Source organism: Natator depressus, chromosome 1, assembly GCF_965152275.1.
Source record: "Natator depressus isolate rNatDep1 chromosome 1, rNatDep2.hap1, whole genome shotgun sequence".
NCBI lineage: Eukaryota > Metazoa > Chordata > Testudines > Cheloniidae > Natator > Natator depressus.
Genome location: NC_134234.1, coordinates 15,441,175 through 15,513,263, shown reverse-complemented (window position 1 = coordinate 15,513,263; position 72,089 = coordinate 15,441,175). Strand labels below are relative to the sequence as shown.

General features: G+C 40.8%; 1 protein-coding gene across 5 annotated transcripts; it reads right to left on the bottom strand.

Moving 5' to 3' along the window:
• Positions 1-12,368: 12,368 nt before the first annotated feature.
• EMSY (EMSY transcriptional repressor, BRCA2 interacting) lies at positions 12,369-65,381 on the bottom strand. Of its 5 annotated transcripts, XM_074955245.1 has the most exons (21): positions 65,243-65,381; positions 63,027-63,135; positions 60,024-60,123; positions 59,384-59,458; positions 56,660-56,835; positions 55,102-55,254; positions 50,764-51,023; positions 46,601-46,877; positions 42,502-42,753; positions 40,213-40,362; positions 37,885-38,058; positions 35,904-36,040; positions 34,043-34,216; positions 31,987-32,185; positions 24,971-25,135; positions 24,541-24,696; positions 22,500-22,559; positions 21,081-21,235; positions 17,900-18,463; positions 16,537-17,049; positions 12,369-14,381 (listed from the first exon to the last, which is right to left on the bottom strand). In XM_074955245.1, the coding sequence occupies exons 2-21, from the start codon at positions 63,094-63,096 to the stop codon at positions 14,187-14,189; spliced, it is 4,005 nt and encodes a 1,334-aa protein (XP_074811346.1). In that variant the 5' UTR covers positions 63,097-63,135; positions 65,243-65,381; the 3' UTR covers positions 12,369-14,186. The 5 variants fall into 5 exon arrangements, with proteins under 5 accessions (XP_074811346.1, XP_074811353.1, XP_074811360.1 ...); XM_074955252.1 differs by lacking the exon at positions 22,500-22,559; XM_074955259.1 differs by lacking the exon at positions 55,102-55,254.
• Positions 65,382-72,089: the final 6,708 nt, after the last annotated feature.

Here is a 72,089-nt window from a genome sequence, read left to right as displayed (position 1 = left end):
CTTTTCATCTTGGAAAAGAGACGACTAAGGAAGGATATTATAGAGGTCTATAAAATCATGACCAGCGTGGAGAAAATAAATAAGGAAGTGTTATTTACTCCTTCTCATAACACAAGGACTAGGGTGTCACCAAATGAAATTAATAGGCAGCTGGTTTAAAACAAAGAAGAGGAAGTATTTTTTCACACAACACACAGTCAACCTGTGGAACTCCTTGCCAGAGGATGTTGTGAAGGCCAAGACTGTAACAGGGTTCAGAAAAGAACTAGATAAGTTCATGGAGGATAGGTCCATCAATGGCTATTAGCCAGGATGGGCAGGAATGGTGTCCCTAGCCTCTTTTTGCCAGAAGCTGGGAATGGGCGACAGGGGATGGATCACTTGATGATTACCTGTTCTGTTCATTCCCTTGAGGGCACCTGGCATTGGCCACTGTTGGAAGATAGTATACTGGGCTAGATGGACCTTTGGTCTGACCCAGTATCGCTGTTCTTGTGTTCACCTATCTGTCCAGTGGGAACCAGACTGAAACCACCTACTTATTTCATATGCAGAGAATGCCACTGAGTTGTGTCTTCCATAACAATGAAATTATTAGAAGGGTTTTAACTCCCAACTCAGAGGGTTAGGCCAGAGTTCTGGTAGGAAGGGAACTGGCAACAGGATAGAGAGAATTTCAGACCCTGCAGTACCTGGCAGGTTGCCCCAGGTCAGCAAAAAGTCTTTGCCTCTGACAACTGGTGGCCTAAGGGAAATTATTTATCATTTTTATTACAGTAGCAACTCATGGTTCGAGTTGGTGATCTTAGTCTAGTTCTAAATAAAGACGGGTGTCCAGATCACAAACACCACCACAACTAGCAAAATTAAGGAAATAAATAGGGCACGTTTTATTAAAAATCAGAAAGGTGCAAAAGTTTATACAAACCTATCTACAAATTAAATTTCAGCCACCAGCCTTCTGGCAAGTTGACAGTCCATCCCCTTCTGTTGTACACTGATGTTCTTGCTTTACATTCTGTGATGAGGCAGCATTATAATAGGGGGGCAGGGCTGACTCCCCCATGTGCGGGTATTCCATGGTGGTTGTTCCCTGGTCTGGAGAAGATTTAATACAAGAGACACTGTTAGGGGAAAGAATCCTCTTATGAATGAGGGTTTATAGGAGAACAAATGAACAATGTTAATCTAAACACACATGCTGAGCACCAGGATTGGCGTGTCTGCAGCTACACTGAGCTTTTTGCCCTTCTGCTCCATGGAAGGTTTCTGTCCTCCCTGAGCTTGCCTTCGGACACCTTCACTAGCTTTTGGCAGTTTTACCACCCCAGTCAAACTCCCCACCTGACACTGGAGTGTGTCACGCCCGCCATGTGCCAGGCACTTGGAGCCAGAAGCGAGAGCCCCTCAGGGCTCACCCTGCAACTGCACTGAAGGAATGAGGCAGTGGTCTGGGAACTGAGCTCAAGTAGAATGCATTAGAATGCTTTGGGGAGCACGCAGCCATTTGTCAAAACACTTCTAGGCCTGATTCTACAGCAATTCAACTAGAATATGTCTATGGTAAATCCTTGGTTCGACTTTAGATTATTACAGCAAAACCTTCCTGACAAATAAACTAGACAAGTTCTGGCAATGCTGGCAATAATTGGTGCTGTTGTTAATGCATGTTACTCATTTACAATGCATGAAATAAAGTTTACCAACAGAAGCAGGAGGAGAGCCTTTTCAGGAGACAGACTGTCCAATTCCTTCTGGCTTTCTGTGCCAATCTGATGGAAACAAAGGGCATGTTCAGATACTACAATAATGAGTGTAGTATAAATGTGTAGCAGTACAGGTGCGATGGACAGAGTTTCAGGATAAATTACAAACCCTTGAGTGGTAACAAAGAGGAAATATAGGTCAGAACTAAAGCAAAAAGACCCCCAAAATCTCTAGGAGAAATACCCTCTACCTTTTCACAGTGATCTAAACACAACATATCCCAAGTGCCCCCCTGTATCCTCACTGTCAGCTACTCCAATATCTTGGAGGGGCTCAACAGTGACTCCCCTCAGGCCGATTAAACAGCTGCCATTCTTTCAGAGTTACCATGAGAAGCAATAGTAGAAGTGGCTTCTCAGTGTGGAGGACTGTCTGTGTGGTGCAGGCCAGTTCATCTGCTCAAAGATGGCAAAGATATCTCTACCAGTTGAGGGTTCTTCGTCAAATAGCAAATAGGCAAGAGCTGAAACAAAGAGCACAAAATGGAGGTCAGGAGACTCAAAGAAATGGGTCATTGTCCCCAGATATTCTAGGGCAGGAGTTCTCAAACTGGGGGGTCGGGACCCCTCAGGGAGTTGCGAGGTTATTACATGGGGGGGTCGTGAGCTGCCAGCCTCCACCCCAAACCCCGCTTTGCCTCCAGCATTTATAATGGTGTTAAATATACAACAAAGGGTTTTTTAATTTATAAGGGGGGGGGGTCGCACTCAGATGCTTGCTATGTGAAAGGGGTCACCTGCACAAAAGTTTGAGAACCACTGTTCTAGGGGATCATGCATCTTCACCATCAAATATCTTGGGCCATCCAGAAGCCTCCATGCGTCCCTATGATCAATACTACAACCTAGAGGGATCCCGTAAGGGATTTACACAGAGGGGTGTCTTCTCATCTTGCCCTGCCCTGGCTTTATGCTCTTTCTAAAAGTCACATTATTACTACTGCACAGGGGACAGTGAAAGGGAATGAATATTTGTCTGGGGTGGATTGATCTGAAATATTTCCACTCCCTGCCCCTCATTGCAGACCCCCAGGCATGCAACAATAAAAAGCAGATGCAGATGGGCACACAGACATGCCTCCACTCATGTAAACACCAACACTCAAAGAAGTTCACACAGTATTATCATTAATTAATTAATTATTAGAGTGCTGTATAAACATAAGAACGGCCATACTGAGTCAGATCAAAGGTCTATGTAGCCCAATATCCTGTCTTTGACAGTGGCCAATAAATAACACTTCCTTATTTACTTTCTCCACACCAGTCATGATTTTATAGACTTCTATCATATCCTCCCTTAGTCGTCTCTTTTCCAAGCTGAAAAGTCCCAGTCTTATTAATCTCTCTTCATACGGAAACTGTTCCATGCCCCTGATCATTTCTGTTGTTCTTTTCTGAATTCCAATATATTTTTTTGAGATGGGGCGATGCAACAGGCACACAGTATTCAAGATGTGGGCATACCATGGATTTATATTGAGGCAATGTGATAATTGCTGTCTTATCTATCCCTTAATGATTCCCAATATTGTTCGCTTTTTTGACTGCTGCTGCAAATTGAATGGGTGTTTTCAGAGAACTGTCCACAATGACTCCAAGATCTCTTTCTTGAGTGGTAACAGCTACTTTAGACCCCATCATTCTATATATATAGTTGGGGTTATGTTTTCCAATGTGCATTACTTTGCATTTATCAACACTGAATTTCATCTGCCATTTTGTTGCCCAGTCACCCAGTTTTGAGAGATCCTTTTGAGAGATAAAAGAGCAAACAGCTAATTCTGCACCAAAGATCTTACAATCTCAATGTACTTCTCACTCGGGGGCACTTCTGCAGACTCCCTCAAAGAAGTGCACTTGAAGAAAGACACAAACCTGGAAACACACCTAGATTTACACCTACCTATCTTAGCAGTATCTGAGCACCTCACAACGTTCAATGTACGTATCCTCACCTCACCTTTGTATAAAAAGGTTATCCCCATTTACAGATAGGGAACAGAGGCACAGAGGCTCAGTCACTTGTCCAAGGTCACACAGGAAGTCTGTGATAGAGCTGGGAATTGAACCCAAATCTTCCTTGCTAACATCATTACTTACCCTGCTGAAACAAGTCTATTTCCTTTTTCATGTATCTTCTCTTATGGTGGAACACCAACTCCACAAATATTATTACAAAAGAAACTGGGGAGGGGGGAAATAACAGAAGTTCCATCTCTTGCAAACAGAAGAATCTCTATGAGTCATCATCAAGATTTATATATTGGACTTACAAATTAGACCTACGAGAGGCCTCTATCACTAAGCAAAAGGAGTATCTGACCCTATATGGCCCATGGTCGCTAAAAGGGACCTGACATACATTGCCTGTGGGTTACACAAATATTTGCTAGAAACAGAATAATGGGACTCAGGATTCCTGGGTTCAGTTCCTGGCATTGGGAGGGGAATGTCGCCTACAGCAGGAGTTACTGACATTCATGGCAGGACTAAATATTATCTAGACCGGCCTTATAAGCTCTAACAATGATTTAGAGTCAAGCTGACACCGTTTCCAATAACACTTTCAAAAACTCTCAGCTATCACCCAATCCCCCAATCCCATCCAATGATGCCCAGATAGTCATCTCTCTAGAAACCATTTGTTAATTAAGACCCAACAAATCCTTGGGGTATCCAAACTGACCTCAATGTGATATATTTGTCATTTAATTATTACCCCTTATTTACAGACTTTCAGTAACTTTTGAGCCCCATTTGAATTCTACAAGTAAAATTATGAGACTGCTGAATGTTTTTACTAAGATATTACATCTGCTGTTTCCTTACATCTGCTGCTCACTATGTCACCTCTAGCTGTTTATAAATTTCTCCTTATATTGGTTCTAATATTTTTTCATAGATTTAAGGCCAGAAGGTGCCATTATGATCACCTCTCTTACCTTCTGTATGACACGAGTCACTGAATTTCACTCAGTAATTCCTATACTTGTGGTTGAACTACAGCATAGCTTTTAGACAGACATCCAATCTTCATTTAAAGACACCAAGCAATAGAGAACGTATCACTTTCCTTGGTAACCTATTCTAAAAGTTACTCTCTACCTTATTTTCAATTTGAATTTTTCTAATTTCAATTTCCAGTCTTTGAATCTTATGTCCATCTGCTAGATTAAAGGGTCCTGAATACCAGTTATCTTCTCCTTGTAGACCATGATATCCCATCACCTCTTTCCAAACATTCTCTTTTCATACACTAAACATATCTAGCTCTTGTGAGGCACATTTTCCTTTTTAAGGAACAAAGTTGGACTTACCTATAACAACTGACAGATCAGCTGAAAGATCAGTAGTACCACACTGGCTTTTTTGAATTTGGTATTTTCTCCTTTCTCTGATTTAAAATAAATCATTGAGAACATTAATTCCTTCTTCAAAGCACGTCAGCACAGTAGGAAAAAAACTGGTAACCTACCTAATTAAAAAACATAATTAAAATGGAACTAGAGATGTTTGAATACTATACAGTGAATACGCTATTCAACCAAGTTTGTATTTTGTAGTGGCCAAATAGCACTAACTACTGAATGTTATTTTACCAATGCAGTCAATATTTATTCAGTAACATGACTTTTCTGGTAGTTGGGCTGATCTACACTACTGCAGTAAATCGATTTAAGTTACGCAACTTCAGTTACGTGAACAACGTAATCTATGTTCCCTCTAATTTTTGACAGTCCATGTGCGCAAAAAATGTCTTCTATGCAAATTTTTGACAGGCCATGTGCGCAAAAAATTTCTTCTGTGCAGATTGTTGCGCTTCTGTGCAAATTTTTGAGCGTGCAGTGTTTCGCAGTGTGCGGGTACACACGCACAGCTTAGAGGGAACAGTGAATGTAACTGAAGTAGACATAGTTAGATCCACTTACCACGGTGTCTACACTGTGCTGTGTCAACAGGAGAGTGTCTTCCGTCAACTTCCCTTACGCTTCTTGGGGAGGTGGAGTACACAAATTGATGGGAGAGTGCTCTCCCATCGATTTAGTGTGTCTTCACCAGATCCACTTAATCGACACTCACTGCATCGATTACAGCAGTGCCAATCTACCGGTAACTGTAGACATGGCCTAGCTGCAGCTTTAGCTGTACTCTGCATCATCCAGTACACCATGCCCAACTGGTACTGTTGGTATTCAATGTATGCTCATCGGAACAGAAAGCCTTCATCTGCACACTGTCGTAAGCACACATTCAGTATCCCACCCATTTAATCATTGTTTCTTTTATTTCCCCACCTTTATTCGCTAATCAGCCAACTTTTGCTTTCCCAATAGATTTGTGGAAGTCTTTACCCCACTTCAGGTAACTTTTTCAGACCTTTTCTTTTTCCTAGAAACCTTTGTTTCATTCCTTTCACCTTCCTCCCCTGCCCCTTAGCAATCCATTAAAAAAATGTTTTGAGCCTGATTCAGCCATGTTTGCTACTTCTTTTTTTTTTTTTTTTTTTTTTTTTTAAGTTCAGAGGAAATGCAGGCTCTTGTGGCTTGAACATGGTGTCTTAAAATTCTCCAGATTTCTACCACATTTATGCATTTTAATACTTTTGCCCGCTGCATGTTCCACCAGATTTCCCTAAACTGTATTCTTGAAAATTAAATACCTTGGTAACTATTGCCGTCTGTGATCCAATTTCCATAAGATGCTGAATCCAAGTGGCCCATGATTACGAACGCTAAGCTTCACTAAAATGCCAGCTTACTACTAGCTCCTGTTGAACAAGTTTCTGCAGCCCAGCATCTCCCACAAATATGCTAGATGTGGACCGTTCTGCACTGCAGTTCCTGGAGGTTGTTCAAAACTGGCCATGCCCCCTCTCCCACTTGCCACCCAATTTTCTGCCTCCACAGCAGCAAAGTGGCAGCTCACTTTGCTCCCATCCTTTTCTTTTATATTTGTTATTTTTAGCTGTTTTCAGCCAGGAGTGAGTGTTATTTTTAATTCAAGCCTCCTTGCCTGGGTTTTGAGTAATGCAGTGGTCAGAACTGTGACAGATACAGCAATTTCCTGCAATATCCTCAGAAGACCTTATTGTATGAAGTTTCCATATTATTGTGGGCCGGGATTGTACATAATCCCTCTAGGGAGAGATGTGACAGAGGTGAAACCTGGGAATTCAAAAGACTATATTCAAAATGCTCCAAACAAATATGAACTTTTGGGACAATAGGTGTTAAGTGGATTTCCTGGAAAATCCCTAGGGAGAGGTTAATGCAAATGATCTCCAATTATGCAAAAACCTTGCCTTTGGAAGCTATGCTGTGAGGAAAGGGTCATTGTCCACAGAAAGGCCTTAGATCTGGCCAGCTTTGTGTTCTGGATCTAAGACGGATGAACTTGTAACCAGAGAAAAAAACGAATTGTGGGTTTTGAAGGACTAAAACCTACCAGAGCCCGAGGTTGGAGTTGGGGGGTACCCTCTGGTAGACATTTTTGTTGGTGTGTAGTTTTTTAAAAATTGTTTTAATGTTTTTTTCTGTAATACTTTGACCTTGAGAATAAATATGCCTGCTTAGAAGGAGCTGTACGGTAACTTATAACTACAGGCAATACACTGGTCAGAGCCCTTGGAGAGAAGGCAAAATGCAGGTGCTGCCCTTGTAGGTTGATGACACAGTAGCACCCTACCAAAGGACATGCTTATCCCATCAGAAGTAGGAATTCTTCCTAAGGACCAGACAGGAAGGTGGCAGCTACCCTAACAAAGGGACTTCGAAGCTTCACCAGCACATCTCTCACAGCCACATGCGTTGTGAGAGCTACAGTATCCTGGCTGGAGGACCCTAGGAACCTGGAGGACAGAGATCACCCTGGCATCAGCTCCATTCTTAAGAAAACTTCCCAGGCAACAGTATTCATGGCTGATGCCTCAGTGGATGCAATTTTCAGCCCTGGCTATAGCATCCTGCTCAGCAGCCATGCGACACCTATGGCTCCACCCCTAGAAAGTAGATGCTCACTCCAAACAAGTCCTACATTCCTCTAATTTCACAGGATCTCTCCTCTTTAGAGAAAAACTAGATTACAAAGTGGCAGAAAATGCTGCTAAATCGAAGCTAGGTCCTCCCCTCTCTGCAGAGTGCTCTGAGAGTACAAACCTGCTTTTAGGCAGAGACACTCCTTTCGCCTATTTTCCTCAGAGTACCACCAGAGGAAGAATGGCAGATTTATCAAGGGCAAGTCTCAGAACCCAGGATTGAGCAGAAAACCCACAGTTGGTCTCACAATGCCCAAGAGCCCAGCATGACGAGGAAATGTGCCTCTGGCTAAACTTGAATCTAGGAGGCAGAATTTCCCACTTTTCAGAGGACAGGAGTGCATTGACTATAGACCAATGGATAAGAGAGAGAGTGAATCAGGAATACTTCCATAAACTACAGGCTCCATCCCACCCCTTTTTATCCAGTTTCCCAGCTCCAGTGACTCCACCAAGCACAAACTGGTCCAGAATGAGATGTCCTAGACATAGCAGCACTAGAAGGCGTTCCCTTAGAAGAAAGGTTTTCCAGGATCTACCACATCATCTTTATTGTTCAGAAGTGCACTGGGGGTAGAGACACCATTATCAGCTTCAAGAGATTCAACAAGTGGAAGAAAACAAAATTTTGCAAGGAGACCCTAGATTCCACAGTCTCATCCCAAATTTAAGGGGACCTCCTAACCTTAGTGGACCTGGCAGATACATATCTGTGTTCCCATATGCCAATGCTCCACAATCTACTGAGATCTGCTTATGGAACAGATCACTACCAGTACCGAATGCTGCCATTTAGTCTCTCATTATCCCTGAGCGTCTTCACAAAGATGCTAGTGGTGATCATAGCAGGATTCAGATTGCAGAGTACTCACCATTACCCGTTTCTGGACAACATTCTAATCAGAGCTGCGACCCAGGCTGGAGAGCACAATGCTATGATTTGGATTCTGGATCTCCTGTAAGTGCATGGCTTTATAATAAACATCAAGAAAATTCCTTGATTCCCTCCACAAGGATAACTCACCTGGGAGTGAACATAGACACCTTGAAGGCAAAAGTCTACCCATCATTTGACAGATTCCAGAAGATCCAGTATCTCATATCTATACTGCAAAAGTGCATGAGGCCAACAAATGCTCAACTGTCTTCAGTTAGTGGGCCCCCTGGTTGCATAAACATGCATAGGGATCATCCCAAGAGTGTGACTGCACATAAGGTGTCTGACATATTACTGAAAGTATGGGACCACTCCCTGGAATGCATGAAGGATCACATGCTGGTCCCAAAGCAAGTACTCAACTCCCTAAAATGATGGGCAGTCCAAAGGAATGCTCACAAGCGCATTCCCATATGCCTTCCAGACCCTCTGGTTCACACAACTGATGCCAGCCTGTAGAGCTGGGGAGCACATCTGGGACCTGGAACCACTCAAACATCTGGAACCACCAGAGAAAGGGACCATGGGATCAATCTCCTAGAGCTCTGTGCCTTCAGACTGCCCCTATGAAGGTGCCAGAACCATCTAGTAAAAAATCATGTCCCGGTCCAGTCAGACAAAATAATTCCAGTTGCATACATAAGTAGGTTATAAGAACAGGGAACCCAGCACTACATGCAGAAATAATGAGATAAGGCAGAAAAGTCTGTCCCTTCCCTAAAAGCGATTCACACAAAAGTGGAGCTGAACCAAAAGGCAGACAGGCTCAGCAAATGCAAAGTCAACAACTCAGAATGGTGTTTGAACCAGAAAGTCTTCAAACTGATCTTGCAGTTGTTTGGTCTTCCAGCACCCGAATGCAAAATGTCTGAAGTACTTTGCCAAGGAAGCATACCCTAAGTTCTTAGGAACAGATGCTTGCTGTATTCATTCCCCTTTCCCATTCACAGAGCAAATGATCCAAAACATAAAGTGGGAACAAGCAAAGATGACAGTGTTAGCTTTATACTGGCCAAGGAGACCCTGGTTTGCTGATCTGATAGAACTGGAACCACTGTCATGGCTACCAGCAATACCAGACTTCTTTTTGTGAGGTCTGTTTCCCCACCTGGACCCAGACCATCTTCATCTAACAGCCTAGCTTTTGAAAGGAAAACATCAGTAGCACTTGGCCTGTCTTCCAGGGTGATTGGGGCTTCGCTCTCATCCAGGAATCTCCACCTTAAATGCCCATTTCTCCATCTGGACCAAATTCAGTATCTGGTGCCAGGGGCACACAGACCCAGGGACTCCAGCTATCCTGGGCTTTTTTCAAGGTGTGTATTAATGTCTTTAACCCAACACCATAGCACTCCAGGTATCAGTGGTTACTAGCATTCTATTCACAGGATCCTCAGGATCCCCGGTAGCGAACCCCCAGGTTTCTAGATTTCTCAGCAGTCAGACTGGCCAGACCAGCCATCAGACCAATCTTTCTTAATTGGGATCTACCATTAGCACAGAACATCCTGACCACTCAACCCTTTTGAGCCTCTGGCTTCAATGTCAGCATTCTTCTCTCCATCAAAACCAGTTTTCTGGTTGCCATTGCATCTGCTAGGCAAGTTTCTGAGCTGGCAGACTTACCTGTGCAGGGACATTACTGTATATTCCACAATGACAAAGTGGTGCTGAGAACTCCAGGATCTTTTCTCCCCAAAATGAAATCTCCTTTTCATACCTGACAGGAGGTTATCCTTCATTCTGCTCAAAAACCACAGCAGCTGACCAAGAAGCTGTGGCACACTTGAGACAGAATTGTGGGAGACACTGTGCGGCACAATGGAAAATGTCTTGCCTGATAATTTCCTTTCTATTAGCAGCATCTCCCACAATTCTACCCACCGTGGATAGCTTTACAGCCAAGGGTCAGCATTTTATATGGATTATTACTATGTAGGCAGTCATCTACTGTACATAATGAATTGGCATGATGTTATTGTTATTAATAGTCTTTCATGAGTTTTACAGTTTTGGAATGACTAATTTGGCAGCAAGCAGAAGTGGGGATGGCCAGCACACACTGTGCTGCAGCTTTGAACCACCTCTGCGAACTCCAGCAGGAGGGAAACAGCCCATGTGTAGCAGAATTGTGGGAGATACTCCTAGCAGAAAGGAAATTTGGTAAGGAATTTTCCATTCCTTTGATTACAACACACCAATTATTAATATAAACAAAAATAAGCAATTCTACACAGCTCATTTTTGAGCTATTCCATTGCAAAAGACAGGCAGGAAATCAAATCTCTTCCATTTAAGGAAGATGCAACTTATCTGGCAAGAGTGAACTGAAAATAATTTCAAGCATATACCTTTGGCAGGTAGCGATAGCGATTGTTTGTTGGATGTGGCAACTTAAAGAGTGCATGTTTTATTTCAGTATAGCTATGAAAAGGATGTGAAGAGTAACCACGAAAGCAAAGGAAATTCAATGGATGACATACTCTACTTTCAGCTACTGTAGCTGAAACACAAAACATAGTCTGGACTTTAGGTGCTGAATCAAAGCCTGTTAACTTGTAAATTTCTTTGTAATGAAACTATTACCAATTCCAGCATATTCACCAAAGATCATAAACCAAACAATTTTGGGCCTCAATTCACAACTGGTTTGGGAAAGGATTAGGAAAGAAGGCAATCTGAATTGAAGGTTAATGCATAAAGGTGGGAGTTAGGATATCAGCATTCTTTTCCTGTCTACCCAACAGACGTTGTGTATATCTGTGGGCAAGGCAGTTAACACGCGTCTCAATTTACCAATCTGTAAAGTATCTACCTCTCCTAACAGAGGTGTTGAGAGTCTTCATGTTTGTAAAGGCTCAATGAAAGGAAATGACACTGTAAGTGCAAAATATAATTTCACTATAGATATAACCCTGTTTCATGGGCCTCTCTAAAAACTTCTTTGCAGCTATCTTAAAACAAGACCACCACAATATAAACTTTTCTGTCAAGAAACCACAATTGGGCCAGAACTTCAATTGTGTAATATGCTATGAGTGTTGATAAATTTAACACTTCATTTGATTTTTTAAAATCTGTTTGTAGAAAGGAGAGCAGCCATCTAAAGTTACATAGAGACAATGAATTTAAGCGTGGAGCCATACTGTATGGCAAAGTTGTAAACTTTTTATAGTGGGGCAATAGAAATACTGACAGGGGCTTTCTTCTCTCCTCCCTTTAGCTCGGCCTATGACAGGGACATCCAATATACTGTAAGACCACAAGTGACAACAGCTTGGCACAAGCCACAGCGATTCATCTCATCTGCACAGAATTTTACATCCATTTTATGAACAGTAAATATATAGAACAGGCTCATACTAACCCCTTCAATGCCAGATGACTTGAAAAGACAGCTTGCTTGAATCTACTAGCAATAAAATCTGCAGTTGATAAGCTTTGTTGTCATCTTTCTTGTCAAGCTCTGTTGTCACAGCCTTTGGTGGCTGTGGCCATACTTTAAGTACCCCTGTTCTAGAAACACACACAGCTATTAAAACCGAAATATCATCTAGAATGACTGACAATATTTCTGTATTAATTTTTAACTAGAAAAAAAGGCGTGAGGTATTTTCCATTTCATATATTCTCTCTTCTCTCCAACCTGAGTGCTTCTAATGTTATGTAAAATACAGTGGAGGAACAAGTGCTTGTCACAGTATTCAATGTTGTAACATGTAGGCGATGCAGAGAAGACAATCCAATTCTTACCCCACTATGTACAGCTTTTCCATAATATTCAGACTGAACACTTCTCTTTGCCATCATAAAAGATAAAAGTTTGCCATTTAGGCTTATAATTAACAGACAAAACAGAACAAAAATGAAAGTCACAAGGACTTTATAAATGAAGCAACTGCTAACAGTGGCTAAAAACAGAACCAACAGCACCATCTACAGGAGACTGCAGTGTTGTTATGTACATAGATGTTCAGGACAAATATGTTAATCTTTTTAGGCTTCGTATTTTAGTCTGATGAGCATTTCTTCTATTGGAATTTAAAAAACTACAATATCAACAGTAAAATCACATCTTAAAAAAGACTGACGCAAAACCTGTATTATACTTTGGATGAATTATACTTACAGTAGTACTTCAGCACCAAAAATGGGCAGTTACGCTGATAGATGTATGTACAATTGAATGAGATGTCAAAGTCTTAAAATGCTTATTTATAATGAAATCTATACAAAATGGTTAAAAAAACTTTTCTATATACATTTTTTTAAAAAAAGAAAAGTATTGTCTTCATTACCAGAACGTATTAAAACAGCCTCTCCTGTCATTCCACCTGCACCCAAATCTCTCTCCGTGGCTTGTAACTATCATAAAAACCCAACATATTGCTTGAACAAGTCAAGTCATAAGGCTGAGGATTACCTCTGAAACATACAACTAATCAATTTAAGCTTTTAAACCCCCCAAATGGTCATTTAAAAAACAGCATGTAAGAGTAAAATATAGATCTTTAAAAGCCTCAGCTTGCATCTGAATACAACAGGCTGAAGTTATGAGATAATGAACCAAATATTCCCAAACTCTAAACATTTGTTTTAAACCATAATACATTTCTGCTACCCCACAGCATTAGAATGAAAACATCTGCCTGTTTAACAGGAACTAGTTAAGCAACTTGGCCTGGTTTTAAATCATTGCATTTAAATAAATTATCAGAGGTTAATTAATTAGACTAAATGGGCATTTCATGTGCTTGTGACACAAAAAGAAATGTTTTGTACATTAAACTAGCATATTTCTTGCAATATATGAAAACAAAATCCACTACACCATGTTACCTGTTAGTGATTTTGCTTATGTCCAAACATTCACCAACAAGTAATTAAAAAAATAAACTATATTTTATGCTTATTAAACATATGAACATTAATTGAGCTCAAGTGCAAGAACACTAACCAATTCAGAAATTCTTGGGGCTTTTCCAGTACGGTCAGAGAAACCTTTTATCTCACATGCTATTTAAAAATACAAATATCCACTAAACATTCTTTGTGATGGTGTTTCGCTCAATAGCTACAAAAAGAAAGACACGGCAAAGTAAAAGGTCCCTTTTTACTGAAAAGTTTCAGTATCTGGTCAAGAGCTTCATAGCAAGAACTTCTACTCAATCTTTTCAATTCACTGTAGATTTGCCTTTTTTTTTTCTTTTTTTTAAAGACATACATTCCACTGTCACAGGTTTACCATATCTTGGTAACTACATCTTTTTGGAAACAATTTTAAGATGGGGTTTCTGCAATACTGTCTTGTTAAAACACACTGATGCTTCAAGGGTCCAATGAACAACTCTAATAGGCAAAGTGCTCTAATACATCACAATACAAGGACATCTTGGACACTCAATTGCCAAGATGAATTTAAAGTGCACTCCAGTGTCCCAATTCATTAGGATTGTTCAGCAGAACTTTGAGAAGGGCTGGGCTCAGTGCCTTCCTCAGTACTGCTGTCCACATCTTGTTCCATTGCTGTCTCCTCATCATCAAGACGTTGACTAGTAAAGTTATTGAGCTCCAGGAGCCCACTGGGTTCCACTACCACATTGGAGCTGGAGTGACAAGGGATGGAGTATTGAGGGATAGTCTAAAGGAAAGAAAAAATGAAGTTTTAATATGCAGTTTTGGATTAAGTGAGTTAAGGATTTGTATGTTTAAATGAAAAAAGATACTCATGCCTACTAAACAGTTGTAAGAATCCCAGAAACACTTTCCCAAAGTCAATAAGTTTGTTTTCACCCTATTGTTACAATATTGCTAAATTAAATGTAGTGTTAAAGGGATCATTTTGCAGGATTTTTTCACTGAAGGATAAGTTGAAATTATTACAGTTAAAGAAAGGATAGTCATGTGGTTAAGGCAGCTGGCTGGGACTCAAAAGATCTGGGATCAGTTGCCAGCTCTGCCAGACTTCCTGTGTAACCTTTGACAAATTACTTAATCCCTTTGCTATCGGGGCCATCTGTAAAATAGGGGTAACACACACTCACTCTCTGTATGTTCTGTCTATTTAGACTAAGTATTTTGGGGTCGAGACTTCTCTGACTGTTGTATGTACAACATATTGCACAATTGGTTCCTGAAACTGGTTGGATTAATACAAAGAAAGAATAATAGATTTAGACTGATAAAAGTACTATGGTAACAAACGAATATAATAAATGACTAAATTGTTTTTTGTTTTTAATTTCTAGATCATATGGAAAATATATCTACATTTTAATTATTAAATTGATCATCAGATAGGTATTTTGATTTTGAAATTACCCAGACATCACAACCACACCTAAATACTATGGTGATTAGCATCATGTAAATATCTATGATATTCAGATGTAGTAGAGTAAAATAATCAATCTCTTAGCCCTCACTCCTCAAGAGATACAAAAACCTGAGTATTTCCTAGAAAAACTACTTAGTTTCAAGGAAAATATTACAAAATAATTCAAAACATTTGTAAACTTTATAAATAAATCAAAGCTGGCGTATTTGTTTTCATTACAATTTTTCACCATAACAAGTGTATGCAATATACAATAAAATCTCTAATTCAAACACTGCATAAAAACACAATGGCATTCTGTCCACTTCTCTGCAATGAGTCAGTATCATAGCATCATAGAAGTGTAGGACTGGAAGAGACCTCGAGAGGGTCATCTAGTCTAGTCCAGTCCCCTGCACTCAAGGCAGGACTAAGTATTATCTAGACCATCTCTGACAGGTGTGTTTCTAACCTGCCCTTAAAAATCTCCAGTGATGGAGATTCCACAACCTCCCTAGGCAATTTATTCCAGTGCTTAACTACCTTGACAGTTAGGAATTTTTTCCTAATGTCCAACCTAAATTACCCTTGCCACTAAGTAGATTGCTTCTTGTCCTACCCTCAGATGTTAAGGAGAACAATTTTTCTCCCTCTCCTTGTAACAACCTTTTATGTACTTATGTATAATTAGGGTGCTGTAAGTGAGATTTTAGATTTTTAAAATTTCAATACTTTGACAATCTAGACTACGGAATACAATAGTACGTTAAAAAGTATTAAAATAAAACTAAATTTGAATAAATGAACATTTTCACATTTGTTCACTTAGGTCCTGATTCATCAAAGCACATAAGCATCTGCTTAATTTAAGAATGTACGTAGTCCTGTTGACTTCATATCAATGAGACTTACTCATATGCATAAAGTTAATAATGTACTTAAGTGCTTTGATGAATGTGGCCCTTATTTACTAATTTGCAAAAGGTCTCCCAGTCAGTTTGAATTAATGAGATTCTACTATATCGCCTTTATGCTGAAGAAAGTTTTACACTAAAAAACAGGTAAGACTATTAGACGCTGTAAAAAAAACAGGGCACAAACCATATCTCCATGGTAACAGCAAAAGTTGCATGTTCAAGCATTTCAGTTACAAGGTGATTTGGAATATCTAGCAAGTTTGGTTTGTTTCCTTAATGGGAAAGCAAAGCAGAACACTTACAATGCTCAGGAGACAGACAATAGGAATGCAATGACCAGCATGTTTGAGAAATTGTATTTAACAACTCATTGCCAATTTAATAAACAAGTGCCAAACATTTTTATATTCTTAAATCATGTACTGTTTTGGAGTGGAGGAGAACCAAAATAAGGAAAAAAATACTTGAACATTATTCAGATGCTATTCAGGCTTTAGACACATAAACCTAGAAATAGCTGCTTTGTTTTTTTTTTACCTTTATTTTCTCTGCTCTTCTCTTACCTGGATAATAATTTCAGATGAAATCTGTTCAGCTTTCTTTTGGGATATATTCTGAATGTGTATAAACTGGTTTGTTGAAGGCACTCCTTGTGCGTCCATTTTCTTCTCTGTTAAAGCAGGATCAGCAGCAGGAGGACTTGAACAGGACTCTTTACATTTCAGTTGCTGAGAGATGGAAGTTGCCGTCATGCCTACTGCAGTCACCCTTGGCACCTGGATACAAGGTGATGATTCTGCTTCACTAGCGAGTTTACTAGTGGACATGGCCTTGTTTGGGGGATCCACTACCATATGTTCTATGTTTGTGTCAATCTGAGCTTCCATCATAGACATTTTCAAAATGTCTGCTACTGCTGTCTTCACAGATGCCTGCATGGGAAATAGGCTTGTAACTGGCGATGCCAGTTTGGGCACAGAATTGCCGCCTGCTACCTTTGAAACAGTAGGAGGCTGTCGCCCCTCAAAAGTTATCTTTGTAACAGTGGATCCTTGAGTTATAATTGGCTGCTGCACCTGAAAATCAAATTTTTGTTGTGCATGTTACAGCTATTTTTTTATTTAAACCTAATCAATATTTATCTGGACAATACGGCACAAACAACATACTTGCTATTAGGAAGACAGTTGAAGCTCAGTGTTTTAAGAAAGGAATCAGCAGTGATACAATAACATTTAATTGAAGCCTGGGGAAGGTAGTGTTTGGACTGCTAGACAAAGTTTCTAGCAGAATATCACAGCAGCCTCATTTTCTTTTGGGATTTATATCCCCATGTGATGTATATTAATCCCTTCTTATTATTTTATATATGCTTCAAGGGGCTGGGGAGTAGTAGGTTTTTGGAGTTAATTAAAATACATATACAGTATTTCATTTTCCTCAGTCTTTACATCTTCCCCTCCCAAGGAAAGTAAAATTCCTCCTCTAGGTAAAATTATTTAACTGAAGGGTGATGGTGATGTAAACTACCAAGGAAGACGTACAATGGAGATCCTTGGGAGACTGCACCGTATTCGTCTTTATTTCCACCGCATTTTTTTTAAATGTTACGGGAACGGAAATCAATAATATGTTATACCCAAAAAAATAAAAGAAATTAGGGGCAAATTCCATGCACTGTTGGTTGCAGAAATTCGCAAAAAACTGTCCAACAAAATTGACTTGTGAGCTCTATGAATTTTTTTCCCTATATAACAACATGTGCTTCTCTTTCCTAGTGTCAACCTTCTGATGGGGAAATTAATACCAGCGTAATGAGGAGTTCTCTCTTGCCAGGAGAAAACACGGCTACAGCAACTGGGTTGGTGTTTGGATTTTTCCTTGAACAGCGACGTTTTATTTTGCATGCTATCAATATTCTGTTACCTGGCTGGCGGGCTGTTTCTCTGAAGAGGCAGGTAGCTGCAATTGACTCGGGGGGGGTTGGGGTTGCACGTAGATTTTTTGTGCCGTTGGTGCCTGTTGCAGTTTGGGCAGCTGCTGCGTGGTTTTTACTGCAAGCACCTGTACTACAGTTTGCTGTGGCTGTGCCACTAAGGTAGGGAGTTGCCTTTCTTTGGCCATCATGTGGTGTGGGGTGTGCTGTGCATCTGGTTTGGTCTGTGCTTGCTCTTGCTGAAGTGGGGTTAGCTTTTGATGCCGGATAGAAAGCTGGGGCATTTGTGGGAGTTTGTGCTGGATCTGATCAGCCTGCAGGTGGATGGTCTGCTTTTGTTTAGTCTGGAAGCACTGCAGAGTTTTCACTTGCAGTTGAGTCTGTTCCAGCTGTGGTTGACTCAGTTTCTGCTGTTTTTGTGCCTGTGACTGCGTCAGGGCAGATCTGTAAAACAGACCAGTCTGAGGATCTAGGGTATCCATCTCTTCCACTTCTCCTTCCTCAGTTCCAAGTTGTTCACTGTGTTTGGTAAATGCAGTGTGGCTGCTTAAAGCCTTAATAAAAAAGTTACAAATGAAAAAGTTATGAGACATCATCTAATTTACTGCAGAATACACAAATCTAGTGACATTACAGAATATTTAAACTGGACTGTTTTAAAAGCAGAATAGGTCACAGGACTTCAGGCATCCAACTCATGTATAAAAGCAGAAATACCCTAAGATGCTGAGTTCCCAAAGCCATAGCACTTCAATGGCTATTTCCATACCATAACAAGCTAAGCCCTGGTGTTCCACCCACTACCTGCCTTTTAACTGTAGATGTCTTGCCCTCAGTGAAGCTTAGGTTGTTCTTACGTTTGAAAGATTAATTCAGATCACGTCAAATTCCATGATGTCTGAATGGGAAATGGAAGGGATTGGCTGATTCAACAGAGATCTTAGGCTGGTGAATAGATGGTTCCTAGCTTTAACAAGAACCTATTATCTTAAGAGATTTTGATTCTGTTTCCTAACACTGTCTCCTCTCATGCTTCTTGGTGACTTCTTCTACACTACTTTTTACACACGGAATCTGCCCCATTTCCCATGCACCAAAGCATAATCTCTCTCCTTTTCAGACCCAGTTCTTCCTGCGCTGATTTCCTCACCACTGCCATGTCTGTACCTTCACACACACCAAAACTACAGTCCCGTATATCACATTAGAGTTGGACTAAGTTCCTTGGGGGGGGACACAAACACTGTCTTATTACATGTTGTGTACACAATCCTACATAATAACTAAATAGCCTCATTCAGCAAAATTCTACCTCTATAGATGCTCTCTGCAGAGGCTTTGCGACAGATCTTATCTAAATATGAACTATATAAAAAGTGAGTGGTGTACATTTACCCAGGGGACCTCACAAAACTAGAGTAGCTTTATTTTTGTTACTGCTGACAGATAACAGAAATGCTAATTCTTGAATTAGATAAGAAAATTAAACTATTTAAACAAGAACACCCCACAGGCTTCTTCCTCTGCTTTTTACTGGGTTGTCCCTTTCACTTGGGCTGTTCACCACACATTTTAAAGCAGTCTCACAGTTGTGACTTCGCAAGCTGAGAATTTGCCAGAGGCCTCTGCAGTTTGGCACCTTACAAAGCCAAGCTCCAAATCAAAGGCATCCTGCTTCTTTATGGTCTCCAATTCTGCTCCTTTTCCTTCCCCTGCTTCAAGATTAAGGTCTTGTCTAAGCTACAGAGTTTTGTCAACAAAAGTTATGCCACTTTAATTAAACCACTGTTGCATGTCCATGCTCCTTGTGTTCACAGAGTGCATCCACACTAGCAGCTCTCACATCGAAACAGAGAGAAGAGCACTGTGGGTAGCTATCCCACTTTGCAGCTGGCTGCAGAATGCTTTGGGAAGGGTTTGCAATGCCTCATGGGGCAGGTACAGCACCACATGATGCAGGTTTCTCAATCCCATCATTCCATGGGAATCCTACTAGATTGCCAGCAGCTTTTCAACTGAAGTGTGTGTGGGAGGAGCGACTGTGCATGACAGGGTATGTGTGGTGTGGGAGAGAGACAGAGTGGGTTGTGGGAGAGTGAGTGTGTCAGCATGCTGTCTCGAAGTTCAGACAGTGGCCAGAAACATTCAGTCCTGAGACACGGGGAGGGGGACACCCCCATCAGCCCCTGCCCCCCTTCCTGGCTCTGCACAGCACTGTAGTCACTCACACACACACACACACACCACCTCCCCTGCCTGCTGCTGTGTTCCTAGTGCTGGGGAAGAGCAGAATTCCACTTAATGATTTGCTCTTTGCTGCCAGCATGCTCAGCTTTCAGAACTTCCCGGAGCTTTGAAAGGGGAGAGCCGCATGCCTGTGTAGCTGGAATGCAGGGCAGCCAAGTTCAAAACAGCGAGCAGAGGCATCATGGTGGGCATTGTTGGATACTGGGAGAGGCCAGTTATGGTGACAACGAATGGCAGCGTCTACAATGACGCTTTGTCGCTTTAACTTCATCACAAAAAGCTCTATATGCCTCCCGTCGAGGTGGTTTTATTTTGCCGACAAAAGTAGCGTTGTAGTGTGTGCACCTCCACTGCTTTGTCGGCAAAAGCTGCCTTTTGCTGACAAAACTCTGTACTGTAGACAAGGCCTAACATAGAACCTTTAGGGCCCTTCCCCCTTCCATTACTGTGTACAGAGACAGGCAAGTCCTACACTGCTGTCAAGTGGACTCCACACAAACAGGGAGGGCTCATGTAGGCAGCAACATCCTTTCAAAATGGCCAACAGCAAACATGTAGCATATACAAAACAACTCCTCCGCTTACTATACAAGATACATGAGGTAATACCTTACTGGACCAACTTCTGTTGGTTATTGGTACAAGCTTTCAAGATAAAAGATATTAGCCCACCTACCTTGTCCCAGATCCTGGGACCAACATGGCTACATCAGCATTGCAATCAACCATGGAAGATATTGTTAGATAGTCTTTTTTTTAGTCCCACACTCAAGTAACAGCAACTCACAATGGGCCAAATTCTGTCCTTATGCTTGGGTTTCCACTGACAAACCAACATGACGTGCATTCAAATCAAAACCTGGCCCTAGATAATTCACATAGCCTACTTATGTCACAGACTGTTTGGAAAAGAAAAGGTACAACCTGCTGCATGATATGGGTAATTGCGCCTGTGGAAGATGCAGGGATAGATTTCACCACAACAGAAGTCTGTGTTGCTGTCTGCGACTGAGCCACATGCTGCAGCAGAGTCCTCTGGGGCTGGGATGACTGCTGGTGGGGCTGAGACCGATGACTGACTGAAAGTAAAGAGGTCAATGGCACTTCCCCAGAACTAACTGTAATAGCTAAAGCTACTTGCTTTGTTGTTTTACCTTCAAGTGAAAGCAAATATGGATGAAATAAAAATCTGAGTATGAAATAAGTCCTTTACTGTATGCTAGCTTCAATCTTAAAGTGTAGATCTACTATGAGAAGGATCTTAAAAATAGCATCATGGGGTCTGGTGTTTGTTTCAGTGATTTCTGAGCAAGTCTGAGCTCAGTTTTAAAATGTCCCCCGCCTCCCAAATGCTAGTCCTGCAAACTAAATTTGTGCTCCGGGTTCTTTCATACATCATCAGTATGGACCATTCTGGAGTGCAAATTATGCTGTTACATTTTTGTAACTCCACTGAAGGCAATGCAGTTCCACAGACATAACTGAAAATGCCAAAATGTGATTACAGAAAATTACTGATCACGTGTGAGAATGAGAGAACTTTAGGACTCTCAAACCTTACATTAAATGTACAGGGCTGGCAATCAGAAAGTGTTTACTTGTGAAGAATTTGAGCAAATTTTCTCAGAAGTCAATGAGACAAAAAACAGACCCATCATACCTGTTTTTAGAGTCACTTATCAGACTAGAACCACATCAACTTTGGGGCTACAGTTTTGGCTCCATAATTAACCAGATGGGTGGGCAAAGCGAAATAGTCCTAAAGTCAGTTTATTCTATTATCTAACAAAGCAGTCAACAGCATAAGACAACAGCATCAATGGAGAACCCAAATTAGCTTATACCAACTATATCATTATGTAGATATTTGCTTTAATTAAAAAGAAAAGGAGTACTTGTGGCACCTTAGAGACTAACCAATTTATTCGAGTATAAGCTTTCGTGAGCTACAGCTCACTTCATACTCAAATAAATTGGTTAGTCTCTAAGGTGCCACAAGTACTCCTTTTCTTTTTGCGAATACAGACTAACACGGCTGTTACTCTTAAACCTGCTTTAATTAACTTATTCCTAAATGCATCAGGTACTGGAAAATATGGTATGGTACTGGATGGCTCAGAGGAATATGATTATATCCAGATTAACTGACAGTGACTAGAAGTCAATATTTTCTTGTAGTTAGAAGGGAGGCAAAAGTTTGGATGAATATGGAAAGTTAACTTGCCACTCCGAGATGGGGTTGGATAAACTCAGCACTGCCTTTCATGCTGTACCAGCTATTACTGGATATCCCCAACAGTTTCTACAGAATTTAAAACTTCATTTAAAAATAAAGTTTCTAACCTATATGGTTGTGTAGAAATTCTTCCGAATGTGAACCAATACAGAGTTGTCTTCCTGAGTCTGCAGACAGACAAAAAATGATAATACTAAGAGGTGTGAACTGCCCCATTCAATTCAATGGGTGTTAATACTGAAGCCCAACAGCTATTTAGATTTATTTAAAATGTACCTAAAACCTTTGCTCTAGGTGCATGTATAAAAATTCACAACATATAAGTGTCAGTATAGTACATTATTTCACTGCTTATCATTTTAGCAGAAAATCCACCTATTGTGGGATTAGTGGCATACTTATTTGTTTCATATACACATTCAATGACCCCCATTCCTTAAATTCAAATGGGAAGGAACTGGTGAAGTAACTGTAGTTGTATGCTGTTACGAAGGCTGCTGCTGTCCAACCCATGGTTGGTTGCATTTAATTGGTAGGAAAAGCAAATGACCCCTACCATGCACATTCCCTGTAATTCTGTAAATCACTTTGAGCTCTGTAAAAAAAACCCCAGTTTTAAGTTACTGATTATTTTAAGTTCAGGGAAGCGTTAATTGCTGTCATCTGTTAACCTGGATCTGTGGATAAAGAGGACTTCAAACTACACAAATATTGAATGGGGATCTTTTATAAGCACTGACTTAAAATATATACATAGTTCAACTTGACTTTTCCCGTAGATCTTGGAGGAAACTGAACACTCGAATACAACGTACAACACACAGTGTATGGTGATGTCAGGGAATATGACTGACCTTCAAACAACTGGTGATCAGTTTAATAATGTTATAATGTACGCTTACTTGTTATTAAATACTTATTATACTTCTTGTTATTCAAGCAACATTTTAATATTAAGTCAATGCTTTCCCACCAGGGATCCATTGGAGTTATGACTCTCTCACTCACAATTGAAGCCAGATACAGTAAGCAGTATAAAAAAAAAAAGTCCCATCCAACTTAAATCTGGATACCAGGGGGCAAAAGTGGAGGGGGAAGGAGGGAGGGGAAAATGAAAAATGGAAATACCAGATTAGACTTTAATACTAAAAACACTGAAATCATATTTTAAATATATTTGAATATAAACAAGCTTTATTGTGTTTTTAAACAGACATTTTCACCACAGTTAAAACTTAACTGGGAAATGCAAAATGCAAGCATGTAGAGTATTCATTCAAGTGCTGAATTTAAGAAGCTAAACATGCTAACCCTTTCACATTGAATTTATTAAATGGTGCAAATGTCTAGGGGCAGACGAGAGTGTTCCAGTTTATGGGAGATACAGTTTAAATTAGACATGTCCAGAGAAAAACACTGAAGGATTGATGCAACATGAGGACTAGAAAGATGCTTCAAACTGGCACATCACACTTATTCTCAGGATTCAGCTTTCACTAACCTTAACTGACCTACTCTCTGCCTAAAACTTCCAGTTTGGCACTGCAAAACGGATACAGAAAACTTTAGCAGCCCAAACACAAAATGTACTTACCCACTATATCATGAGGATGGCAATTATAATGGAAAATGCCCACCTGGCCAAAAAAAGGCTACCTGCTCAGTACCATTAAGTGAGTTGAATTCCACAAAGTTGGGTGAACTAATTCTGCAAGAAGTCTTTTACCCTTTCACAACAGATACGCCATATAATGAATCCTGAGCTTCATTTTCTACTTTTCCTTCCCAAGAGTTTTCCCCAAAGACATCAACAAGGGCACTTTGCCCTTTCACCACCAGATCAGAGTATGTTTAAATGATATGCCTTGAAACAATGATCTTTTGTTTCATTTTACACCAGAAATAGATAGATGCACATTCTCTGATCTACCAGGGAAGAGTAGAAAGCATCCCATGCCCCTTGATGTGTCCTCAAAGTAGTGGAAGAAGACTAGCATGAATTTCCTCTACAGAAATACTATAATGAAAGGAAGACAGAAAATACTGATCCCCTGCCCCACAAGCAACAATAAAAACAACAAAAAGGCTTTCCACTGAAAACCAGCCATCCTAATTCTAGCATTCATAGTATGTTTTGTAGCCACTTACCAGTTGTGATATATTCAGCAACTAATTCTGATTCTACCACAGCAATGGAAGGGCTTTCTGGAGAATGCCTCTTCTCCTGAGTCATCTGAATAGGAACTGCCATTTGGCTCAGGTCAATGGTAGGTTGTCTTGGTTTTGATTCTAACTTCTCCTTCACTGTTTAAAGATGGGCGGGGGGGGGGAGGGAGGGGAGAGAAGAGGAAATGCACCTTTTAGTAAAATAGATTCCAACTAAAGTTAAATACACAGAAAGATAAGAGAATCAAACCGTCCCAAGAAAGTGGGACATAATCAAGATATACCGTACTTCCAAGCTGAACATTTGCAGGAGCAAAAATACAGAATTTTCATCTACAAAAATGTAAAATATAGTTATTTTAACAATGCAATTGACTAACATGATTCAAAGTGATCCCAAACATCCACATACCTGTTGTCTGCTGAAGTTCCAGCAGTGCTTTTATTGTAGAAGTAGCTGATTGCGATTCATTGGATACATCTTGATAAATTATTGTGGGGCTGGTGTCCACAGCAATTTCATGTTCTGACCAATCCTGACTTCTAGATGCAATCACATGAACGACAGGCTGGGAATCTGTTACCCAGAAAAATGAGGACAAATCAAATCAACCAACTACAACATTTTTATTCAGTATTCATTACAGGTGGTGGTGGTAGCAACACGTATTGTTAAGGTTGCCTAATACTTTCCATTATAAAATATTATTTTCAGTTGCTTATAAAACCTTGCCAAACTTTAACCATTCAAACTGAAGTTTTTCTTAGTGTCTGCCTCAAGCTGACTTTTTTTGGAAAATTTCAGCTGTTCAGATATTCAAGTTATTCAATATTCAAATATTGAACAAAACAAGCCTTAATTTCTTTAAATTTGATCACATTAAGTTCCTTGAAAACCAGGAGTTCCCAAAAAACACTATCAATGTGCAAGCAGAAGTTACTCACCTTGTGCAGTAACTGGAGTTCTTGGAGATGTGTCCCCCTGTGGGTGCTTCACTTCGGGTGCCAATGCGTCCTGCGCTTTTGATTGGAGATTTTTGGAGCAGTGCCTGTTTGGCCTGTGTATGTGCCCCACACATCCTAGTGCCCTGTGCTGAGGCTATATGGCGAATCACACTCAATTCCTTTTCCACCAAAGTCCCCCAAAGGAGATTCTGAAGCAGAGGTGGAGGAGGGCAGGTAGTGGAGCACCCACAGGGGGACACATCTCAAAGAACTCCAGTTACTGCAAAAACGTGAGTAACCTCTCCTTTTTTGAGTAGTGTCCCTGTGGATTCCTGATCTCAGGTGACTCCTGGGGAGCATCCGCTAAGGAGGCAAGAGGTTCAGAGTAGAGTCCAATACAGGAGAGAGAACTTCATTGCCTACAGCATCTGATCTTGCAGCAGGCACCAAGGCATAGTGATCAGAAGTATGAAAAGAGGACTAAGTTGCTGCTCTACAGATGTATACAGTTGGTACATCCTTAAATTAGGCTATAGATGCAGACAGTATATTCCACAGGAGCACTATCAGTCTCACAGGGGGCTGAACATGAGTTGGGTCATAACTGATCTTAATACATTCAGAGATCCACTTTGATATCCTGTTTTGAAATTACCAAACCCTTGTTTCTGTCTGCGATGGATACAAATAGTCTAGGAAATCTTCTAGAAGGTTTGATCCTATCTAGGTAAAAAGCTAATGCCCTCCTCTCATCTAGGGTATGGAATATGGCTTCTTCATTAGTCCAATGTGGCTTTGGGACAAAAACATGACCTTAGTTAAGAATCTTCGATAGGCCCATAGTGAGAATTTCTCTCTGGTGAATACCATAAATAGAAAGGATCTGCCATTAAAACTCCCAATTCTCCAACCCTTCAGGCAGAAGTGATAGCTACCAGAAAGGCTGTCTTCACTGATAAGTTTAACAAAGAACACATAGCCAGTGGCTCAAAAGGATGCTTTTAAAAAGCAATTAAGGACTAGGCTTAGGTCCCAGCTAGACACAGGATCTCTTATTTGTGGGGAGAGATTCGACAAACCTCTGGCTGGGTGAGCAAAGAGCAAAAATCCCTTTATGGGTGTGTGAAAAGCTGTTATTGCCATTAAGGGTATCCTAATGGAGTTCAGAGAAAGACCCAACATTTTCAATTCCAACAGGTAATCCAATACCCCTGGGAAAAGAGTGAAATCTGACAACTGTTACACCAAAGACAATATCTCATCAATTTCTGGAGGTAAGTATTCCTGCAGGTTCTTTTCCAAAAAGGTGTACCTTTGATGACCAGGATCCCTCTATTCCTGAGAGCCATTGAGGAAGCACGCTTGGAGACCCAGAATCTGCAGGTTGGGGTGAGAGTGCCAGACCAGCATCCTGAGTCAGTAGGTGAGGAGTGATCCGTAGATGCCCCGGAGGGCAAGAGATGAGTGATTAGATAGGGATACCAAACTTGTCTTGACCACATTGGTGCAATGAATATGACTTTGGCCTGATGTTGTTGAGAACTTTCAATAGTAATGGTGTTGGTGGATATGCATATGAGATGAGAAAAGCATCTTCCAGGGATTGGGGATCAAGACCACCTCTGGACCAATACTTGATGGATTTTGCATTGGCTGCCGTGGCAAACAGATTGACCTCCAGGAACCGTCAAGTTAATACCACCTTGAGGAGGACTCAAGAGTTACGTTCCCACTCATAATTTAGAAAGAAATTGCTGCTGAGGTCATCTGGTGTTCTAATACCTAGCAGGTATGAAGCTGAGATGACAATCGATTTGGCTATGCACCAATTTCAGAGTTTTATTGCTCTGAGAGCACAGAGAGATGGTGAAGGTGCTCTGCTCCTCCCTGGGGATTGATATAATAAATTCATGCCATGTTGTCTGTCACTATCTTTACTGACTTTTATCTGTTTAGAGATAAAATAGTGTAGGCAAACATTTTTGACTGGTCCCAATTCCAAACCATTGATATAAAGAAGCTACTCTGGTAGTAACCATTTGCCCTGAACCTTGTAAGGTTTCAGATGTGCCCCCAACCCAAAACTGAAGTGTCTTATGTTATCCCTACAGGAGGGCGATTCTGAAAGAATGTCACACCTACACAGATTTTGGTCAGTCCTTCCACCAGTTGCGTGACTATAGAACCCATTGGGAAACAGACTGTAATCTCCCTAGGCTGTGCTTTCTTGATTTGTAAACCATTCAAAGCCATCCCTATAGGCCTCTGAGATGTAACCTGGCATGTTGCTCTACAAAGACGCAAGCTGACATGCGTCCCAGTAGTTAAAGACAATCTCCTATTGTTACTTGAAAACTGCACCAAATCCTTGAGATTCATTAATGTGAGAAATCTTCTGAGAAGGTATGTTCTGCCTGTCAGTGCATCCAGCGAAGCCCCTATGATGTCTAGATAGAGTCAAAATGGATTCTGAGATTGATTTGAAGGCCCAGGCTGTGAAACAGAGAACACATCATCTTCACTGCCATTAACACTTCATGATACAATCTGCCCCGATCAACCAATCATCCAGACACTGGAAAACTATTACACCCAAATGACATAGGTGGGCGGCAACTAATTCCAGAATCTTTGATAATACTCTTGGGGCAGAAGATAGGCTGAAAGGGAGCACCCTGTATTTGTACTGCTCACTGTTGATTAGAAAACAAAGAAACTTTTTTTTGTTAAGGGTAAATAGCAACATGAAAATATGAGTCTTGCAGGCTGATTGTCATGAACCAATCTCCTAATTCTAACAAGCCAATTATTGCTGGAAGAGTCACCATCCTAAATCCCTACTGTTTTACATATCTGTTTATAAACTTGAAGTCTAAAACTGGTCTCCACTCTCCATTCTTTTTGGGGATCAGGAAGTACTTTGAATAGAATCTCCTTCCCCCATGCTGTACAGGAACTGGTTCTATTGCTCCTAAACACAGAAGTGAGGCAACCTCTTGCACCAGTAACTGATCATGAGAAACGTCCCTGAAAAGAGACTGGGAGGAGGAATGGGTAGGAAGGATAGATTTGAAATGGATAGTGTAACCAGATGTTATGCCTTCCAAAACTCATTTGTCCAATGTTGTATTCTCCCATGCAGCTTGAAAATGGGAGAGGTGGCATCTAAAAGGAGGGAGAATGTTGCAGCTGTAAAACCTTGTTGATTGGATGGTTGAGACTCAGCAGATCCATCAAAACTGTTGCTTGGAGGTTGCAGACGGCTGAGAAGATGCAGATGTAGCTGAAGGAGGTTTCTTTTTAAAGTATCTTGGCCTCTTGGATAGTGGCTCAGATAGAGGCTATGGCAGGATGGTCTATGGTAAGCTCAATATAAGGCTAGGAGTGCTCTCTGTACCATCTGAAACCTAATGATCTCCCATTTACAGGAGTATAAAGCCTTACAGATTGCAGTGTGGCTCTCATGTCCTTTAAAGTTCAAAGAGATGTATCCATCGAGTCTGCAAAGAGCTTGCGACTAACAAAAGGGAGGCCTTTGACAGTGCTCTGAACTTCTCTTGGAAAGCCTGACAGCTGCAGCCAAGACTTTCTTCTCATGACCACTGCAGTGGATATAGATTGTGCTGCTGTATCTGCAGCATCCAAAGAGGCCTGGAGCAATGTCTTTGTATAATCGCCTTAAATTGGTCAGTTCCTTTGACAGGTGTTCAATAAAGGAATTAGATCTGTTGTAATTCAAACAGTCGTATTTGGCCATGAGTGCCTGATGGTTCGCTATTCTGAACTGAAGTGTAGCTGAAGAGTGAGATTTGCGACTAAAAAGACTGAGCCTCTTGTGGTCCTTACTGTACGGGGTGGACTTTGAGCTATGCTGTCTGCCACACTCATTAATGGCCTTCACTACCAGGGAATTTTGAGATGAGTGAGAAAATAGAAGCTCTGACTCTCTGGCAGGGACAAAATACTTATTATCCATCCTTCTGCAGGTAGGTGGTGCAGTAGTTGGGGTTTGCCAAACAGTCTTAGCAGGCTCCAGAAGAGCTTCCAATCTTCATAGATGTGGAGGTGTGTAAAATATCTAGGAGTTTATAGTGGGACTCCTGAACCTCCTCTGAGGGAATGTGTAACAGGTCAGTAATTTGGTTCATGAGTTCTTGAAACTGCTTGAAGTCATTGGCCATAGAAGGTGGTGGAAGCATCACAGTTTCATTAGGTGATGAGGAGGCAATATTAGTAAGAGTTGTCACCTCTTTATCCACCCTTGTTTCTTGCTCCTCAAAGGTCTCTTCCTTTCGCATAGGTGGTGATAGAGAACGTTGAGGAGAGTGGGCCCTTCTCTGCTCCCTCCAGCAGTATGGAGACTTAATTGAAAATTGTTGACAACAGAATGCCTACATGCCCCAGCAAGGCCACTGAGAGGGGCCAATGGCATAGGTAGAGGCATTCATCTGTGTTCCCACCATGGGTTTATCATTTGAGATCTATCCTCCTGAAATATGTCAGTGTAGGAGGGAGAGGGATGTGACCTAGAATCCCAGGGGAACCCTGGATCAATATTTTGAGAGTCTGAGGAGTGCTCTTCCACATGCTCCAAGGGAAAAGGGTGGGAGGGGAATAGTTGTTCTGCCTGCGAATTAGGCAAGGGTGCATATGGCACTCTAGGAGATAGAGGGGTCTGTGACCGAGAGAGTCTTGAGGCTGATAAACAGAGGAGACTCTGGCTCCAAAGATGTTATCAGGTCTTCAGGTTACCTAAATTTTTGCAGGACCGAAGGTATCATAGACTGGGTCGAGTGAGAACCTGTGGAGGATGGCTTCAGTACTGATGCAGTTGGTACCAAGTGCTTGGCATGGGATTGAATAGGCTCAATCTGTAAACAGAAGGTATATGAGCAGTCTTTGGTACCACTTACTTTCTAATGTTATTCGGGGATGTGCTTAGCCTTTTTTCAACTGCATCTCTGCCACTCTAGGAACTCAGTACCGACTTTGGCTTAGATGATTGACTCCTCTTCACCTTTGTGGTACTGGCATCACTGCAAGGAACTCCCCTTCGGACCTAAGATCTCTGTAGTCATCTTGTGTATTGGTGACAGATTTTCTTGGAGATTTACTCCTTGCCTCCTTCTGCTTAGAGGCAGATATTGAGACTAATCTCCACTGACCAAGATCTTGATGTGGATGCTGCACTAGTGGTACACCAGGAGGTCTATGTACACAGGTTCCTCCACCCCCTGGATCCGAAGCTGGTCATAAAGCTGGTTCCATTATCAGGAGTTTAAAGTTGATTTCCCAATTTTTTTGGGCTCTACCCCTGAAGGAAGTGCAGATCTTGCACTTACTGGGGACATGAACACCACCCAGACAAGTGGAGGCACTGAGAATGCCAGACACTGATTAGAGTAGCCTCATGGCAGGATAGGCACCTTTTGAATTCCTGGGAGCGCAGCATTCCTGAGCAAACAAACAAAAACTGACCCCCTATAAAGGGGAAAAATCTTAATATCTAACTGTATCTATGAATAATTTGGGGGGGGGGGTGTTGTTTTTCTTTTTTTCAGTGAAAGGAAAAGGGGAACACCTGTTCCAACAACTAAAAACACTAAAAGGTCACAGACTATATGCTAACTAACTAGCTAATTGCTGAATACTAGAGAGAACAAGCACAGGTAAATGCCATCTCATGTTGATTGCGGTTGAGAAGGAACTGAGGGGCAGTTTACCTGTGCAGCTTCTTCTAGCCTTGGTATGGAGCACAAACACGGGTGAGGCGCATGGGCGGGCCCAACGGGACCTACCACCAAAAATCTCCAAACTAAGGCACCTGAAGTGGAACATCCACAGGGACACTACTCAAAGAACAACAACTTTTAAAAAGTTACATGGAAGGGATGAATGGAAGAGGAGGGCTATGCATATGAAAAAGATAAAAGGTGTTTGCAGATATAAACTGACCATTTTGTTTTTATCTAAAGAACATGCTTAAAAATACTTGTGTATCCAGTCTCTTAATGAGTGCGCAAATCTCCTAATGCTACAATGGATGTCACTGCCCAGGTTAGCTGGGGATCAAAGGAAGACCTGAACCATTGATTTTTTTTTAAAAAAAGTAAATTTGATATTTAGAGAACTGATGATTTTGAGGTGGAAAGTAAAACATTTCTGATTAATACTACATAATTCTCTAGAATATGTCATCAACAAATCTCAACGTGCTTTCAGAAGTTAATCCCCAACACCCCTGCAAGTAGTAATATCCTCATTTTTCAGATGTGGAACTGAGACAAGGGGTTACAGGACTCACAAAAAGTCAGTATTTGAAAGCAATTTTCAGAAGTTCTGATCTCCAGTCACCTAACCAGACCAGATGACCATGCATTTAAAACATAATAAAGAGATACAACAGGTTATAAAAAACTAGCTTACATCTTTGGGAGAGGGAATCAAAGCTTATTACTTAGCAAACAAAGTGATTATATTTACCCTGGGAGCTCTGGGAGGACTCTGTAGAAGAGGAGCTGCTATCAGTGTAGCTCTGTGGTTCTTCTTTCACTTCTGGGAGAGAAGAGTTTCCTGCCTCTGCCACCCTGGATGCCTGCTGCAATGTTTCAGTTACCAACTGCCTTGTCTGCTCACTCACAACCGTAGCTTGAAATGTCACAGGCTTTGGTTTTATGAGAACCTAAGAGAAAAAACAATTTCTCTATTTACAGTAAGAGCACTCAAGAAAGGACCAAACACCTATCAGGGTTTCTTGAGTGCACTGTCTCCTGATATGTAATCAAGACAGCATATACAACCTCTATATAATCCTCTTTTGTATGTTCCTGTCCATACAGGAGCATGGCAAATTCCTACACAACCACTTAGCATCTGTGAATACTAAGAACTATATAGATCATCTAATTTAAGGTCTATTATTAAGGTCACAAGCTACTGATTATTATGCTATAAGGAACTAATCCAGTAAAGTACTTAAGCATGTGCTTAACACAAGTGATTTATGGGATTGGGCACTAATTTATTTAGACATACAACAGGTTTTTCTAGTTCTGACCAATTCAGATAAATTCGGAAAGCCTGTATATGAATACAACTTTCTTTCATTTATTGATACAAGATTAAACTTGAACTCTGTTTAGACGTACAGAGTGCCCAGAATTAGGATAGATTCAATAACACAGGGTGCAGAGGGCTAACATACTAGTCTTTTAACTCTACAGTCTAATTTTAGGCATAAACTTTAGAGTATACACTTCAAGTTGAGAAGCCTAGTGACCATATTACATGCCTGTGTACTACAGTTGTCAATCTGTACTCAATGGCATAAGGACCTGAATAGCAGGAGTCAGGACTAAGGTTCATTAGAAGAATTGACGTTTGCAAGAACCTTGCCTACTTTGTACTTGGCTCAAGCCACTGCTATTAAGCCATCAATTTTATGAGCAGTAAATTCAGACATAATCATCATAAAAAAGGTAACAAACAATTTTATGGCACCTATCTTCACAGTACTTAAGTTCCTACATCTAATCATCATATCAGATTGTTTTGAACAGGTTCTGGCAGACAAAAGGAAGATAATTACCACCATATCAGAACAAACTAAGAGTCTAACTTCTCTGATATCCTGTTGATGCCAGATGTTTCAAAGTCACTCCATAGGGCAGGATTCACCCTGCTTCTTCCCAGTCCCTCAGGTTGACAGATTATGGAGCGATTCCTCCCATCTTTCATGGCCTCAAACCTGGCTACATATTTTCTTTAGGCTACAGTTCAAAGCAGTAGCTTCCCTTCAGGAATATGAGCAGCCCTGAAGAATGAGGTGATCTTTATTCCACACAAAATGTGTTCCTGCACGTGCCATTTTTAGCCATATATGATTTGCCTTACTACTCTGAAGCAGTGAATTCCACAAGCTAGTCACACATTGCTTAATAAGTATTTCCTTTAATGTTTAAAATGTGTTGCCTTTTAATTTCATCATGCATGTCTTCTATCATAAAACAGAAGACTGAATAGTGCTTGACTGGCCTTCTCTATATATTTCTACCATATAACTGTATCTCAGTCCTTTCAGTCTCTCCTCATATGGAATAACCTTCCCTTCCATACCTGTAATCCTCTCTCCTCCTCATTATAGCTTCATGCCTTATCTGATTTTTGGGACCTTGAGCAAACATTCTGTGCAACAAACTGTATAAATCTTCCGGAATGATTCAATCTTAAAATATTCTGCTTGAGCTTTACAAATACAGGCTCTGGCCTCAAAGGTGAGTTAGGCTTCTTCCCCTGGAAAGTAATGTGCTTAAATACCCATCTAGTGTGCTAATGGAGCACCAAACTGCCAATCTATGTTAGGCTCCAGGGAGAGACCTACTTCATGAAGTGCATAAGATACACATTACTATAACCAGATCAATTTCACCCCACACCAAAGGCTTTGAAGTGCAAAGGACTGCCAACACCAGGAAGGCTTGTTTCTCTTTTTATAGAAATCTCAGTGTTTTTCATAAGACTGAAGGAGTCCTTGCTGTACCTGTGTTTTCCCTTGCTGCCCATAAACAATTTTGGTTGGGATGATTTTGGTGGCTGGCTGGACAGTAGACCCTATTCCTTTCGGCTGCGTGACAATCATTTTTGTGATGGGTCTGGTTGCAGTGATGATGGCAGGTTTTGCTCCTGCTGGCACTGCTTGAATAGTTTTCTCCCCCTGAAGTAAAGGCAAAATGTACATGTTAACTTGCAATGCAATTTCTTCAGTGATATATAACACCCTCCTACCTAAACATAGGTAAAATTCACATAAGAGGCAGTACAGTGGCTGCTCTGTAACATGCCAACCAATTTCTTTCATCATCAGGTTGGTTTCAAGGAGTAGGTGCATTTAATAGGAAGTAAATTCAAAAACCAAGCACAAAAATAAAGACTAGTAAGAGTTTATGTGGCATTAAGAAAAAAAACTCTCTTCTCTGGGAAAGTAGAATTGTATGAGATGTTTAAAGGTATACTCAAAACTTTTAAGAGTTGCTCTTTGTCAGTAGCAACATCTTAGATTATTAAAACTGGAAATATTTTACTATTTTATTTACCTTTTACAATTTGTGCTGTTATGAATTTATTTTGGTTTCCACAATGAAACTAGTTTGGCCAGTTTTATTTCTAATTCTCGTGTGGTTTTCTTTCAGGTATGGTGAAGGGAAAAGGTGGCTTTCAGCAGTGCAAGCAAATGTTCACTTTTAATTGGTTAAGCACATACAGATGCTATATAAGACAGCTATCAAGATAATCTCTGCTTCAAAGAATTCACAGAACAGAAAATAGAATCCTTTGCAACTCATTTGCAAACATGCTTTAAAAGAAAGTTAAAAAAATACCAAATCTTTTTAAACATTTTTTATAAAGAATTTTACCAAACCTAAATCTGGAGTTTACAATTTTTTGACAGTTTGTTCCTTTAATCTGTCTTACATTATTATGCCTATCACTGGGGTATCCAGTACAGCTAGTCAGGAATTTTCCAACAAAATGTTTTGTTTTTTTTAAATCAGAAAATGCTGATTTGTCAAAATTGAACCTTTTCACGGGAATGGTTCTATTTGAGTGAACTTCCAAAGGACCCCAGGCAGACAAAACTCTTGTTAACTTGACAACAAAAGTCTCCTCAGTTTCACTGCTGCCATTTAGTGGTTGGAAGCAGTAAAACTGTCAAGAATCCTGTCAATTTCATTCAGCAGCTGCCAGGGCTTCCAGGGTCCCTAGCTCTGCTGCAGGCGATGCTGGGGAGCATATTTTGTTTTGGAACATCACATTCTGGTGTTTCCAAAATATTGTAGGATTTCAGTTTAGTGAAAATCTGAGTGTTCAGCTTTTTATCCTAATTCAGAATTGCCCTGAAAAGCTTAGAAGTTAAGGGCATACATAATTAACAGATATACAGATGGATAATCAAATTTTACAAACTATGTTAAACGTGCAGAATATTTGAAAAAGGACCCTCCCTTCACACATTGGATCAGACAATCCCATTCTCATATTAAAAGAACTGGTACAAGAATCCAGTCATTTTGTATGACTCCACCCTTTTTGGACGGGACAGCCTCTGTAACCCAGAGACAGCTGGACAGAGAACACAAAGAAGGAGAAGATATGAGGCTTTAACCCAACTTTAACAGTCCCTATTGAACCCCCGGTTTTGTTAACTGCTCTAGTCCCAAAGAGCATACTAGCCCCTCAATCATCCCTGACCTAGGCCCAAGCTACATCTGCTAGACAGCTAATTAGAGTTTTGCTAGCCAGGACCACTATATGAAACTAAGTTTATAACAAAGAGAGAAAGGCAGAAGGCAACACACACTCTTACTTGGTCTATGGATTCTAGACTTAAAACTCTTGCTTACCCCGGCATTTAACAATGTTGTAACAACATTTTTGCCTGGAAGTCCTTGAATAGTTGTTCCTTTTCCAGTAGTCTTTTGCACAACAATCACATTGGGCTTGGAAGTCATTGGGATTGTAGTAATTTTGGTTGTAGTTCCTTAAAGCAAGTGGGAAGAAGAGAGGCCTGGGTTAAAAGTGATGATGCTCAGTTATTTTTATGTATATATTTCATGCAACTCTAGAATCTTTATAAACACACTTTGGGTGCAGCATAAGGAAAATAATTAGGGCTCTGATTTTCAGTTTTAATCAGTAAACACCAATAAAACACCTCGGATACCAAAAAAAAAATTGAAAACAGTGTTTATCCAATAAACACTGGAAAAACACCAGAAATGGTTACTTGTATATAAGGGCTTGTTTGTACAGAGCAGTAATACGGACAAGGGATGTGACTTCTAAAACATGCTAGTATGTTGCACATTATGTGGTCCAGGTAGGCCCTGCTGGTTCGCACTAAAGGTTCCTTAATGTGCTTTAATATAGTGCTACTATGTTAAAGAACACTAAGGGACATTATAAAGAGATTCATTACAATGTGTACAAAGAGAAAGTCCTGAAACCCCCCTGATTTTTGGGAAGCTACATAAAATTTGAAAATTGCTAAACATAAACCCTGAAAAATGAAATGGATAAACTCTGAAAAACAGAAGCCCTAAAGATAATCCTACCATCATGGCAAGTTTAAATGCAACTGAAAAAAGTTAAACTGCTAAAGAGACGACATTTAACGTGTGGCCCGTAGGGTGCACAACAACTGTAGATCCTGTGTGGGGAGCACAGAGCTGGACAGTTTTTATGATTGATACAAACCAAAGGACAATTTCTGAACAGCTATCATGAAAGGTATAGGTACAAATATTATGGTTGTATGCATTTATCTTTGACATATTCTGTAAATATGCGCATTAGCTCTGGCTCTCAGTGTTGCAAATTTTGGGCATCCCTGTGCTAAAAGAAAGTTGTCTACCAAATAAATTACTTCAAATAGAAATAAAGATTGAAAATGGTAGATCAAGCAATTCTATCTGTAGCAGATTTTGCAAGAGAAAAATCTTAGAGTTTACATCTTATAAAAGGGAGGTTTCCCGTTCAGTGGAAAGCTGTTCATATGCTGAGAACACATTAACACTATTTTCTCTTTTCCACAAAGGGAGCCAGGTTTTTACTATGGCTAATGTATGGGAATACAGAATTCTGTTACTGGAATTATAAGACAAACTTGTGGTTTCTTTCACAGCATTATTTAAAAAACAACAACAACAAACCTCTTTCCTTTTGAAGCCCAGAGTTCAGAAGACATTTTTCTACTGATGAACTTTTTGTTGTTCTTCCCTCCTACCATATAATAACTTGCCTTTAGTGGCTTCTTGTTTATTTACAATGACCCTTTCTGAACAGCTCCTCACAATGGCTAACAGAACATACAAGTCACCAGTGGTATCAATCTGCCCATTTCAATAATTACTTTTCTGCTCAGATAACTACCACTTCTGTTTTTCCCTAAAAATAGTTCCAACTATCTGTAAAGACATCATACCTAGCTGCTGACGTGCGTGCCAACAAAGAATCCTGGTCATCAACTTCAACCCATCATTGATGCCTGGCAGCTACCTCATAACACATTCCAGATTTAAAAATTCATTTAATTTGTACCAATTTTGAGAAAGGGAAATAATTCTAAGATGGTGAAAGTAGGGTTTCTCTCAATTCTAACCTGTTCTAACTGTTCCTCTCTTATCAATCAGCCATTTCTGATATGTATAAAGGAGAATAACCCTTTTCCAATAATTGGTCCTAAATGCAAAAAATATTTTTCAAACATGTAACAAAATAATTTGTCTTTGTACCCACAGAGATAAATCAAACGTGAGCCCTAAAGTATTTGCATGTCTCTAGAAGTTTTGTATCTCAGATAAGACTTTATATCAATACACCTACCAGAAACAATATTACTGCTTATAATCTTGCCTCCCAGTGTAGCCAGCGATTTTGGCACTACCGTAATGATGCTGCCACTGGTGGTTTTCACATAAGTGGCAGCGCCTGGAGTTCCAGCCATCCGAGCCCCAATAGAGGGGCTTACCGTTGGACGAGTATATGTTGCTTGTGTCCCTATTTCAAAGTAAAACAATAAAAACAGGCTTGCAATTAAAATACGAAACACCATGAGTATTGCAAATTGTGAAAGAAGGTTTAGATCAAAGAGAAGTATTTAGTTCCACTATAAGAAATTGAACATAGGAACAGAGGAGAAGAAGGGACATCACCTGGGTCAAGTCCAGTCCATTGCTATCACAAGCACACTCATCATACAATCCTATTCATAAATTTATCATGCTCCATTTTAAAACTAGTTAGGTGGTTTGCCCCCACTACTCCTATTGGGAGGCTGTTCCAGAACCTTACTCTTCTGATGATTAGAAATCATCTTCTAATTTCCAGTCTAAATTTATTCATGGCCAGTTTATACCCATTTGTTCTTGGGCCAGTGTTGTCCTTTAGCTTCTACAGCTCTTCTGCCTCCCTGCCATTACCCCTCTGATGTATTCATAGAGAGCAACCATATCCCCATATAGCCTTTGACTGGATACTGTTTATCATTACCCTTTAAGATCCTCCAGCTAGTTTTCAGTCCGCATCACGTTCAGATACATGCCAATTTAAATTAAATTAAAGATTTCATAAAGCACCGTCAAATGTTTTGTCTATCATGTTTCAAGTTAAAACTATTCTAGTTTGTAATGGATTTGTTCTTCATAAACTGATGTCCTTTATGTTCATGGCTCTGTTGTTCACAAGGTGTTTAGATTCTCCCTCAATATTTGTCCTTTATTTTATTACCTGCCAAAGTGTGATTTATTGGATGGAATTTGCTAGAAGCGATCTATTCCTCTTTAAGAAGAGTGGGGAGAGAGCACATAAACCAATAGAAATGGCTTAACAGAATCGACAACCAGCCTAAATTTCGCTTTGCGAAAGTTACACCATCACTCTTTAGAATACAATAGCTACAATAATAAATACAACTATACATTTTAGAAGTATTTATGCATTCAAGCTAATCTTCTCAATACCCAAAAGATACATAAACCTGGTGTTTATTTCCTTTCTCCTATTAACTTCAATGGGAGCAATACAGGGCCCACAGAGGTTCAGGAACTTGCCCAAAGTCACAGAGTGAGTCAGTAGGAGAGGTAGAATATGAACTCAATTCCTGACTACCAGTCCTATGCTCAGTCCTCTCAACCACTACGATTAACAGGTATTAGTTAAGGAAGGGTAACTTTCTACTCCAGTTGTACTTCTGCACATGCTGTAGACTAAGCGTTGCAGAGCTTTGTTGCTAAAAATTATTATACAAAACAGCTAGATTTAATTGGGAACCCTAATATTCAAAACTGGTCTGAAGAGAGAAAGCAAATGGCCTAGTCAAGATTTACCAATTAAACATGAAAAAACCTCCCAAAAAATTATATTCACTTGTTTAAAATATATCAGGATAATGTTTTATCTGGGTAAAGAATTTAAAGGTGAACTGAAAAGTTGGACTAAAAATTGAGTTAAGTACAGATTTATACCACCTACCTCAACATGTGTGGCGCACTTAGCAAAGAAATGAATTTTGACCAAACTTTAAAGAAATTCAGCCCTGCCCCTAAATCTTCTTCATACATCCAACACTACCCTAATGCATCAGTCTGTAACATTACTGATATAGAAAGGAAGTGTATCTACTGGTGAATACACAGAACAGAGTTGAGGGATCTGGGTTCTATTCCTGGCTCCTCTATGCACTTACTGTGAGACCCTGAGAAACTCAACTGTCTCTCAAATCCCCCATCCATAAGACAGGAATAATGATATTTACCTACCTTCAAGGGATGTTGAGAGGCTTAATTCATTTGACATCCTCTAACACAAGGTGCTACAGAAGTGCAAAGTATCATCATCGGTTTCAGTGACATTTCTTTCTCAACCAGTGGGAAAGGAATGATTATACTTGTGTGTGTCAAGTCAAAGAGAGTACAAGAGAAATAAAAGACCACTCAATGGTAAACTTGAGTTTATAATACAGCATTTTAGTGTATGACAAGGATAAATGTCCTAACCTAGTATGTGACTATCAAAAGGTTTACAAATTTGCTGTTATACCCTTTTTTTTTTTAAATAAACAATGAACAAAATGCTATTTAACCCTGCTAAACAGGATTTATTATCAGTATTGCTGGGTTTACCCTCCCTTCCCTTCTAAGAACAGTAACTTACCAGTGGGAGTAGTGACCAGTTTAGTTGTCATGATAGTCCCATTACTGCTAACCACCATAATAGGTGAATTGCTACTGCTGGGCAAAGTCGCTGTAACTGGTTTGGGTAGGATTTTACTGGGCTGCACCTGTTGAGTGATTATTTTAACACCTAGGAAAGGAGAAAGGTCACTGTTAACATACAGGCACAAAAAGTTACTTGCTGAAATTTTTCCCCAGACCAAACCCTAATGGGCAAGTAGCTGCACAAGGCTTTTATTTTTGAGCCAATATATTCCTAAGCCTGAAAATATTTAGATTTTTTGCTAGTACCAAGACAACCACCACCTTCACCTTTCACGTGCCTGCTACCACTTCCAAACTACTCCGATCACCACAGGTGCTTGTGGCACCATTAAGTCATGTGATCTAGTGCAGAGGTTTTTAACCTTCTTTGGTCCGTGACCAAATATATCTCCCCAGGACCCACTATGTTAATCAATATCAAGTTGGTCCAAAACCAATGAAATATCTAAAAAATGCATCCATACATTTGTCAGTTAAGTCTCTTCATTATCATATACTTTATTAAGAATTGTTAAATTTCATTTTGATAGTAATCAAAAATATGTAAAAATGAGAGTGCCGTTTGGAGCAAGGGAGTGATGGTGACACTGGATTCAGGAGCTAGGGGTGAGGATGCTTCTCCCTCCCATTCTGAACTCATCTCTTGAGCTGGTGCTGCCTTGGAGCTGCTATGGAATTGGGATGGGACAGGGGCTGACCAGAGACAAAGAGTGAGGGAGTGAGCAAGTCACTCCTCTCCCCTTCTAATGGTCCCTACTGTCTAGGAGGATTTGTCTTCCCTTCCCTACTCCTAACCTGTGGGGCACGACCCAGCAAATACAGATTTGGGATATACTTTTGGGTTGCAACCAAAGGTTTCAAGTAGTAATGATCTAGAAGTCAGAGCAAGAGTTTATCCGAGCCAAGTGAGTCCTGAGTTCTACTCTGTGCTAAGTAGATGCACTGTGTTGTTGGCTGAGTTATTTGACCCTCATTGAATCAATACAGAGGGAAAACTAGATAAAAAGCAAAATCTCAGTTAAAACATCTGACCTAAGCTTTCCAGAGCAAATAAGTATTAGACGGTAGGCTAAAGGTGACTATACGTGAGTGATTTTAAAAGGTTATAACCATCTTGAGTTTAAAAGCATAGTAAAAGGTAAAGAATGAAGCAAAAGACAATGCAGCTATTTTAAATTTGAACTTCTTTTGTAATTGCTACTCCTTCTGTACCAGTTCTTTGTACCAAGCAGACACAAAAATGATAGTTACTGATTAAGTGGTGAGCAATGACTGTAGGGTGGAGGCATTTTATAGTGTTCATTAATGAACTTTTATCTAAGCGATGGTCTCATAATCCACGAGACATTTTATCACAGATTCCCACCACCACCCTGCGGTCCTATCTTTTTAGGTACTCTGACCTAAAAGGTCTAGAACTGAAAAAAATACATATTCCCTTACTACAGTGCTGATTTCACGTGCATTAATATAAAACAAACAAGGACAGAATAATACGTTGCACTTTTATAGCACTTTTCCTTAAAATTTTCTAAGAGCTTTACAAACATTACTTCTCAACTCCCCATGAGGTAGGTATTAGTAAACTATTTTACAAACAGATCAAACTGATGCAGAGAGACTGACTTGCCCAAAGTCAACTGTATTAACTAGAGCTAGAAACAGAATTGGAAATATAAAAGGAATCAGTGTTGGAAACAGAACTGAAAGTTGGACTGGATTCTAAGTACTGCATTTGCTATGACAAAAGTCAGTGTAACTTTTTGGTTTTTGAACCAATAGTAGCAGTAAGAGATGGGTGGATGGATTACCTTTAAGCTTAAGTGATACAGCTGAAAAGCTGTTTGTTTGCTCAAATGTTTAAATCTTCAGAAAACTGCCATCTTCCAGGTTGCCAGCAGGGCATGTGTATACCTTTCTTTACAATCTCTAAAGGTAGGAAGAAAACTTCCTATTTAATAAGAGTTCATTCTCTTTTCTACTGGGGGCGGACGGGACAGAACAACACAAACACTTTTCCACAAACGTAAACTAAAATTATTACCTACACATACCCTGTTAACCACCTTTTCCAGTTTCAAAGCCAAATTCTGCCCTGAAGTGCCTCCCATTGAAGTCAACGAGAGCTGCCTGTGCACATTTGGGGCAGAATTTAGCCCTTAGTTCTTGTATGGTAGTCAGACTTCACTCATTACTAATATTGCCCATGATTAATTCCAGCTACCTGATTCTTGTTTTATCTGAATGGTGGGCTTGATGCCAGGTGGCAACTGACACTGTTGTGATTGCTGCTGATGTGCTACTGGAGAAGACTGTGACAGCTGCTGCTGGGTCTGTTGTATTTGATGCAGCTGCTGTTTTGGGGTCTGCTGATGCTGTTTGGGAAACTGTGTTAGAATCTGGGTTGGGGTCCCCACCAAGCTTTTTGGGGAAGGTAGTCTGGTGGATGCAACTTTAATCGCCGACGTGGACACACCTGTGAAAGAACAAACAAATGTGGATTTAACAATGAAACAAGTGAACAAATTTCTGTTCTTTAAATGCAACACAACCACTTTTCCATTGCCTTTACTATTGTGAAAAGCACGTGTAAGCGTGCATAGGATCTGACAAGATGCAATACCATCTTTCAATTCCAAAGTATCCGAATTTAGAGACAAAGAAAACTTTACATAAGTTATCAATGTGTGAGCACAACAGGGAAAGATAGTTCAGTGGTTCTCAACCAAGGGTACGCGTACCCCTAGGGGTATGCAGAGATCTTCCAGGGGATACAGCAACTCATCTAGATATTTGCCTCGTTTTACAACAGGTTACATAAAAAGCACTAGCAAAGTCAGTGCAAACTAAAATTTCATACAGATGATGTTTATACTGCTCAAAATACTGAAATGTAAGTACAATATTTATATTGATTTATTTTATAATTATATGGTAAAAATGAGAAAGTACGCTATTTTTCAGTAATAGTGTGCTGTGACACTTGTATTTTTATGTCTGATTTTGTAAAAGCAAGTAGTTTTTAAGTGAGGTGTAACCTGGGATATGCAAGACAACTCAGACTCCTGAAAGAGGTGCAGTAGTCTGCAAAGATTGAGAACCACTGAGATAGTTAATGCAGAGAATATTGCAGTCTACTGTGTACTTTTTGTAGTATAATTAACATAACCCCCTTTCAAGGCTGACCTTTTTTAAACTGCAAGACAATAAAAAATTTATAGTGCAATAAAAACTGTTAGAGATTGAAAGAAAATATGGGGACATCAAGAGCATTAACACTAACAGAGAATGTTTGACAATGTGTGTGGTAGTCCTAGGAAGGCTAACCAGCTAACGCCCTCTATTTCACAGTATGCGAGCAATACATAACTTGGAAATCAGGAGCAGTCTTGAACAAGGTAAGCAAATCCAAGTCTACTTATCAAGGTATAACAATCCTGTATAGTAACAGTGATTAAGTCTACATTTTAGGCATGGGTATTTTTAGTAGAAGTCATGGGCAGGTCATGGGCAACAAAAATTCACAGCCCATGACCTGTCCATGACTTGTACTATATACCCCGACTAAATCTTGAGTACTCGCGGGCGGGCGGGGAGGGTGTCAGGGGCACCACGGGTGCTCTTGGGGTGGGGGGACACCTAGGACCCCCGCAGCTGGGGAGGCAAGGGGGCTGGCAAGCTCCCTTCCTGGCTTCATGTGGCTCCCCGGAAGCAGCGACATGTCCCTCAGCTCCTAGGCAGAGGGACAGCCGGGGGCCAATGGGAGCTGCCTGGCCACGCCTCTGCCTGGGAGCCGAGGGACATGTCACTGCTTCCCAGGAAGCCCCTCATGTAAGCACTACCCAGATCCCTCACCCCCTTCCACGTCCCAACCCCCTTCCCTGAACCCTCTCCTACACCCAAACTCCTGCTACTGCTGGGGGCGGGGCGTGGTGGCCCAAGACTTCTCCAGCAATGGCCAGTGCGACTGGCCTAGGGGCTGCCTGAGCTGCTCAGGTCGCCTCTGGGCCAGCTGAACTGGCTGCTGCAGAAGTCACGGAGGGTCCCAGAAAGTCACGGAATCCGTGACTTCTGTGACAGATTCGCAGCCTTAATAGTGATTAAAACAAAGCCTGCAATAAGAATCCCACCTTCCAATTTTAAGCAATCACTTTAAAGAATTTCCATTCCTCCCTCCCACCAGGTTTCCAGTAGAATCTGGCTCAATCTATAATTCTAAAGACCACCTCCACTAGGCAACACATTTTTGCCAGACCTTTGGGAGGTCATCAGACATTTTTTACTGTGCCATGCAAGAAGTGGAGTGTGAAAATTATCTTCCTGCTTCAAGTAGTTAAAATAATAAACGGAAAGGTTTCCTCAGAAATATTGTAAGAGAAAAAAAATGCCTTGTATCGCTATCTTCTGAACTCCTCTGACCAAAATTAAGAATGCAGACGAACTATAGAAGAACCTATATCAAATCGTCCTACACCAAAAGAAAAGTTCATGGCAATACAGGAAAAGATAGGGTAGGAAATGCAGGGAAACAGCAGGGGAATCTTTGGGTTCCAAAAGAGGCTGTGAACACTCTTAGGAGAGAACAGGGAAGGGAAAGAAAATGAAGAATATGGGCCTTGAAGAAGTACTTTATGACAGCTAGTGTGATCTAGCATATTTAGTTTGGACTAGAAGCCAGCAACTCCTGATTTCCAATCCCAGCTCCGACAGATTCCCTCTGACCTTGGGTAACCCATTCTCTACTCAGTTTCCCTACCTCTAAAATGGGGATAAATTTTATAAATACTTCTCCACCTCACAGAAACATTATGAGGATTAATTGGTAAAAACTCAAGAAGCAATCTGAAGACTAGATATGCCAAGTATTATGATATATCTATTTTTGGGTTTCATTTTGTGAGCCTGTCTAAACAAAAAGAAATTTCCCAAAAAAAATTACCCCCAGAAAACTTAGTTATTTTTCATATCTGGGATGGGTAGGGGGAGTGTCAAGGCTGATTCCCCACTCTGGTACTTCGAGTGCAGAAGGTGGGGGCCTGCAAGAATTCTAAAAATTAATACTGGCCACTTCAGGCTTGTATTAAATTTCCAAGGTTACAGCTTCTCTCTGACCTTGAATGGGCAGATGCTGCCACCACCCAAATGCAAAACTCCTTGGAACCCAGGAAGGCGCACTTGGGAATTCCTTCCTGTGGGGTACCCTCTAGTGCCCCCCCCACCCCCCAGGGAAGAGCCGAGAAAGGAAAACAAAGAAATCAGCTGTTGCCACCAGCTAACTAAAAAACACGTGCACAAACCACTTAAGATACAAAAATCCAAATCCTGTTCTTAAAAAGGGTAAATTCTATTAAAAACAAAAAGAAAATACATCTGAAAACTCAGGCTATTGCTAGATTTTTAAAAGAGTAATTCCAAAAATTAAGCACCCAAAATAGTTTTTTGGGGGTTCAGCTTAAAGGTTACAAGCAACAAAAGCATTTGGGGTTAGCACAGAAGAATCTACAAGCCATAAGAAATAAACAAAATAAACCTAATCGCATCTTTCTACACATTTTCTGATCTACTTACATATCTGGGTTCCAAATAAGCAATTCTAGCTATGATTCTGATGATTTTCATACCTGGCCGTCAGCTTCTCACAGCATAACTGCTGCCCTGTTCCCCTCTTCCCCAGAGGGCAACAACAGACCCAAGGGGAAAGTTTTTTTCCCAATTTTAAAAAGTTCTAGCCTTCACATTGGCTCTTTTGGTCAGGTGCCCACTCCCTTCCCCTACCTGTGGACTTTTTTAACCCTTTACAGGTAAAGCAAGTAGAGAACAGCTACTAACAGGGATTTTATAGCTAACTGGCTGGCTGGCTGTCCATAAAAAGAAGCTATCCCCCCACTTCATTTATCACAGAGAGTGTATTAAAGGTTAATACAAGTCAGTTTGCAGTTACAAGTTTTTAATACTGCAGTTAAGTCACGTTCACAGTGGAAAGCTATACAATATTTTCTGACAAGATTCTCTTTGGAACTATACAATTTGCATATATTAATTGTTGAGGGGGAAGAGAAGAAATCTGGATTAAGGATTCGGTTACAGAATACAGTGGATTGGCTGCATTGAGAATTAGAGGTGTTTTCCATGTTCCATGCACTTTACAAAGTATATGTACCAAGACTGGCGGCAAACAAGTCTGTCTCAAACAAAGGGAATGTGTGCTCTGCTCAATTAACATTTAGGCAATAAACAAAATCATCAAGCTGACAGGGAAATAAAGGAAGCTCAAACAAGGACTACTGTACCAGTAAAAGTTTTGATAAACATAATGGTCATACCTTGTGCTACCGTTGACATCACCACTGACGGCGTCGATGACACCACAGCAGTCACAGCAATGGTATTTGGAGTGGAAGAGGGAGTGGAACAGGTGCTGCCATTACCGCTGCTACTGACCAAAGAGGACTGAGACGCTGTTATAACCACTGGCTGCTTCTGAGTAGTTGAGGCAATGACAGACGTTGGAACAAGTTTAGTGACTGCTGCGTAGTTGTGAGACTTGGAGAGAATGTTGGGTACAAACGTTGAACTTGGAGAGGTGGTTACTATGATCACCTGAAACAACAAAAAATTAATTCATCACTCACATGTATTCAGAAGTTTTATAGCAACTTTGTAATACACTACACTACACACACACAAACAGGTATTTAGTTTTAGTGATCTTAGTTTAGAGTTCCTTTTCCAAATCTGAATACACTTGCCAGCAACAAGTAAAAAGTTTATCTTGGTTGGGGGCCGGGCAGCTAATCCATCAGTTTCTGAAGGGACTATATTTTCATTTAAAATGGATATGTTTTTGCTTTTTGGTTAAGAAGAAAACAGCATGTATGTGGCTAAAGTAGTGTTATCTGATGTTGCTGACAAATTGAAACAAGACAGGTGTGAACTGACCCAGTTCATCTCACTGGGGCACAAAGTCTGAAGCCTGACTGTCACCATCACTCAAAACTGCTCCATGGCTGGAATTTCAGGAGGGTTTTAACCTTCATTCTCCCAAACCTGCACGTATCCCAAGATCTGGCAACGAGCACAAGAAGCATAAATTCTTCCTTTAATAACCTATTTAACTATTTGCCAACAGTTGATCATTTAGCTATATGGATCAAAAACTATTTTTCAAATGATTATTACATTTCCCATCAGTGCAATAAGTTTGCCCCTCCCTAATACTTATCAGTGAACAACCCATTTTAGGGATCAGAAGCAATTTATCTGATTATCTATGGATGTTTTAAATAGACAGGAAATTCCTTCCTCTCGGGGCAACACCTGTCTGCAGATAAAAAAAAGCTATACCTAGTGAATTACAATTGCACCTGACTGACTGATCACTGAAATACCTAGAATTCATTTTGACCTTTCAAGAGAGAGATTTTACTCTTATGCAATTGTCTGGTTTGAGAAACTGATTGTTTTATGATCTGGATACAGATATATAACATACATACACATAACATTTTGTTTTGATCTTACTGTGTATGTGCATACACAATATACTACATGCTATATATTACATATGTACACACAAGTTAAAATAGAAACATATATTGTATAAGCCACATAAAACCTAAGGAATACTCATCTGTCCTATATAGTGGGACACTAGAAAGCAGAATATTTCTCTAAAGTACAATTATTAAGGAGTGAGGGTCCAAACGATTATACTTTTTGATACTATTTTCTCTAATATGTAAAGATGATAAAATGAATCTAGGGAGGAATACTGAAATTGCATAGCATCCTTCCACTGGTAAAAGGTTATTTGATTAGCTGACCAACTATAAGTTATTCAGATTTTTAAGAGGAACATCTGTTTATTTTGTTAAAGACATTTATTGAATATATACTGAAGCTAATCTTGGCAGTTTTGAGAAATGCCAAAAATTTGGTCTTCTAATCACTTTGTCAAGAGGTATTGAAAAAAGATGTGAGGGTAACAGTTGCCACTGGACTTGACTAGTAAGAGTAGTTACTAGATTGTCCTCCTTTGTATAAAGCTTTATGCAATAGAAAAATGGAAGAGCATTGATATCTTTCAGAGGGATTATGAATTTTCCTCCAACCTACTGAAATATCACTACAATCCTGAAAACTGGTATAAAAGAATTCAAGAACCACATTCAACATCACTTATTGTTTAAGGAACTGCATATCAAATTCAAGCCTAATCCCAAACCTCAATAACCCTTTAAAATTACTAAAGCAGCATTATCACTTTGGTTGGAAAGTATGATATACAAACTCAATTTAAAAGAGTATCATGGTAACAAATTATGCAATATACAAAAACTACTACACTTCCTATTAGAACAGGTTTAGATCTTGTCATTGTGAATTAGCATGGGACCTGAGTGAGATTTCACTTATAAACTGACGCGTGCATATAAAGCAAAATGAGAAATATTATCTGTTTGAAGGTTTTTTGAGAACAAATGACAAATACCTTTCTGTAAAGGCCTGAGTGAAAGAAGATAAAATTAACAGTATTTCCATTTTCAAAAAGATGGCACCTATTGTTCCATTCAGAAAGGACAGTGAATCATCAGATTGTAATAGGTTAATGTCCTACCTTGTGCCTGTACCTTGCCTTTGCAGGTCTGTTTCATCTTGAACTACTACATCCTCCTTTATAATCTATGCTTTTCAATTTCATTTTGAATATAAAGGATACTAAAGCACAGGCTAAAACTCTGTTTATTTACAGAGTTCAGAGCACCTGCTCTGAAAAAGGAATAAGCTGTATAAGTAGTATGGATAATGAATAAAGCCTGGATAATGATATGTAGATGAGCACACCAAGCCCCCCACTTTTCTTCAAGCTAGTTATATTTAGTACAAACAATAAATTACTTCAACGCAAAACCTGTGTTCATCCAGACAAGTGTTCTGTCACCAGTTAAATCAGACTTTAATCCAAATAATATTTGCTGCATGGAAAGCAAGACCTTATATTTGATGTGCTCATGCTCATTTGCATGCCATTAACCAGAATGCTTTTCCAGCAGACATTTGTTTGAGCAGTGATACTGCTGGACTTCAGGGAACTAAATGAAAGCATCCCCTATTTTACACAACTGAACAGACATTATGAAAGGCCAGGAACACACACATTATCTGCACACTAAAACGTAGGAAGTTACTCCACTGAACTAAGCATCCAAAATCAGGACATGGGAAGTGTGCTAATCCACATAAAGTTAGAAAGTAAATCTATGAGTCTGACACAAAGATTATGGTGGGGAGGTTGGGCTCAAAAGTCAAGAATCTCTCATTATTTGAGAAATGCTTTCTAGAGGCCAATCTAAATCAATGGTCTCTGTGTCAAGGTCAAATTAACCTCTCATGTAAATCTACTGAAATCAATAGATACGCCGAAGAGGAATTTGGTTTGCAGTATTTCCACTGTCACTATTGTGTTTAAATTTAAAGATGATTTATTTTAGTTAATTAACATACATCCAGCCAATACTCTGGACCCACAAAATCAAAAACAAAATGTCATGGAGGACCAGTCCAACATCTAAAACCCTCCCCCAAAGCCTGAGAGAACAAGTAGGTCTTGCAGCATGATCTGGAAATCAACAAATGCAGGGTCCATTTAAAAAAATATTCTACAGCTGAGGACTGCTTGCCTCCAGCCCCATTATGGTCAAACTTGGGCACTGTTAGTTTGAGTACCTCAGTTGATCTCAACTGCCACAATACTATGTAAAGGGAGTAGAATGAAGAGGAAAATAACGTCCCCACAATCTCTGTTCAGATCTAGCAACAAGTCCTGCTGGGCCCAAAGAGAAATCTCATGCCTCCTTGGAGGCATGATCTCCTACATGAAGTAGAGTGGGCCATGGAAAGACCAAACCCAGTTTCCTGGGGTCTTACTACTGCAAAAGTAGAATAATTTAAATTAAGGAAAAGAGAAATAAGAAAGATTACCTTTGACCAAAAGTTGTTACCATCTGATGGCTGTTCATTGGCCTATGTGATCCAGTTCTCAGTGGACTAGTGCCCATATCACAAAACCCAACACCACAAAAGGTACTAACTGGCAACTTGTTGGCAGTCTCACCAGAGAGGCCAATAACTGAGTGAGCATGGAGACTAAATTCCCTCTCATCCCTAGAAGTGATCCCTTCAGGTCAGGGTTGATGCACATTGGTGGGGCAGCGTGGGGGAAGCTTGCACTCCCACTGTCTGTACTGTGCCTGTTCTGTGAATAAAAAAAGGGCTTCAGTCTCCAGGGCTGTCAATCCAGGTCCCTTCACGCGAAGGTGCACTACAGTCACACCAGATTTTTGTTTTAAAAAGAGGGATTATCTTACCCAAAGAACAATCCTTAAAATATAGCTTGACACTTTGTAGAAAGGAAAAAGCTAAATATCATGTCTTATTCATTGACAGAAATACAATTACGTAACGCTTGGCGGATTCCCCCACGTACCTTCTGTGTTGTTGTGTTTGTCGTCTGTGTTGAGGGTTTAGTGAATGTTATTTTCACAGGAGACATGTGTGGCGGTAAGGAGTTGGCAATGCTCTGCATGATATTACTCATCTTGGGGCTGCCACTTACAGGCACCGTGATAGTTTTAGTGACAGGAGTGACTGCTTTCGGGACTTCTTTCAGAAGAACAGGAGAGGAACTAGAAGAGTTAGTTCGTCGTCTTTTACGGGGCTTTTCATCATCATCTGAGCAGCTGACACCTGGAAGAACAGGACTTTTCAATTTTATAGCACTTTTCCTCTGACCATCTCTCCCTGCTTTCTAATAACATTAAGTGCTTTCTAATAACATTAAGCTTGTTAAGTCGTACATCTATTTTCAAATGGGAAAACACAAGGCAGAGAGAAGATAAAACTTTCCAAAGGTCACAGCAAGTCCATGACAGACCTGAGAACAGAATCAGGTGTTCCAATTCCCTCCCACAGATCACACTTGTTCTCATAATACTGAATTTCTCTTAAAAAAACCAGAACACCAAGGGTATTGAGTAATTTTGCAGTTTAATTCTGGTTAAGAAATTACAAGAATGTAATAACCTGTGTGGGGCTTTTGCTATTCTGTGTAAAAATGGCAGAAGTTATGCTAATGAGACTGCACGTGTGTGAGGGGGATGGGAAGACATTTTTCAAGTGTGTTCCTGTTCAGAACTCCACATTCAGCTTTTCTAGCAGTTTTCAGCTATGGCAATTTTCCACATGTAACTAAAATTTCCCCCTTTGCTTTATCACACCATGCCCCCTTACCCCTTGTGCCTTCTTTAATGCAACCCAGTACATTTTCAGCAGCATCCCTTTCTCCTTCAAATACCTTCTGAAGATCTATTTATCATGAGATGCATTCCTGATGCCAAGACCACATCCCACTTTGTCAACTTGTGCCTTTAGCAGTTTGAAGCAGTGACTATTTTGACACATTTACTCATATTTTGAAACTTTTACCAATATGCAATCCTGCAAAAGAAACTTTTTGCCTCAAAAAGTTTCTTCACCCCCACAATCACCTACCTCAGGTGCAGAAAATATATCTGCTGTAAAACTCCGCTGAGCCACTGACAATAGCTTTCTAGAACATGCTCTGTTGATCTTGATAAGCAGTATGGCGCTACCTTCATAAAATACTAGACCTTGTCCAAGACTGTCTTACTTCAACTGGCCAAAAGGGTCACAGAATGTCAGACATTATATGCATGGAGGTGTACTGTAACCCTCTTTGACAATATCGCATACAGCCATGCCGCCGCTTATGGGCAACAACATAAGTCAAAGGCGATGAGTTGAAAAACATGCTAAATGCCTGCAGTTCACCTTTGTACAAGATGACTGGAGATGCTCATGGTCAGACCCTCATCTTGCAAAAGAAGAATTAAATCTGCTCTCAGTAAAAATTCAAATGCAAAAAATTGAGGGATTGGATGATTTTGGGGATTGATGAGATTTTTTTCATCCCTGTATCATTTGTTTGAATCCAGACCAGTCTTATAGTCATTACTAAGGCTATGATTTTGTCATGGACATTTTTAGTAAAAGTCACGGAGAGGTCATGGGCAATAAACAAAAATTCACATAAGCCGTGACCTGTCCCTGACTTTTACTAAAAATGTCCACGACAAAATGGGGAGGAGGGAGGGTCCAGCACCCGCCCTGCTGTGGCTGGAAGTGTGGCCCCTGACCAGTGGCTGGGAGGGACCCTCACCCGCAGCTGCGGAGCTGCCGGGGATCCCCTGCCGCCTATGTGTAGGCTGGGGAACTACGGGGGATTCCCCTGCCACCCGCTTGTAGGCTGGGGAGCTGCGGGGGATTCCCCTGCCTGCAGCTGAGGAACTGCCAGGGATCCCTCCCACCCCTGCCTGCGGGGACTGGGGACCTCTGGGATATTCCCCCCTGCACCTGTGGGGGCTGGGAAGCTGCGGGGCCCCCGCCACTCTGGGCAGCAGGGGTACCCTGCAGCTCCCGGCCACCAAAGGCAGTTGGGGTGCGCTGCAGCTCCCAGCCACTGCAGGCTGAAGTCATGGAGGTCTGCGGAATTCACGGATTCCATGACTTCCGCGACCTTCATGACCAAATCATAGGCTGAGTCATTACTATGTGATAGCATTTTTTTAAGGTTTAGATTTCAGTTGTTTGAGCTAAGAGAACATCAATTTTTCTAGATCTTACATCTGAAATAATGTACCTTTCTAGAGTAGGTAGGGCAGATTGATTTAAATCCAAGTAATTTACAACTGCAAGTAGGAAACCTTGATTTAAATAATCAGTTTTAATCTCCATTTGCATTTGTACTTTTCAATTATTTTCCTAAAGAAAGGTTTATTCTCATTGGTTGATATAAGCATTAAAACATGTTGATTTCCCACCAAATAAAACCTTTAGACTAAATTTGGTATTTCTTTTTGCTAACCAGGAGGATATACTATATCTGTACATTTATTTTAGTATTCATATGGCTTAACATACATTTATTCAAATTCTTAATTTTAATTTTTTTTTTTTTTAATGTTAGAAAACGGTGAATTGATGCAATTCTTATGTATTAGGCGGAAATTTTTACTGGGCATTTGTGTCAAGCTACACTTGAATGGAATCTGGAATTAAATTAAAACTGTACAGAAGCAGCATTTTTAAATTGTTACTTCGTTAAGTAAAATTACCTTAAATGTGTTGGATACATAAGAAAACAAGTTTACCAAAACATGTTTGCATTTTAAACTGATTTATTAAGCAAAGGAAGTATTAACTGTTAGTGAATTGACGGCTTGTTTCTGGTCACCATGGGCCAAATATTGCAAAGATGTGTAGATGCCTTTCTAAGGTGATTTCAGTACGAGTTAGCTGCCTAACCTGCTTGGGCATTTTTGAATATCCCAGCAGACACTTACCTGCATCTTCAGGTACCTAAATACTTTTGAAAATCTGACCTCATATCCTTCAAGTATTTAGAATTAATCTCATCATCTCCCACCTGGCTTTTATTTCTAGACAAACTTTCCTCCTTTTTCAACTCCCAATCAGTTTCTAAATTTTGACTGAACTAGTCAAAATGAAGAAAATATTCTCTCTGCACTTGCTAATTACCTTTGGTTTCAGTTTATTTACAGCTAAAGCTTTTCTGGAAAATGTAAATTGCATTCACTCCTTTATAAAGACTGAAAACAACAGATAATTACTTAATTACATTACATTGTGACATTTATAAAGCTTGAGTTGACCTCAAAAGCTGTTTTCTCTCTGATTCTGTATGTAATTAAAAACAGAATAAAAATCTGAGGAGGGCTCATTGATGCAGCATATTTTCTATTTAAATTATTTCAGTAGATTATAGCACATTGACACTAACACAGGTTATCAATTTCAAATTTAATTTTAGATAGGGTTATTTTTTAAACAAAAATGTATATACATTTAAATAAAAAAATCTGATTTCTGATTATTTTAAAGTCATCAAATTTTATCCGCCGTGATAGCAGGAATAGTAAAATGATGTAGTTGGTTTCTAAGCCTGTACTTCCCAACACAGTGCAAAACTATGGGAGTATGCAAGCCACAGCACCGTGCAAGTAAATTGTAATAGAATCCCTGGGTGAGGTTAGTTGTGTAGTTTGTTTAAAAGTTCAGCTACTGCTCAGAAAAAAACAGCAGGAAAACAATATTATTTTAAATTTATATTCTTTTGGTAATATCCATAAAGGGCCAAATCCTTACCTGATTTACATGAGGTAAGGATTTGGCATTTTACCTTGACATGCCATATCACTTGCTGCTTTAGGGCACATGACTGCTTGTAGGAAAATGATATTCCTAGAAATTCTCCTGCTCATCTGAGAAGGGAAAAAGAGTTTCTCCTCCTTCCCACTCCCTCAAATGACAGCAGTCGGCCAGGTGCATACTTTGGGGAAGAGGTGAAAGGGAAACCTTCCTCTGAAGCATTAGCTATGACCACATCAGAGGCAAAATTCCAAACTAGATGGACAAATGATCCATTATTGCATGGCAATTCCTAGGTTTTATTTTTCATACTTTGCACTTCTGTTATCCCAGACATCAAAATATCTCCATCAATGAATTGAGCCTCAACATACCCTGAAGAAGGGAAGTATTAATCCCACTTTAACATCTTTGTGCCTTAGTGTATTTATCAGTAAAGTGACTTGCTCAAAGTCACATAGTAAATTTGAGGCAGAGCTGGGTCTAGAACCCAGATTACCTGAGTCAGAGTCCTGTGCTTTAACCACAAGACCATCCCCTTTCTGTTTTGTTAATCAAAGTTACTGGTATCACTTACTTTTGACGTAAACAGTACTTCCACTTGGCAAGACGACTACATTGGAGGCTGGACTGGCAGGTCTGGGGGACTTCACTGTTGCTACACTGCCACTTGGAACAGGGGTAGATGTTGGGGTTGAAGTGGTACTTGTGTAGGAATAGCAAACCACCACTGAAGAGGAGAGAAGACACCTTCCACATAACTACAGTAAATAATTCAATTATCCTAGAACTATTTTGACAGCTTTGAAGATAAATTAAAGCCTAAGGCTTATTGGGTCACTATCCACATTTTTGCCTCTGCGGTCCTGCTACTGTGGAGTGGTGTCCTCTCTGACCCAAGAATGACCATAGAATTAGCTGCTTTCAAAGCAGATTTTAAAACGTTTTTATTTGAGAAGACCTTAGAGACACCATTGATATTATTTTCTTCTCTACTGACTGTGTGTTTTATATTATAGTTTATCTTATACATGTTTAGTATTTAAATTAACTTTGTTTTAATGTGCTTAGGACTCTAGCGTAGATCAGTGATATAAATATAAAATTGTTATTGCATTGTGTTCAGTGGCATGTCAGTCCTAGAATCAATCTGAAAACCCTCTTTAAATTAAGACAGATTAATGTATTTTAAAATAGTTTTCCTTGTTTAATTGCTGTAACATTGATGTTTACAAGCATTAGTAAGACAAAGCAGGTGGTATAACGTTTCCCAAATCTGTCAGAAAAAAACTAATTCAAGAAGTGTTAGGTTTTCTGTAACTGTGTAAATATACTGTAATTAAACCCATAAAACAAAGTAAAATAAAACTTTGCAGCTTAGATGGAGTTTGTAGGGGGTACGGGCAGGATGGGAGAGGCATCTTTTGACTTGTTAATTTAGAACATTTGATCTGGAGTGACAAAATAAGAATGGAGATCCACGTCATTTTGCAAAGTCACCTTTCTGAGTATCACTGTACCTTAAAAGGGGCCTGTAACAACAACTTTTTTTATTACTTTCATTTTTAGGAATTTAACTTTGCACCATTTATAGCAACTGCCACACTTTACACCTTCCGAACATTTAAAACACATGTGGTTTACATTTTTGCTTTTTCCTTCGCATAGATAGTGAACCAGTCAAGTTCCTTTGTGCTTTTGGTCAATTTCATATTCCGGTTCCTAATGCACTAGCACAGGGGTTCTCAAACTTCATTGCACCGCGACCCCCTTCTGAAAATAAAAATTACTATGACTCCAGGAGGGGGGACTGAAGTCTTAGCCTGCCTGAGCCCCGCTGCCCTGGGTGGGGGGCCCAAAGCCGAAGCTCAAGGGCTTCAGCCCCAGGCAGGGGGCCTTTAACCTGAGCTGCGACACCTTAGGTTGCAAAAACTCCAAAAGGGACTTCAAATCCAATCAGATTTCATGAAAACATTTCTATTAATATTGTATGAAAATGAAGGGGATTTTTGTTTTTTATTTTAAATATAACCTACTCACTTTGGATCTAAGCTAGCTTATGGTGTCCCTTTAAAATGTGAAATTGTTCTTCTCACATCCTCACTACTTGCAGTAAAATACTGGGATTCCCTCACCTTCTTTGTTCCCAGTTTCTGCAGGAACTGGAAGAGATGCATTGTGCTGAATAGCTGCATTGGCAACAGCATTAGCTGTTACAGTAAAGGCTGTTTGCGGAACCAGCCGTGGCATCAGTGGCACCAGTCGACGACCTTCTATAGACCATTCTGAAGAGCTGTTCGGTCCAGACATACTAAACAGAAATGCATATTATGTGAAAGTGTTCTCTTATCCAGCACATTTACGGACTAAATATGCTTTTCCAACAGAGAAAAGCTACTAGATAACAGAATTTCTCTTCTAGTGACAGCCTAGAATATGTACAGTAAAACATAACTAAAAAAGCAGACTTGCAAATTAGTGTATATTATACTCCTCTAACTAGCTAAAAATATCAGAAGCACAACGTTCATGAAACAGCCATCAAACTAAGTGTGCTATAGAAATAATCGTTTCTAAGGCAGATCTCGCTCTACTTAATTAAAAATATTCTAAGCCCCATCACAATAGCCCAAACAAGATTGCAACATGTCAGATGACTCAGCCCATGCATTTCCCTTAACAGAGGCCAACCACCTGGTCTTAACTTCTAATTGGCCTCAAAGTTTGAAGACAAAATAGAATACTTAAGAATCATGTTGTCCCCTTTTTCTACTAGGCAGAAATGCTTCTGTTTTGTATGACCATTTCACTGAATCAATGAAGCCAGAATTGTAGACTATAATTTTCAATGAGAGTTTCATTTAACTTATTACCACATACTTAAGAACTACTTTTAACTCTGGCTAACAGTACTAAGTAACTAGTAAAAAGATTAGCGCTAATTAGTCTATTTCTCAGTTAAACCCAGATTTGTTTCAGCATCTTCCATAAATTTTCTTACAGTACTTACTGATTAGCATCAGTTGAGATAAAATTTAGAATATTTGTTGAAAATAACTGCAAATGAGTTTATATTAAGAGTGCTAACTCCAGTATATCTAATGGCAATACTGCACTTTCCTAGCATCACTAAGAATTAATCCACATCAGTCAAATGAGCTCTCTGCTATATTATTTCTTAATGTGAAAGACAGAAAAGAGATTTACAAAAAGATATGGCATTCCATAAACTAGCACCTCCTTTGGGTTTCCTGCTGTGTGTTCTAGATTTTAATCCCCTTGAGGTAAAAACTGCATGAGTTTTGCAAACTGCTGACATCATCATCAGCATTTAACAGGAAATTCAATTTAAGAAATCAATCCTGATTGTTTTATAAAATAAGCTATTCCTTATTCACTTTTTTTTTAAAGAAAAAAATCTGAACTGTTATGCTATGTAGTTGTTTAATAGGCCAGACTATTTCCAAGCCTTTAAACCTGAAACATTTGAATGAGAGGTTTTTCGTAGCCGTGGGTGGGTGAGATTCTGTGGCCTGCGTTGTGCAGGAGGTTGGACTAGATGATCATAATGGTCCCTTCTGACCTTAATATCTATGAGTCTATGACAGTTTACAAAAGAATATGCCTTTTGGTAAGTCTCAGTTCAAAATATTGCTAACTGATATGATAGGCTCCTTATACATGATTGCTTTATTGCTTTTTCCCCTATAATTTCAGAATTGTAAGATTCACACTTAAAATCTACAGCTGTTTTATATTAATTTATGAAAATAAAGAGAAATTCTTATACTCTAGCTGAACATTAAATAATTTAAGGCATTTCTTTCCCCTTTAAAATAAAATCTCTCAAGCCATTTATTTCATTCTGAAAACTACTTTTAGATACTAAGAGTACTAAGCATCTCACTTAAAGATAAGTGAGCACCAGTTTCTCTCCCCCAATCATGTGGTCTTTGGGGAAAAAACTGTAGGGAGCTAGCTAGAGACTGAAACTGGCACAACAGTTGCAGAAAGCAGTTCAACCATGTCCTGCTGAACTGGGGGATAAATATGGCCCAGCCAGGCCACCCTTCCCTCCAGAACCCAGAACTGATACCACTCCCCACCCCTTAGGGAACTAGGACCCAGGGGGCATCCCCTTCTCCACAGCAACTGTGAGCTTTGGGAAAGAAAACACAGGGAGGAGCCAGCCAAAACTGACACTGCCACAGCAGCTGCATAGGGCAGTTCAAGCAGGGAGTAATGGACAGTGATGATGTCACACTGCTTTCTGAAATTTTCACTCCAAACATTTTCCCCAGTGTTGACTGGCTGTTTGCTCCACCCTCTCTGACCCCCTCCCTCAAGGTCACCAAAGATCCTTTAGCTAATCCTCTCCTAACGTAACCCAATCAAAAGGATTTAAACAAAACTAAAATCATGGCAAAACATGAAGCTTGCAGCCATCACATTGTTCACTCTCCATATACATTTTATCAGTTTCCCTACTTTCTGTTTGTCTTACCTATTTAGACTGTAAGCTCTTCAAGACAGGAACTCTCTCTTATACTATGTTTATATACGACACAATAGGGCCGCATTTTCAGCTGACTCCTAAGCACTACCTTAATGAACAAAACAGTGACTCATTAACCGCAGATTTCAACAACTTCCACACATTTTCCTGTAGTACATACTACAGATCTGCATCAGCTGAGGGTATAGTTACATGTACTACTACAATTGTCAGCTGTGTTATTCCTTCAAGGTTGCTAGTGGTTTAAAATCTCTAGTATTTGGTTTAAAAGATAAAGGACTGCCCAATGCGAAGACTATTTGCTAACTTATGGAAGTCATGTTCAGTATGAGTAATAGCTTACTTATGCGCAATAGTTGTTAGCCGTTCATCATTTACGGCTCTCCGAACTTCAGCACGATGGCGCTCAGTGGAAATGCTGTCAAAAAAGAAAGCAGCCAATATATTTTAGATATGGAAAGACAAATATATTTATCTGATCCTGTTAGCAAAAATGAAAATGTTAGAAACAGCACCACTCTGGTGGATGGATGGGTCAGCATTTACATTTTAGAGATTGCCACTTGCTTCTCTCCCCTGTGACAGTGAAAATGAAGTGTTTTACTATTCAGAAGGTAAAAGATAATTCTCTGGCCTAGAGAATAGAAAGGATTTCACCATAGTTACTAGAGATTACATTAGTGGCTACATGGCGGGATTTCCAATTCTGGGTTCCAATCTTACAAGGATGGAAGTGAGGAAAAAAATTTCATTTGCAAGTTAAGCAAATGCAACCAGGAATCATTGAAAGGAAAATAAATATGGGTTCAAAATAAATATGGAATCTCCGCTATATTGTTTGTGGAGTCTCTTTTTTGATTATGAATTCATTTTAAGAGCTGAAGATGCCTCTGGTAGGAAGTACGTGCAATGCTTTTAAAAGAAAACAGGCCATAAACCAATTATACACTCACCACATTTACCATAAGTAGTGTGAGGTTTACCTAAGCACTTTGGAGAGTTCTCCAAGAAGGTCTTTCTTTTCCTTGGTAAGGTCCCCCTGTGCACGCAAAGCGCTGATAACTCCAGCATATGCCTCCAGTTCTAAGGAAATATAGAAATATGATTAGTTCTTAACCATTAACAGCAAAAAGGGAAAAATAAAATCATGGGTTTAAATTCAGTAGATTTACATCTGTCCTGTGATCTTCACTGTCTGCTAAGATGCTAAAACGTAAATTTCAAGGTCTTAATATACTGGCTCTGCATAAAAATACAACAACCTTAACTCAGACATCGAGTGAATGACTTATTGTTCTAGTTATTGAACATTTCACAAAAAAAAGTCTGACTGAAAACCTTGTTTTAAATTAGCAATCTAAACCCTTTCCACACTATACATAGCTATACAAACCAACAAAATCAAATCCCAGTTAACATAAAAATAAGTATTAATAGGGACAGAAAGAGTAACAAAAAAGACCGACTAGTGCACAGATAGCAGTCAGATAATAGCTTCCAAAATAAGCAAGACTTGCATTGTTTTCAAAAGCTGTCAGCAAGTGAGTCCAGTGGACCAAATTACAAAACCAGAGAACCATGCCCCAAACAATTCCTACACCCAGCCCAGTTCTGACAAAACCTAGGGGAAAACAGAGAAGACACACTTTGGTCAGCCATAACACCCAAACCAGGACATTGGGCAGACAATAACTGCTTAAGTATTTAAGGCTTAGATAATAAAGCATTTTATATACAAACCCAATTGCTGTCTTTAAAGTCAACATTTGCTAAGGTACCACACAGTAATACGAGAGATACTACAGTATTTTTCTGTGCTTAGACTCGGAAGTTACTTTACTCAGTAATCACTCGATGTCTGAGTTAAGGGTGTTGTATTTTTATGGAGAGCCAGTATATTAAGACCTTGAACTGTATGTTTTAGCATTATAGCAGACAGTGAAGATCACAAGACAGATGTAAAGTAATGCACACTCGAAAACATAATCCCAACTATACATATAAAATGATGGGGTCTAAATTAGCTGTTACCACGCAAGAAAGAGATTTTGGAGTCATTGTGGATAGTTCTCTGAAAACATCCACTCAATGTGCAGCGGCTGTCAAAAAAGCGAACAGAATGTTGGGAATCATTAAGAAAGGGATGGATAGATAATAAGACATAAAATATCATGGCCACTGTTGGAAGACAAGATACTGGGCTGGATGGACCTTTGGTCTGACCCAGTATGGCCATTCTTATGTCACCACCTTCCTCACTCCTATCCCTAAGTAGTACAGACAAATTGTAACCGGTGCAGTCTCTGTTCAGTCAAGGGAAATCCAGTTAAATGGCCGAAATAAGGTATAAAATTAGGTTTAACAAACAAATGAAAACAAGCAAATTCAAATTTAAGGCTGCCACGTCATCCCATATTTCATGCTTCCTCAGCTATGTACTGCAAAGGTCTCAGGGCAGTGCTAGATATCACACTAAGATATGATTTAAGTATTGACACATTTTTCTAAAATCTGCTATGGCGTTTAATTTACTATGGAGTATCTGAGCCTTGTAGAGTGGTCTAATGGATAGAGCACTGGACTGGAAGTCAGGAAACATGGGCTATATGCATTGCTCTACCACTGACCTGCTTTGTGACCTTGAGACAGGGCAAGTCTCTTCACCTCTCCGTGCTTCCATTTCCTCTCCCTTGTCTATCTTGTCTATTTAGACAAAGTTCTTTCAGATAGCATAAGCCTCTGTCTCTGTTTGTACACTTGCAATCTCATTTAGGGCCTCTAGGTGCTACCACAATACAAGTAATACATTTTTAAATAATAAAAATAATGGTTCAGATTCTATACTCAATGTGCTGTCTCTTAAAAACAGAACCCCCTCCCCACGATAACCGAGCAAGATGAGAGAAAATAGTTTCACCCCTTTCTCTCTCTAATAATAATAGTTTTATAGCATAATCTGAAGACCTCAAAGAACTTTACAACATTAATCTTCATGCCTCTGATGCAAGGTATGTAGTACAGTACTTCACTTTTTTTATAGATGGGTAAAATAAAGCCCAGAGAGGTTAAGTGATTTGCCCAAGGTTACGCAGGAAGTCAGAAGAAAAGTCTCAAATATCAAATCTCGACTCCCTCTACTGTGTTTAACCACTAGACTATGTTGCCTAAATGAAAGTCTAAAAAGAAAACTAAGATTTTTCTTCTTCCAATATTAAAATGCTATTAAAAACTATTAAGTATAATTGCCTTCCTACATATTCATGTTATTACGGATATAATTCCCAGAAACTCTCTTACAGATAGCCCTTTTCATTTGGGCAAAGCATCCAGAATTCGACGCATGGCTACAGCAATTCAATAGGCTCCTATTGTTATGACCATTAAACTAATTGAGATTGTTTTCACCTCTCCCAGCCAGTTCCTGTCCTTCTGTAATTGAAGACTGGAAATACTGTATTGTGGGACATTTTCTTTCATTAAGAATCTGCATTACAGTAGTTTTACTGATGTAACTCTAACCATTGTGACAACTAAACATGGGTAGCATTGCAAGATTCATTTTGACCTTCATATGTTTTCTCTATATAAAACCAAAAAAGGAGGTAGGAAATTAATCAGACATAGCAAACTGAGGAGTTACTCACTTTTGACAGAAATGTCTCCTATTACACATTAATGTGCATGAAATCATCATAATTTGCAGTGTAGGTACCATCCAACCAAAATGATTCTATGAAATTAGGTTTAAAACCAGCTCTATTCATTGAATCCATAAAGAGCATCCACCCCTACCAAATACTATCAAAGCAAGAGCTGTGAAAACAAACACTGACACCTACTGATCACTTTCTGTATCTTATATGTTGATTGCAAACATATGAAAGTGTTTAATGAAGACATTGGGCTGGAAATTCTTTAAACAGAGATAGATACACAAAGTCCCAGCAGCCAGGTGGATGGAGGAAGCAGAGAGCCACAAATTGTACCCAGTTTGCGAAGAATCCTCTTGCATTCATCCCTGCTAAGATCCAGAAGGGTTGGCCACACAACAGGCATTCTTTCCCTGTGTTTGTGCTCCCACAGAGCTCAACCTCCCTGAAAAAGAATACAAATACTGTAAGTAAAAGTCCATGCTCTACATCTTAGAATTTGATTAGTGCAATCTCTCCCCTCCTCCAGCCTGCTCAGAACTTCACCAAGGTCATCTTCCTTTCCATCCACGTATTCCCCTGCCTGAACCCCTGCAAAAGGCTTGCCATTTCACTATAAAAGAATTCTGCAACTTCACTCCAGACATTGACTTCCTATAACCATTTCCTCAGGCTAGGTCTACACTTGAAAATTATACTGGATAGCTACGTCAGTCAGAGGTGTGAATAAACCACACCACTAAGCACTGTAGCTATGCCAACATAACCCCCAGGCAGACAAAGCTATATCGATGGAAGAGTGCTTCCACTGAGGGAGCTAATGTTCAGAGAAGTGATGTTCTTACACTGACAGACAAACCTCTTCTGTCAGTGTAGGTTGCATCTACATTGTGGGACTATGCCAGTATGGCTCTACCAGAGGGCTATGTTAGTATAGTCTCTTTAGTGTAGATACACCTGAGGGTCATCCTAGCCTCTCTCTCGACAGATGCCTATATCTTTCTCAGACCTTCTTTCATGCCATGCTCTCTCTTACATCTGGAACTATCTCTGAATTGATGTAAAAGCCCCCTCCCTCTCCTTATGCACAGAGCATCTATTATAGGAAGTCTTCCAGCTACAGTGACTCTACAATCCATGGGAATGCGTTTGGCATTTGTCTGTTATGTTGCACACTGGCAAAAACATCATGAAAATGTACTTGTTCAGGCACAATACAGGCACAGTATCTAACTTGTCCAACCACATCCTGACAACGATGAAAACCACTCATTAAAATGATTTTATCCACGCACTAAAAAAATTACTCGCCAGAGGCAGACAGGTTAACAGACTTGTGCAAGACCGTGCCAATACTTGTACTGCACTTGGGCCGTTAGACTGAAGCGCCACAGAGCAGTGATTATGGTTCTGTGTTTAGCAACATGAACAAAAACAAAGCATCGATCGCATCATACACTTTGCACGAGATGATCTGGCAGAGCACGCACAGGAAACTGTGACAGCAGAACCAGGATGCACCTACCCCTACTCCCAAATTCATTGTGCCTATTATCACTACCCTGTAATTGTCCTGGCCTCAGTGAAAACAAATGATCCCATACACAAACAACAAGAGGTGATGGTCAAGGGGTGGGCAGGAGCTTAGTGACCCCCAGTACAACCCCCCAAGATGGAGGAAGTGAAATGCCTCCTCTAGCCTCCATAAACTGGGGGAAGGGACAGGAACAGCTCCTTCAACCCCCAGCTGACAGAGCTGCTCCCGCTTTCCTCAGCCCGAGGGGGGGCAGGCTTTGTGGGGGAGGGGTGGAGCACACAGCTCCCACAGGGTCGGGGGAGATATACACTATCGCCCCCTCTTCTCTCAGCTGGCTGGGGGGTGCTCTGTGTGTGTGGGGGGGCACAGCTCCCTCCTCCCTCAGCCATAGCCAGGGGGTGTTGTGGGGGGGGGTGTGGTGTCACACAGCTCCCTCAGCCACACCCAGAGGGTGTTGTGTGTGTGTGTGTGTGTGGGGTGCACAGCTCCCTCAGCCACAGCCAGGGGGTGTTGTGTGTGTGTGTGGGGGGGGGTGCACAGCTCCCTCAGCCACAGCCAGGGGGTGTTGTGTGTGTGTGTGGGGGGTGCACAGCTCCCTCAGCCACAGCCAGGGGGTGTTGTGTGTGTGGGGGGGGGGGGGGGTGCACAGCTCCCTCAGCCACAGCCAGGGGGTGTTGTGTGTGTGGGGGGGGGGTGCACAGCTCCCTCAGCCACAGCCAGGGGGTGTTGTGTGTGTGTGTGGGGGTGCACGGCTCCCTCAGCCACAGCCAGGGGGTGTTGTGTGTGTGTGTGGGGGGGTGCCCACAGCTCCCTGCTCCCTCAGCCAGGGGGCCGGACGGAAGCCTCCCGCTCACGCCGGTGGGCGGACGCGTCGCCCTCCGCCTGCCGGGCGGGGGGAGGCGGGAGCTGCCCACTCCTGCGCCTTTCACTGACGTGGACACAGCACCCAACCAGCCCACGGAGGGGCCAGTCGCCCTCCCGCCCCCGCCCCAGCTCCCGCGGGGAGGGGACCCACCTGCCCGGCCGTTCCGGGAACATCTAAAGGCTCCTCAGCGGCAGAGCCCGGGTGGCTTCAGGTTTGTTTAGTGGCGGCGGCAGGCAGCTCCGTCCAGCCAAGATGGCGACAAAACAGCAGCTCGCATGCGCGGCCGCGCGGGGCCGTGTGGGAATTGTAGTTGCCCCTCATCGACGCCCTGCCCACGGCCCGCTTCAGACGTCACGACGTACCCGCGGCCGTTGCGCGAGACAAGGGGCGGGTCAGCTTCCAAGATGGTGGCTTGAGGCCGCCGCGCGGCGCCCGCCTGGGAGGTGTAGTCCCTTTGTGTGTGACAACGGAGCGCCGGCAGGAGCCTTCCGCCACGCCCAGCGGCTTGGAACGCACGACGGAGCGCGAGAGGGGGCAGACTTCCTGCTCGCGTTGCGCGGCTCGGCTCAGAGGGGCGGGGAGCTGCAAAGCAAGTTGCAGCGTGTTTGCCCTGCACCCAGCGCCATTGTCCTGGGGGCTCCACTTGGCACCCAGGGGCGAAGCGCACCCAGGCGCTAGCCAGAGCCCTCTGCATAGCCGAGAGAGGGGGGGCTGCGTTCCTGGTACCCGGGCTGAGAGGCTGTCAGGGAATAAAGGCCCTGCAGCCTTGCCACAAGTCTTGTGATATTTGTTTGCCTTAAACCCTCAGCTCCTGGAGTCAGTATGAGCCTCCGCTTTCATTTTTTTTTTTTTAAAAGTCCTCATGGCTAAAGATGAAAACTCCACAACCAGAGGCCAATAAAAAGAACTCTGAATTTATTTTTTTTTAAATCTCAAGGTTTTTTAAGTCAATCTCATGATTTTGGGTGGGCCTGATGCGTGGTTTCTGAACATTTGGGGCTCGCCATATTGCTTTGGTCATATGGTTTTTCGTTTATCTCTGTGGTAATAGGTTTTAGGTTCATGGGAAATTCTGGGTACGTCTCACAAATTTACATTATTTATGATAAAATGTGGGTGCTGTGAATGTTGAATCACCCTCAGTCGTGTAAGTGTTATGGGCAAAAAGTCTCCACATACCTCTCTCATATGAAAATAATAAGATAAAACAATTTCCTTCCCTTCCCACCCCCAAAAAAACCAGATCCAGTTATGCTCCATTCTGTGGGCTCCCTGTGCCTATCAACTGTGAGTACAGTGACCATGTGGTCCCAAAAGCCAGGAATGTTGTTTTCAGACTCTCATCCCGGATATGGAGTGACCCAAGCCTCAGCTAGGGGCTATGCCTACTGTGGGGGGAGGCAGAGGCAAACCAATACAATGGAGATAATTTTAAACTTTATAAAGGAAAAACCCAGAATTTAGGCAGGAACAATAATATATACATAATAGAATAATATAATGTACTTGCTTAGGAAAATAAACTATAAATTACCATCATTATAAAAAGCTTTTTTCTAAAACATTCTGTGTCACCCTAGGGGAATCAACTCCTCCTCTCCCAGGCTACAAAGTCCAGCTTCACCCCTGCTGTCTTGCTTCCACTTTTATCTGGTTTGTGATGCTCCTTTGCTTTTACCCTGCGATGACCACACGTTTATCAAACAGGTCCACCTGTGAACTACAGCCCCTCACCTGGAGAGCCACACCCATTGTATTTCCCTCTGTCAGCATCCCAATGGTTAACCTCACTGGTCATAGGCTCTGTGCCCCTTGCAACCAGACTCCTTACACATGGCCCTTCATGGTCCAGCTTCCATTAATGCAACTTCCTCTGGTCAAGCCCCTTTTCACCCCAGCAGAGTCTCTTTTCACCTTCTTCTCTAACCAGCTTCCAACTACCCCCTTGGTGCAGATTCTGAGCTCCTCTCATGGGCTATTTCTTTCCCCCAAACAGCATTCGAGGCTGCTGTACCATAGCTGCAGCAGGTGCAAATGCCAAGGTCAGCGTTACTACACTTATTTTAAAAATAAAAATTGTATTAGAAAAGAGCCAAAGTGCACGCAAGTAGAGCCACCTGTACACATTATCTGAAAGAAGAATTTGGCTTTAAACGTTGCATGAATTCAGTTAGATTCAGCAAAGCTAGTGCAGGGGGGTATAAATTGCACTTCCCTTTGCCAACACTACCCTGCCCTGGCAAACTTTGGGCCGGATGCTGCCAATCCTCATTTGTGATGTCAGTGAGACAATTTGGCAAGATCAGGCCCAAAACGTCCTATGAATATGGTGGAGGACAACCTTTTGTGGTTCATTCAGTGACAGCAAGGATTTTCCATAATACATTTTTTTTTACACAAATGCATTTGGCACTTTCTGCCCAAAAATTGTTTTATAAAAAAGAAAGATACTGAAATATGTTCTGTCTGAAGCTGCAGCTGCTGTCTTCCTGCTGATGTTGTAAGATGATGTCCAACAATGTAATGCAGCAGCAAAAAGGGATAAAATCATGGGGTATATTAACAGGAGTGTTGTATGTAAGACACAGGAAGAAATTCTCCCACTCTACTCAAGACTAGTGAGGCCTCCACTGGTGCAGTGTCCAATTCTGGCCACCATACTTTAGGAAAGGTGTGGACAAACTGAAGAGAGTCCAGATGTCAGCAACAAAAAATGACAAAGCATTTAGAAAACCTGACCTATGAGGAAAGACTATAAAAAACTGGGAATGTTTAATCCCAAGAAAAGGAGACTGAAGGGAGGACCTGTTAAGTCTTCAAATATGTTAAGCGCCGGTATAAAGAGGATGGTGATCAATTGTTCTCTACGTCCATGGAAGGTAAAACAAGAAGTAATGGGTTTAATCTGCAGCATGGAAGAACTAGATTAGATATTAGGAAAAACTTTCCAACTATAAAGGTAGTTAACTCTGAAATAGTCTTCCAAGGGAGATTGGAGAATCCCCATCACTGCAGGTTTTTAAGAACAGGTTGGATAAACACCTGTCAGGGATGCTCTAGGTTTACTTGGTCCTACCTCAGCGCAGAGGGCAAGACCTGATGACCTCTTGAGGTCCCTTCCAGCTCTACATTTCTATGATTCTATCTATGCAACTAGTCTGGAAGTTTGACTCTCCTCTCCCATATTTATATATGCCATATCCTTTTGCTTTCATGGTGTCACCAGAATCATGATCAACCAACAGATGTCAGGGTTTGTTGATTTTTGTCTGCCACCACACATTTGAGCACATCTTAAAAGGGATACAGTTCTGGAGGTGCACTCCTTTGCAGTTTAACTTGCTCTCCTTTTTCTCCTTGCACACTGAAGAGAATTTCTCCCTTTTTTGTGTCGGGAGATAAATAATGATTAGCAATAAAGCTACTAAAAGCTTTCTTATGATTTCCGATTTCCTCTTGCAAATACGCTTTGCATTTTAATAGCAGGAAACTTGCATAATTTATTGTACTTAAACAGTATAATTTAAAAAACAACAACCAGGCTAGATTTCACTCAAAGATATGAAGGACAGCCAGATCATTTCCCATAAAGTGCATTTAAAGTATTATCTTGCAACCATTAGTAAGTCATAGAGAGATCCTGAAAGTGAAATAATGCTGACCTTAGACATGTTAGAAAACTCAAGAATGATAACATAATTAAGAACTAAGCACACACAATTTCATTAATAAAAGGTTTTTTAAAAGGATAAAGAGAGAGTGTCATATGTACAGTGACAGGACCGAAACAGTCCCTACTAAACATAAATGGAATGTGGACACATCTGTAAAAGCCTTTTTGAACAACATTATATTTTGAGTAAGTCTTATACTGTTAATTGTTAAAATAGAAGAACAATCATACTAAAGGTACTTAGATGGTTTATAAAGTTTTTTTCCTCGTTTTTTATACAGCATACATATACTATAAAAGCCTCATTATTAGAAACAAATATCTTTAATGGGCTATGTACATTCTGCACTCTCCCTCTTTTCAAGAAATTCACATCTGAAAGCCATCATACTAATAAATAGGAGTAGAATTTGGCCCAAGCCTGTTACAAAAGATATTTTCATATTTTTTTCAAGTTGTGGTGAAAAGAAATGTTTCTGATCATCTTGACAGGTTTCGAAAACAAGCAGGACTTTAAAAATTGATCTACCTTTCCACTGAATAGAAATAGACACATTAAAAATAACTACATCTTGATGAGCATCCCAATCCTGAAAATATGCATATGTTTAACTTTATGCACATGAATAGTTTGTTTGATTTCAGTGGGACTCCTCATACCTACCTAAAGTTAAGCTTGTGCAAAAAAGCGTTGGCATAATCAGAACCTTCGTGTTCACTTAAGGTCTGTTCCTGCACCACTAAAATCAATGGGAGCTTTGCCTTGACTTGAATAATTGCAGGATCAGAGCCTCAGCCTACGTCTACACTGCACATGTCTTTCGGTGGGGTATGTACTTGGGTAGCGCCCCGGCACAGGTTTAAGTAGCAGTCTACATAATGAGGCATGGCTTACTACAGACATGCCTGATGGGTGTGGGTATTACGCAAGCATATACCCTGCTCAGCTTTCTACTCACCCAAGCCATGCCCTCCTGTCTAGCGTGCTAGTTTTAACTGTGGAGTTTCCTGGTGTCTCCCAGCTGTTGGAACCTTTCCCTGCTGCAGCAAAAGGTTCCATCAGCTGGGAGACAGCAGGACGCTCCAGCGCTCTGGCAGCTGGGAAAGGCTCCGCTGCAGTCCTCCCTGCCACAGATAAGGACTGAGGCAATGGGAAAAGGCTCAGAGTTTCCCCCTCCCAGAGCCTTTCACTGACACCTGCAGCTACACACAGTAACAGTCCATGCACTGTGGACACAGCTTGCTTTTTTCACTGTGACATACCCTCTGAGCTGCCAAAAGTGGCATGTAGCGTAGAGGTAGCCTTAAAAGTAAATGCTATTGTTAGTTACTTTAGTTCTTATCCACAAAGGTATTTGGTGCCTAAAGCCCAGACTTAGGTGCCAGGTCTTGGGTTTAGATGCCTAAGATCCTAGTTTTAGCCTCCACTGCGATCTCCACAACTCCTGCTGAACGCTGTAGGTGCCAAAACTCACTCAGCGTCTAAGTTTTCAGGGTAAGAGTTTCTGCCTCTGGGCATTTGCTCTCCAGCGTCACTCTAGGTGACGGGATGCCAGTCTCCCACCTGAGCCCAGAAAGATCCATGAACCAAGGGAAGATAGGCAGTGAATACCTATCTCATGTGCAGTGCTCAATCAGGTAGGCAAGCTCAGAGCCCACTACTGGATCAGGTTCCATTCAAAATCCAGCTGGAGGAGGAAGAGGAAGATGTTAGTGCCCACCTTATAACTTTGAGCCCAGAGATTAGTGCATTCACCTGGGATAAAAATGACCATACTGGATCAGACCAATAGTCCATCTAACCCAGTAGCCTGTCTTCCAACAAGCTAGTGCTAGATGCTTCAGAGGAACAAACAGAACAGGAAAATTTTGACTGATCAATCCTGTAATCCAGTCCCAGTTTCTGGCAGTTGAAGGTTTCGGAACACCAAGAGCATAGGTTGTGTCCCTGACCACCTTGACAAATAGCCATTGATGGACCTATCCTCCATGAATTTATCTCAATCTTTTATCTATACTTTAGGCCTTCACAGTGTCCCCAAGCAACAAGTTCCACAGGTTGACTGTGCGTTGTTTGAAGAAGCACTTCCTTATGATTGTTTTAAACCTGCTGCCTATTAATTTCATCAGGTGACCCTAGTTCTTGTGTTTTGTGAAAGGGTAAATAACACATCCCTATTCATTTTTTCTATATCATTCATGATTTTATAAATCTCTATTATGTCCCCCATAAATTGTCACCTTTCTAAGCAGCACAGTCCATTTTTTAAATCTCGCCTCATATGGAAGCTATTCCATACTCCCAATCATTTTTGTTGCCTTTCTCTGTACCTTTGCTGATTTTAATCTACCTTTTTTTAAAATGGGGCAACCAAAACTGCATACTGTAAAGATCCAGGGACTAGAACCCAGGTCTGTAGAGCCTGGGACACCTAATGGTCCCATAGTGCCACCAGAAGACAATACAGAGCTCCCCCCAGGAAGCTCTGTGGAGAGTAGGCAGCACAGGAAGTATCACCCAAGAAAACCAGAGTGACAGTGCCTTGCAGCCCTCTGATTGGCCAAGCACCCTATTTAATCTTGGAGAGTTGCCCCAGGAACTCGTTTGGACAACCACACAGATTTCAGGCCTGTGGTAGCGCCTCACCATCTCTGATCCCAACCTGACTTTTGCCTCCTAAATCCAGGCTGATACTATCCCTGACTCTGACTCTTGCATATTGAACCCAGCTCAAGAGATACCTCTGATTCCCAGCTCTGGGGTCCTGAGCTGGGGGTATTTTGACTGTAGCCTCTCTATTGTGGGTTCATGAGTGGCTGACTAGAGCATTCATAAACACAGCTGGGTATGATTCCTGCCTGTGGACGTTGGTGTGAGTGGAAGCTTGGAGGGCGCTGCAGCTTGTCACAGTGCAAGAGGGAACCCAGATTGGTGAAAAAGGGCTCACTTGTACCTCAGTTCCTGGTGGCACCCCAGTGGGACCCATCACCACCACCCCCATGCTCAAGGCTTGTCGCCCTGTCAAATAAAGCTACTAGGTTGGTTTGACACAACTTGTTCTTGACATATCCATGCTGACTGTTATTTATCACCTTATTATCTTGTGTTTGCAAATTGATTGCTTAAGTATTTGTTCCACTATCTTTCCAGCTACTGAAGTTAAGATGATTGGTCTGTAATCCTCCAGGTTGTCCTTATTCCCCTTTTCATTGATTGGAAGAGGGCAAATATAGTACCAGCCCTCTGGAATCTCTCCCATTTTTCATGACTCTTTGAAGATAATTGATAATGGCTCAGATACCTCCTCAGTCAGCTCCTTGAGT

What these genes read in the sequence shown, in the direction of transcription:
- EMSY (XM_074955245.1), bottom strand. Translation starts at nt 63,096, where the DNA reads ATGCCTGTTGTGTGGCCAACCCTTCTGGATCTTAGCAGGGATGAATGC. An exon ending in CAAACACAACAACACAGAAG is followed by an intron (nt 46,878 to 50,763) that starts GTACGTGGGGGA and finishes TTGTTGTTTCAG; the next exon opens with GTGATCATAGTAACCACCTC. An exon ending in TTACCCATATCATGCAGCAG is followed by an intron (nt 18,464 to 21,080) that starts GTTGTACCTTTT and finishes TTTTTTATTAAG; the next exon opens with GCTTTAAGCAGCCACACTGC.